The 72089-nt window shown below is 44.6% G+C and overlaps 1 long non-coding RNA gene across 3 annotated transcripts; it reads right to left on the reverse strand.

Moving 5' to 3' along the window:
- Positions 1–7672: 7672 nt before the first annotated feature.
- On the reverse strand, positions 7673–30628 carry LOC125101076 (uncharacterized). Of its 3 annotated transcripts, XR_007127757.1 has the most exons (5): positions 29704–30628; positions 26862–26987; positions 21070–21195; positions 9412–9573; positions 7673–7905 (listed from the first exon to the last, which is right to left on the reverse strand). It is a non-coding gene; the product is annotated as an uncharacterized LOC125101076 (long non-coding RNA). The 3 variants fall into 3 exon arrangements; XR_007127759.1 differs by lacking the exon at positions 21070–21195; XR_007127758.1 differs by lacking the exons at positions 7673–7905; positions 9412–9573; positions 21070–21195 and adding an exon at positions 23065–23828.
- Positions 30629–72089: the final 41461 nt, after the last annotated feature.

Genomic DNA, 72089 nt, shown 5'->3' on the forward strand with positions numbered 1-72089 from the left:
GTGATCCCAGGATCCTGGGATCGAGTCCCGCATTGGGCTCTCTGCTTCTTCAGGGAGACTGCTTCCCCCCCTCTCTCTCTGCCTGCCTCTCTGCCTACCTGTACTCTCTGTCTGTCAAATAAATAAACAAAATCTTTAAAAAATTTTTAAAAAAATAAAAAAGACTTAAAAAAAAAAGACTCGTATTTTATGTAATTAAAACAGTAACTCCTACCAAGTATCACTTTCTCAATACCATTACTCTTATCAGATCATGCAGTTCATCCAGACTTGGTCCCGGACTGTGTGGGTTGATGCCCCTTCCCTATCAGACCCAGATACCATTAGAAGCAGAGGACTGGTTTGCCATGAGCTTCTACACAGAGCTTTTTGATTTATGTTGTCTTCTGGGAATCTTTTTCTTTTCATTTTCCTCTTTGACTTTTCAATTCCTACGCAGACTTAGAGGCTAGAGTCTGTGGGTGAAATCAGCCCTGGGGATGTAGCCTCCTCCTTGGGAACCTCTTTCTAGAGCTGGGGCCTCAGGTCAGATGGCCCCACTGACCCCTCTCTGCCACCCAAAGGCCCCATGTCTGGCACAAGGGAAACACTCAGCGGTGCTTCGGAGAACATGTGTATAGGGGAATAATGCGGGGACAAACCACGCGAGAAGGCGGCTCTGGGCACTGAGAAGTAGAGTATGTCCCAACAGACGAAGTGCTGAATAGCTGTAAATTCTGGCTGAGGCCTCTCCGGGCCTCCATCTCCACTCAGCCTTGTGAAAGGGGTCTCCTACACTGTCCTGCTGGATCAGCAGGCACTCTGGGACCTCAGTGGCCCTCGAGCTTACCTGCAGTCACCAGGTCTTGGGACCACATGCAAAGAGCAGAACAGTCAAGGGCTGACTCCCATAGTCCCAGGATTTGGCTTCTTACTGGCTGAGTAACTTTGAGTATTTCCATGAAAATTGCCATACTTCTGTCCCCTTTATCCATTGAGTGGAACAGTCTGGGCCTCTTGTGTTGCTTAGCATGTGCCTGGAGCCACGGTAGGAGCTTTGTAAAGTAAGGCAATGGTATTCTCTCACAGGCTCCAGTCCAAGATTTCATTGCCTTCACCAGGGAAAACTGGCGGAGGGAACCTGGTCACACCCACCCCCGGTTGGGGGCCATGTCTCCAGACCATGGAGTGTGTTTCATGGATCTAGTGATAACCAAACTCTTTGAGTAGAATACAGTAAACTCTGAGGTCCTGGTTCCATCTTTTTCTTTAAGGACATGGAGTAGTGTTTAAAAAAGTAGGTTCTAGAGTCAGAATGACTTCCTTGTCTCATTTCATCACTCTGTGAAGACCTTTGGTGAGTTCTTGCCTTCCCTTAGTCTTGGTTTCCATATCTGTGAGATGGAAGCAACCATAGAATTCAGGTCAAATATACGGCTTATTGAGAGAACCAAAGGATATAATGTCTGGAACATAACTAGCACCTGATAAAAATGACAGATATTACTGGGAAGTCTTATTTGCAACCCCTGCCCCCATGAACTAGGCCTATGGCCCTCTTCTGACCCCATGGATTCCCACAGCAGTTCCTGCCCACCTCAGGCCTGCTTGGCTTGAAATACTCCCAGAGAGCTCCATTTTCCAGGAGTTCCCCTGCCAAAGGGTCCCCACCGGATAGAAATTCCTTACGTAAAAGAGAGTTCTGGCTTCCTAGAACAATCATCACTCAAGAAAATCTTCCCACAGTGGATCACTTATCTCCACAGGCCCCATTAAATCACCTCTCCATTCCTATTGCTCCTGTTGGCAAACCAAGTCCTGCTTCAGCAGGGCTGATAGCTTTATTCCAAGATGCTTGTGCCTTTGAAAATGGACACTTTCCCCCAAGTATGCCACCCCACAGCCTGCCAGCCTGCTCCCTGCAAACATGGGGGGGGGGTGCCTGCCCAAACTGGCAACTGCTAAGTCTAATAATAACTTGCACCCTGTGTGATGAACTATTTTGTGTTTCTTCATGGTCGGAGTCCCACCCACATCAACTTGACATCACTGTTTCCATAGTAATTAATAATCTTCAAATGGAATACAGCGGGAGCTGAAAGCCCCACAAAATGCAGCCAAATGAGACAAACATGTTCCTTCCACAATGGATACAATGACGCGGTAGGGCCACAAGCCTATGTATTTATGTTCCAGATGACTTCCATATCTCAACCCCTGGTTCTTCCATTCAACCAGGAATGGGAGGACTAGCAACTATGAAAACAATACACCACAACCTTACAGACCCTCTGGGAGCATATATTTATATAGAGAGACATGACTCATCCATTAACTGTTAAGACTTATTCTTGCGATCCCATATCCGGAGCATGTGCTAATCCTCAACGTTTCAAAGGAGGTATTTGGACTTGAGTTCTCTGCAGCATTTAAAGCAGACCCTGGGGTCCTGCTTTCATTCACTCACCGTCTGGAGCCCTTGCTTAGCATCCCGGATAAGTTCTTTTCATGGCTTAGGTGTTGAATGCAAGCTCCTTAAGGGCAGGGCCCAGTCTTGTAACAGATACCTTGATTTCCCAGAACCAGCACACAAAAGAAGGTGTTTAAATTTACTTATGGACAGGACAGAATGCTGTCCAAGAGAGAAAAGAACCCTTTTGACAGGTAACATCTGAATACATTTAAGGACACTTTTGTTTCTGGATATTGTATAAAGACATTAACTCACCCTTACCTTCTTGTCTCAAAGTGTGGTCCATGGATTGGCAGCATGACATCACATTGAGGTTGTTAGAAATGGAGACTCTTAGGCCCAGACCTCCTGGGTCAGAACCCTCATTTAAACAAGATCTTCTGATCATTCACATACATATTAAATTTCGAGAAGCCCTTGTGGGTCTACACCACCTTCATGGCAATGGTTGAGAGGGCTGTTCATGTAAGGGTCTGGGTATGTGGAAGGCGGGTGAGAGAGAAGCCAATAATATTTATTGAGTTCAAAAAAAGCCTTGGAGGTAGGTACTATCATCATTCTATTTCACCAGCTAGCAAGATGTGGAGACAGAATCAAACCTATAGAGTGCATGTTCATAAACCATTATGTTATATCCACTAGTAATTAAAGAAATGTTCTTATTCCAGTAATACCTTGGACGAATTCCAGCTTACAGTCAGGTAGTAGCTTCCTATGTGAAGCATTAATATATTGATAGGACTTAGGGCAGCCTGTATTCCATACCTTACATGAGTAACACATGCTTACTGTAGAAGAATTAGAAAATACAGATAAGCAAAAAGAAGTAAAAACTACCCAATAATGACAGCATAGTTGATATTTTAATAAATATTCTTCCACACATCATTATTTTAATATTTATGACTACCTATATGCAGATGTATATATTCATACTTTTTGAAAGATTTATATATTTATTTTAGAGAGAAAGAGAGAATAGCAGGGGAAGTGCCAGAGGGAGACAGAGACAAGCAAACTCCCCACTGAGCAGGGAGCTCAATGTGGGGCTCGATCCCAGGACCCTGAGATCATGACCCAAGCTGAAATTGAACTGGATGCTTAACTGACTGAGCCCCCCAGGCGCCCCTATTCATACATGTTTTTAACAAAAAAGGAATCATGGTATCCATACTAATTTGTGACTTTCTCTATTTTACAATACCTTTAGCGGGCACCAGGGTGGTTCAGCTGGTTAAAAATCTGCCTTCGGCTCAAGTTATGATCCCAGATCCTGGGATCAGCCCCGAATCAGGTTCCCTGCTCAGTGGGGAGCCTGCTTCTCCCTCTGCCTGCAGCAACCCCTGCTTGTGAGGTCGCTCACTGTGTCTCTGTCAAATAAATAAATACAATCTTTTTCAAAATAAATAATATAAAATACCTTTAGAAGTTTAGGTCTCTCCATCTCTCACAGTCTCCCCTTCTCTGCACATGTTTTTAATTCCCACCCATTCTTGAAGGATTAGCTCAAGACTCACTTCCTCCACGAAGTCTCCCCTGACCACCTGGAACCATGGGCGGCAGTGACGCTTAGCTGATGTTGCCAGCCTGGCCGCATCTGCCTGTGTGTAAATGTAACCCTCATTCCCAAGAGTCTGAACAATATTCACAGGACACTGACCTCCAGCTTCTGCTCATGGAAATGCTGCAGCCACAACAAGTTCCTCCCTCCAGGCTCAAGGGCTCTCTTGAATGTCTCACACAAGTGTCCCAACTGTCCTCTGTTGTAACCCAGTGTGTCTGTCCTCCCCATGCTGGCTGCCCCTGCTCCCTGCATTAACTGGTTCATTGTGTTCACCTAACCTCTCCTGGCCACAGTGGACAGTCAGCTCCTGGCTGGATTGGATAAGAATTAACAAACCAAATTGCCAATATTGTTTTTGATCTACCTCCCTGGCATTTTCAGAGGTTCACCCACACACTCCTATTCTTGCACTGAATATGACCACCTCTGCTGAGCTCTGACAGCTGTTTCAAGTACCTAGGGCAGACTCTTCCCACCTGCCTCATATTCCACCCTTAGGGCACAAAGTAGAGCAAGGCTCATCTTGGCTTCCAAGTTTCTGGGGGACCAGGTCTTTCACTGAACCTGGTCTTTTTTTCAGGCTATAGTACCTTCTGCTGTAGAGGCTGCCCCAGGGCCTTTGGGTGAGCTGCACTGGGCAGTGCTCAGAACGGTCCCAAGTCACTCACTGCAAACCTATGAGCCTGGCCTGGCTTGGGCACCATGAGGGTGGAGCCCATCCACGGTCAATGTCTGAGAGGTGCAGGGTGCCCTGCTTCCCTGCTGTTTGGCATCACCATCTCCCCCATGAAGCCCTGTGGTCTCTCTCATGTCTAAACACCCAGGAGAAATCCTGGGTGTCAGCTCGCACCTTTGCTCTGGGGTCCTTGTTGTAATTAGCCTCCTCTTTCTCCCCACCCACTGGGTAAGCGACCTTGAGATCCCACTGACCAGCTCAGCCTGTCTTTGAATTCTAGCTCCAACACTTGCTAGCTTGCGTCAGTTTCTCTGGCCTCTCAGTGTCTTGTTTCTCTTATCTGTTGAAAGGAGGTAATAAGAGCGCCTGCTTCACTGGGCAGTTCTGAGGGTTAAACAGAATCACCCATGAGAGAGGCTTAGAGCTGCGCCCAGAACATGGCGAGCACCTGAACCTAGCACTCAGTCTGTGCCTGATACGCTGTGGTGGGTGGTTAAGGCTGCCTTTGGGAACTGGAGGCAGCTGTCCTGTGCTAATTACAGAGAAAGTGCCCTGCAGTGAGGGAGAGTGAACATGTGGAGGCAGGTGGGAGTCTGCGTCCCAGGGGTGCTGCACCCTGGGCTCTTGGCCCCTGGTCACACCTGTCACACCAGACCTCTCATCTCCAGGGGATATTTCTGTCCAGTACCAACAAACACCTAACCACCTGCAGGGGGCTTCTGGGAGCCTCCAACAAGAGCAGTGCGAATTTTGGAACCTTGGAAAAAAGCATCCCCTTTCCATAAAGCAGTCATTTAAGCCCCAAGAACCTGGAAACCAAGTGAAAAACATCATAAACATCATGATCTGACAGCTTCAAAAGTAGATTATTCAGTTCCAAATATATACAAAGACTCTAGACTGATGTATAACTTCTGAAGTTCTATGCAAATTTCAGGCCTAAAAACAAGCGGGGTCTCTGCAGGGAGAAATGCCCCGAACCGTCAGCATTCCTGGGAGCTGTCAGCACTGGGCGGGCGCTCATTCCTGGGAGCAGGCTGGGGCTCTGGAGACGCATATGTCAAGGCTCACTGGCACTTTCGAGCCTTCAACACTGAAATCCACCAGAAAACACCCCTCCCCGCTTCCACCCCCAGCAGCTTCGCTTTCATCGTGGCTACCCCTTTCTGTGTACCACCATGGTTTTCATATTTAGTGTCATCATGACACATATTCCGTTTATATTTAACCCTGTTTTCATGGGAGAGATGTATCTACGCAATGCCACAGTGGCTTTGGTCAGTAGTTAGCATTCTCATAACTGCTCCTGTTCTCAGTGAGGATTTCTCCTAAATATGAGAAACTTTTGGAATGTCTGCCCTATCGGCATACAGCAGACATGCATTTTCACAGGACCCGCTATGTAATTTGCATGACTGCAAAATGGAAGTGTGGGGCTCCTTCTTCAAAAATTTACCAAGAGTTTCAAGATGGTGATGGCAGAGCATTAAACCAAGAGCAAGGCTCTGGGTGACTGTATGGGTTGCATACCGGTATCATCAGCCCAGCGTTTGAGGCCACAATAGCCAATTCAAGGAATGACACTTTCCTTTATTTCTCCAAAACAAATTTTAGCATCCAAAAGATTAGGGTGTTCCCTCCCCCAATCCTGGGAGCCTACTAGAAATGTGGGCTCATGTGGTGCTACCCAATGGCAGGGGTGGGAAGGGAGGCCATGTCCTTGGGCCCCAGTGGTTTCCCTCTTTACTGTTGCTCCTTCGGCTACTTGAAGCCACAGTTGACCCCAGCTCCTCACCATAGGTCTTCCAGGCATGGCTGGCAGCTCAGAGAGGGACTTACCACAGACTTGGCAACCACTAGCTACCCTGATCTCTGCCTTCCTGTATTCCTTGACGCTCCTACCCCTTGCAAGTCTGGGATTGGTTTGAACCCTTTCTCAGGATCTGGCTGCTTCCACCCAGTCAAGGCATGGCCCTTTGCCCTCTCCTCTGAGATGTTTCCAGATTAATGCCCCTCAGAGGACCTTCAGGAATATACTGCTGCCGTCTTGTATGAGGTGAGAAGAGGGAAAGCAGATGTTTACCTCAGTGAGGGAAGCTTTTTGTATTCTCACCCCTGTGGGCTTCACCAAGGTTTTGGTGAGACGTGGGCCTCCCATCTTCTGGGTCTTCCAGTGCCTTTCACCTTTTGCATCTGTAAGGGACTGAGGAAGCCCCGTGGGAGAGGAGGAGGGGTGAGCAGGTGGAGTAGATGCAGTGCGATGAGGTGGGGAGAACTTACTGAATTCTGAGTCTGTTGCTTCTGTTGCTATGACCTTAATTCCCCCATCTGTAGGCTGGGTGGTAGCACCTGCCTCCCGGGATGGTTGGAATGAGGAAATCAGAAGGAACATGTACCAAGCCCTTTGCCACTATTAGCCCTCTCTCCTCCCTTCCCCTCCCCTCATCTTCTAACTTCAAAGCCACTCCAAGCCAGAAGAAATCAAGGAGTTTTGCAGATTTGGACAACTATCTCAAGGTGTTCATAACTGACTGTTGAATGAAAAGGCAGGGAATAAACTAGCCTGCCGGATTCCATTTATGCAACTTTGCACACATATCCATTTGCACCAGAAATGTTTGGAAAGATATTCATCAAAATGGCAATAGTGGTTTTCTATGAGTGCTAGGATATCAGGCGATTATTACCTTGTTGTTGACACTTTTATGAACCGTCTTAATTTTCTGCAATGAATATGTCTTTTAAAAAAATCTTTAAAGTGTCATAACACACAACTATGTAGGATAAGAGTGGTTAGTTTAGAAGATTTCTAAAGGTGAATGCATGACATTGTCTACGTGAGAACCCAGGGCAAAGATATGGGCGTAAAATGTAAGCTCTAAAAATAGCTGCCTTCAGTATAACCTTGTGCAGCCTCTTTAAGAATCATTTGGCAATACCAAGCAGTTCTGAAAATCGATATTCTCTGTGACCCAGTAATTCCACTTCTTGTTATGTACTCTGAAGAATCTCTCATGCATGAGCACAAAGAGATACTGAAAGGGTGTCAGCCACAGCCCTGGAAACTAGAAACGACACAAACATCCATTGTCTGAGTCCGTTTTGGCTGCTATAACAAAATTACCTTAAACTTGGTGGGTTACCAGCAACAAACATTTATTTCTTACAGCCTGAAAGCCAGGAAGTCCAAGATCATGGGATCAGATTCAGTATCTGGTGAGGGGAGACATTTCACATTTTAGTGTCTAGAACTAGTCACACATCCCTGCAAGGAGTTCTTTCAAATGAGAATAGAGTTAAATGTATCTTTATGTTGCAATTATTCTGTAAAAGGGGTCATATGTAGCTTTGTTTAAACACGGGAAATCAGATTCTTCACATGTTTCCAATCATTTTTAAAAATGGGCTAAAAAAATCTTGTAATGATTTCTGGGTGGGTTCAGTAAGTTCATTGTTATGCAAAGAAATTGCATTCAGAAGCGGCAAACTACTTTGTCTAAGAAATCATTTTCACTATCCCAGACAGTAGCAATGTGCATTTCTGAAACTCATAGTTCCCTGTACAGAACTGAACCACTGTGGGAATAGGTAGCTGACCCCACACTTCTCCTTTCTCTTAAGCATATTTCACTGTTAATCCCTGCTACTACCAAAGAGTAGAAGCCCCTCTGGGCCTGCACATCTATTTTTGCCTCCACGTAACTACAGATTCACTCTTGGTTTGTTTTTTACTGTTCATTTTTTTTTTTTTTTTTACTGTTCATTTTTATATGTTTAATTGTCATTACAACGTTCTGCAAATATCTGCAAGGCATCTTGCCCTGCAGTTGCTGAAAGGCCTTGTCTATTTAAAAAACCCAAATTTCGGGGCGCCTGGGTGGCTCAGTGGGTTAAGCCGCTGCCTTCGGCTCAGGTCATGATCCCAGGTCCTGGGTTCAAGCCCCACATCGGGCTGTCTGCTCAGTGGGGAGCCTGCTTCCTCCTCTCTCTCTGCCTGCCACTCTGCCTACTTGTGATTTCTCTCTGTCAAATAAAAAAAAAAAAATTGTATTAAAGAACCCAAATCTCACCTTATGGTGTCATGCTCTGGGCACAGAGGACAGAGGGACCTCCCTAGCTGGAAAAGCAGTGCTCCTCAGAATCTGGACACCCTTCAGGAACACAGTGCCAGGCCAGCAGGGGACCTTGCCTGCAACATTTGTGTTTTAAGGAAGTACCAGGATACTCTTACTGGGGGGAGGCACCAATGAGATAACCTGGGGGGTGAGCCTCCCTGCCTCCCACCAGAACTTGTGTTCACATTTCAGGCCCTGTGAATTCCAGTTCTGTCCGTGGAGCCATCATTTTCCAGTCTCCCTCTGGCAAAACCAGAGCTCCTCTCTACCTCCTCTCTCTTCCCCAGGCCCCAAGGGGAAGATGATCCTGCTTTCTTGGAATCTGCCCTTCCCCGGCCCTTGTCCGGGCTCTCCTCCCTGCATCTGCCTCTTTGCACTTGCTGCCTGGCTCGTCTCCCAGGCTCCAGCTTCTCCCATACCCGGAGTCCTCTCCCTCTTCCCTACTGGGACTCCACCTTCCCTCAAAATTGCAGCAGCTCCCCCTACAGGGAAAAGGAGGAAACACAGTGGGCCCTCAGAGCCTTCTCCAATGGATCCAGACATACCCATTTCCCCAACTCTACCCTGCACAGACCCTCAGGCACACTGTGTCATTGTCTGTTACCTGGCAGGAGTGCCTTTGGCTCAAACTTCATTTTCACAAAGAGCTTCAGATTTAGACTTCCGACCATAATCTTCAAACGAGACTATGCATAGAGTCTCAGAGACAAACTAACACAGGTTCCCATGTGACTACCGTAGGTCTCCTGTTACTGGGCCACGTTATCTGTGGGGAACCATATAATGTGTTTTAGGTAAATGATGTAATTATTCTGTAATTATATTTTTCTGTAATTGTAAGGCATAATTATCTAGCATTATATTTTGTGTTAAAGTAATTTAATTGTTCAGTGTAACATATTTTTAAATGTTCACAAATGCTATCACTCTGTTGAACCTTTCTCTTTTTCTCTTATCCTCCTCTTTCTTCCTCCCTTTTTTTTGGGGGGGGGAATGGCAGGGAAGAGAGTAATTTTTTAGCACATAGATCATTTTTTTGTTTTGTTTTGTTTTGTTTTAATGGCTTGTTTTTCTTTGTTTCTGCCTTGGTATGGCTTTCTCCCCTCCTCCCCAAAAGCATCACTAAGCTCCCCCTGCTAAGACTTCTTCCTGCTTCTTCCTGCAAGCTCACGCCAGGTTCCCCCAAAGTCTCACCTCCTCACCTTTTAGCCTTGCCACAGTGCACAGTCTCACCTCCTTGCACTCAGGGGCACCCCTTGAGTGGGTTTGGAATACATTACCTTGAACCTCTACACAGTCATGTCTTTCCAACTATACTGGAAGCAGAGCCTGTGTTTCATGCTCAGTTCTTGGGTCCATGGCTTCCCTCCAGGTGCCCTGAAATACCATAAGTCCCACAGTGCCCCATAAGCCTTCACTCAGCCTGCTGAGGATCAAGCTCATTGTGCCTGTCTGTGGACTCCCCTTAGGGGATGTCCTTAGGATGGACATTCTTTTTTGTTGTTGTTGTTTGTTTGTTTGTTTTTTAATAAACATATAACGTATTTTCGTCCCCAGGGGTACAGGTCTGTGAATCGCCAGGTTTACACATTTCACAGCACTCATCATAGCACATACCCTCCCCAATGTCCATATCCCCACCACCCTCTCCTGTCCCCCTTCCCCCAGCAACCCTCAGTCTGTTTTTTGAGATTGAGTCTTTTATAGTTTGTCTCCCTCCCGATCCCATCTTCTTTCATTTTTTCTTTCCTACCCCCCAAACCCCCACATTGCATCTCCACTTCCTCATATCAGGGAGATCATATGATAGTTGTCTTTCTCCGATTGACTTATTTCGCTAAGCATAATACACTCTAGTTCCATCCACGTCATCGCAAATGGCAAGATTTCATTTCTTTTGATGGCTACATAGTATTCCATTGTATATATATATACCACTTCTTCTTTATCCATTCATCTGTTGATGGACATCTAGGTTCTTTCCATAGTTTAGCTATTGTGGACATCGCTGCTATAAACATTCGGGTGCACGTGCCCCTTCAGAGCACCACATTTGTATCTTTAGGATATATACCCAGTAGTGCAATCGCTGGGTCATAGGGTAGCTCTATTTTCAGTTTTTTGAGGAAACTCCACACTGTTTTCCAGAGTGCTTGCATAGGATGGACATTCTTAACCAGAGGTTAAGAGCACAGGAGGTTCCCCAGAACCCTCCAAAACTGGGCAAAATCTTCTGTGCATGCGCAGTTTTGCTTTGTGAAGAGAATTATAGCTTTCATCAAAGTCTCAAAGTGCCTATGACCTAAAGCACAGAATGAACTCCTGCCCTGAAGGGCTCTGGTGTACAGCACAGAAATGAAGGAAAGAACTCAGTTGCCTCATCTGCAAAATGGGAATGAAGATGCATGCCTGCATGTGAAGGATGTCCAGGAAATGGCAATTATTAGTACTCCTGACCTAGTCCCAGAAAATCCTCACAGGAAAGAGTCCCCCACCCCAGTGCCTTAGGTCAGAGGTTCCCAAACTTGGGTAATCATCAGAATCACGTGGGGAGCTTTAAACATACAAATTCCTGCCATCCATTCCAAACCCAAGGAAAGAATGTCTAGGAGAGAACACAGAGATCGACATCTCTACCCAGCCTCTTCCCTGATAGTTCTGATGGTCAACAGGGTCTGGGAATCATTTCTCCCTTGCTCCCCGAGCCTGGCACCCTACCTTCCACTGGGCTTCCTCACCCCTGCCTTTACTTGTTCTGAGAAGGACGTGTTCAAGGAAACGGCCAGAGCCTCCGCGAGAACAGCAGGCTGCAAAAGTCTTTCAGAACAAAGAATTAAGTATCTTTATAATTATATCCAGGCCTATATTTAGGCCATGGCTCACATGGCCTCTTGAACTTCAAATAAATATCTATTTTGTTCCTTGTTTAAACAGGTGTAGCAATATCGGGGGATACTAGATTTATCCAGGCAGGAAGGCAGCTCCCACAGCTGTCAGAAAGCACACTGCCCTTTCATTCCTCACAAGAGGAAAAGCTAATTATACTGTCATAGAGCAAAATAAATGTACAATTTCTACCCCTGAGCTCACTGAACCACTCAGGGCAAATTGTTTTCTGAGCTGCTCTCTGGCAGGACTCAGGGCCAGCTGCCTTGGCCCATGCTCAGATGTTTTAGAAGCCACTATAGTGGGCGACTGCAGTTTGGTGAGGCCCCCTGTCCCCAGAATGCCTACACTCTCACTCAAACACATGTCCATACACACTCAGTCACACTTCCATCTACATGCACACACATGTTCTCATATACTTGCACTCCTACACTAATGGGCAAATTCCTCACACACACTCATGTGACATTCACATAGACTTCCACACACACGCACGTGTGCACACACACTTTGGCACACACTCACACACAGACACACCCTTCCTCTGATGCTGGAACATACCGCCCAACCATGAGAGTTTGCTCCTGTGGACTTCAGACTTCCAGTTCGCTTTCAAAATCCTTGAGACTTGCCTGTTTTTAGGACTTAAAGTCTCATGTCTGGGAACACCCCATCTCCCCTAAAGTCCTGGGCAAATGGAGATATCTGGTCACCCTAAAAGGCATCTGCCCAGGCAGAGACCTAATATGCTTTCACAGCCAAGCAGTGTGCTACGAATGAGGGTCTATCTGCTCTCCTGACAGGCACCCTCGGGCTTGGACACCAACCATGGTTACCGGCTTGGCAGAGCAGACGCACCCAGAGAAATCATAGTGACAGCAGGCTCTGGCAAGGGATATAACCCGACTGGGTAGGGATCCTTCAGTGGTCCTGACTGCACGTTAGAGCGGACCTGTACCTTGATGCCCAGGCCCCACCATACACAGTATGGTTTAATTGCCTGGGGCAGTACCTGGCATTGACAGGTTTCTCTAGTTTCTGAGGTGATTTGAATGCAGTCAGGACTGAGAGTCACTGAACCCAAGCCAAGTATCCATCAGCCAGGTCACTCGCTGGTGCCCTCTTCACCCCTTGAGAGTATGTGTGGGGCTTATAAAGCTGGTGGCATGGCCAAAGTCATGTCAGGAAAGAGGACTACTCAATCTACTCAATCTCCCCACTCTGGGACTTTGAAAATGGACGTTATCCTGTAAACTGATAGAGCCAAGTCCAGTTTGCACATAAAGAATGTCTGATTATGCCACTGGCTGGAGGTTCAACCCAAACCATACTGGCAACTAAAATGAGCTTTCCAAGCAGCAGTATTGATGGCGGCTTGCCACCTTCAATGGCAGAAAAAGAAGGCTCTCTGACAGTGTGAGAGTGAGCGTTCCTGTAGACAGAACAGCCTGGGGATGAAGAACAGTGACTCAGAGGGGCAGAAAAAGGGTTGGAGGAGATAACAAGGACTTTGGAATTCGCTAAAGAAGAAGGTGTATCCTTTCTCTCCACCGGGAGGCACTGGTGTGGGAACTACACCAAGCCTCAGTTTCACCAAGTGCATAACAATACCAAGTGCACAAAAAGTTCTTGCTAGTATATCAGTGACTAAGCACCGGACCTGGCTTAGGGTTGGTGATAAGTTAATGACGGATGACAGCTCTTGAAACAAATGAATGGAGATGCTGTCTTTTTCTTTGTCTTGCACCAGAGTGTTCCCATCAAATCCAGAAGAGAGGATTCTATTCACAAGTCACATAAACAATTAGTTAATGGAGACTACTGATTTCCTGTTGTCATTGTAACAAATGACCATGAACTTAGTGACTTAAAATAATGCAAATTTATTGTCTTAGGGTTCTGGAAGTCAGAAGTCTGAAACGGGGTTCATTGGACTAAAATCAACATGTGGGTGAGTTGCATTTCTTCCGGAGGCTCTGGAGGCTGCCTTTTCCATCTTCTAGGGGCTTTCAGCATTCTTTTGGCCTCTTTCTCCATCTTCAAAGCCAGCAGTTCAGTATCTTAAATACTTCTCTGACTCTGACATTCCTACCTCCCCCTTCTACTTATAAAGAAAATTGTGATCTCACTGGGTCCACGGAGGGCCATCTCCCCATCTCAAGGTCATTAACTTAATCTCATCTGCAAAGTCCCTTTTGCTATGCAAGGCAACACATTCACAGGTTCTAGGGAAGAAGAAGTAACTTTTGGATGGCCACCATCCGCCTACTACATGGGGACAGCTTTGTCACTTTTTAGCTTTTTACCTTCCAAAAGTTTTCCTCCGGGGCTGCCTGGGTGGCTCAGTGGGTTAAGCCTCTGCCTTCAGCTCAGGTCATGATCTCAGGGTCCTGGGATTGAGTCCCTCATCGGGCTCTCTGCTGGGTGGGGAGCCTGCTTCCTCCTCCCTCTCTCTCTCTCTCTCTCTCTCTCTGCCTATTTGTGATCTCTGTCAAATAAATAAAATCTTTAAAAAAAAAAGTTTTCCTCCAGTCTTTGACACCTGCTCCCACTTAGCTGGTAGCAAATGCTGGCAGAAAGCTGAAAACATCACTGAACAAATTAGCATCACCAGAACATTCAAAAACTGCCAGTCAGGAGCTTCCATCATTTCCACTGGGTGTCTATGTGCATCTGTTTATTGATGGTTGTGATTTCATAGTACATGCCATAGCACAGGCAGAGTTTTTGCTTGTAAAATGGTTTCTAGCACATTTGAGGGGACTAATCAGTGACATGGTAGCCTGCAGAGATGACCTTGACAAGTCTGAGGACCTGTAACTGGCTGCCAGGACTTGAACTTTACAAGACCACTCTTCCCCTGAGAGAGGAAACTTTGGCAGCTCCTCCTGTGTGTTTTTTTGTATTTCTGCTCCAGGAAGGAAAGGCCTGAATATGCAGCAAGCTCTTATGTTCTTCAGTTGAGTTGAGAACTTAAATCTGGAGTTTGGACAGGAAACTGGAACGCAGTGGGAGGTCTGTAAGGGTGGAGGATGGGGTGTTTCCAGGCTTTCAAAACACAAAACAGGTGGTTTTCAGGGTTGCTGGCTGGCTAGGGAGAGGTGGGGAGGGGAGGGGTGAATACAAAGTAGGCGGGCTTCTGGATGGGTGGGTCTCGGGCATGCTGCCTGGGCCGGCTGCCTGAAAGTAGAGAGTGACAGGTGAGGGCCCAAACTTCCCTGCATGCCGCTCTGGAAAATCCTGGGACTGCCAAGAGGTGCAGGGAGGAACCTCAACTCTGAACTGGGAAATGCTCAAAAGTGGGAGTCCAGCCAAGCTGGGGTCCCTGAAGAAGACCAGGGAGCAGAGTGGCAGGAACTCCTACCTCTGATGAATCAGCAGTGATGTGGGTGACAAAGAATCCGGAGCTATGAGCCCAGCCAGAGGCAGCATCAGCCAAGTCTGACAGGCTTTAATTATTTTAGGGTAAGAAATCTGCGCTTTGTAAACTTGCCAGATGTCTATGCTTTCGTATATTTTGATTTCTTGTTTGTTTTACATTTTGTTGTTGTTGATGATGTTGTTCTGTTAAAACTCTAAATAAGAAGAGGGTCACAAAGTCCTTGCCCTTTCCTGGGAAAGCCCAGCTGGAGAATCAAGGAATCCTTATGCAGCTGAGGCCGCCGGTGAGGTGAATCATAAGAATGTGACCAATCTCCACTCCAGCAGTGGCTTCTCTGCTCGTGAACCTCCTGGGAAGTCTTTAATTACCTCTTGAACACATTGTGTGAATGAGAGAAATTGTGATGTTAGTGGCACGTTAAGCATAGGGACAATAAGCGCAGGCCCTGAAACACACAACCTAGCCTTGTCCCATCCTAATCCCCCAGAAGGCTGGATGACAGTGCTTTTTAAAGTAGCTTGGCAGGTCATGCAAAATGCCGCCTGGCTCCCCTAAGGGCCTTAGCTGCCCATTTTCTCTTTACCCTCTTTAGCCCTTATACAAACAAAAAATAAATAAAAGTCTACAGTCTTTGCAACAGACCTGCCTGACATCAATTAACACTAACCTCTGGCAAGTGGCAATCCTCACAGAAGCTCCAAGATGTTTTCAACATGAGGCTTTTAATGCGCCCTCTAAAGTATGAGTATGAGTAAAGTATGCGTATGCTAACGGCCATTTTCCTGACAAGGCGACAGGCTTGAGATACTAAATGGTGAAAGTAGTTAAGTGATCCTGTGAGAAAGGGATAAATCTGTGCACAGAATAAGGTCCAACGGCCCCCATTCCCTGCATGTTCCACTAGACATTTGAAATCTCTCAGTCAAGCATGTAGCAAATGGGTGTCCCAGGACTGGCAACTGACTGATTGGCCCCGGAGCTCACATTCCAAGCTATTGTCTAGAGAACATCTCCACAGTTCACACTTGAGGGGGCAGGGGGAGTGGCAGCAGAGAGAAGGGCTGGGTAATTCATTCAGGAGCTGGAAGCTGAGAAACAGACGTGGTAAGCAAATACTTCAAAGCTCACTAGAGAACTCCCATAAAACACAGACCCTCTGCAGCAACCAGGGAGTGATTTAAATCCACTTGGAATTTCTAGGAGGAAGGAGTAAGACGCATCAACTCTGTTCAGCGCCTCATGAATAATTTCACCTGACACAGGACACTGAACCAGCAGAAATCTGGGATGTACAAAGGACAATAGGTCTCCAACTAATCTTTGTTACTCGAGTCTTATTCCTAAGTGAGGAACCAGGGTGGGTAAGGGAAGCCCCGACAGGAAGTTCACCATGTTTAGACACATCATCATCATTATTATTATTATTATTTGTCTTTGTGAGAGAAATGTTGGATAGGAAACTTTTTCTGGCAGCCATCACCTCACTGACTGCATTGGCTAAGTGAAAGGCGGGGGCACCCACCAATTACCTGAATGTGGACCTCATTTGTGACTCCCTCTAGGCCAGCAGACAGCCAAAGGGGGACTTCAAATGCAGTAAACACCTAAGCCCCGATCTGCAAAGGTGGTGGCTACAAGTTATTCATGTGGCCTTAAACCCCAGGCCGAGAAACCCTCACACTCCTCCTTCTCCTTCCACACTGCAGACTGTCCCCACCCTTCGGCGGCTCATCAAGTCATTGTAAGGAAGCAGCCAGCCCTGGCCTTGTGAAAGGGTGTCCCTGCCATCCTCCCTACAGGCGCGGCATGGGACATCGCCCCATGCCCCATGCGCGGCATCACCCCTGTCCCCCCTCGAAGTGCAGCCCTTCCCTCCCACCCAAGCGCAGCACATCCACGCAGGACCCAGGTACCCACTGTGGAAGTGGCAGCGCTGGCGGCCCTGGCAGCTACAACCGAGAGGTCGCGCTGCTTTCCCCTCGATGGCCTCAGGGGGGCAGGAAAGAAGGACTAAGGACAGTGGCCAAGGAGCTAGCAGCGCGTGGGTGAGGATGAGGGGAGGCGGGGGGGAGGCGGATAAGGGGAGGCGGGGGCGCGGGTGGCCGGGACCCTGGCGAGCGAGGAGCTCAGAAACCACCCCTCGGGGTGAGCTCGGCCCGAGACCCCCGCAGCCAGGCGCCTACACACCCGGCTATACCCCGCGGCGGCTCTGGATGCGCCGCTCCTTCCCGCTACTGCCCGGCCGGCGCGAGGGACGCTCGGGAGCGGGAGAACTGTGCGGGACGAGGGGCCCCGCAGCCGAGGAGAGCCAGAGGCAATCACCGCAGCCTCCGCGGGGAAGGTCCCTGCGTCCCTTCTTTGCCAAGGTCCACATCCGCCCTCCCAGCCTCTAGTGTCTGGGCATTACTCTCGGGTTGAAGATATCGAGTCCCGGAGGTGGCATGGGCCGAAGGGACATAATTCTGAACATGAGTCAGTTATGCTAATCCTGAGCTCTGTGGTTCAGAGAGTTGAAATTCAGGAGCCAGCTTTTTACATCTAATTGACTGGTCACCCCTCCTTGTTCTGTTTTCGCCAACCTTAGCTCCTCCACGCTGGTCTTTTATCTCTTAGTACAGACTTCCACAGATCTCCATCATCCCACCCCAAAACTTTACAGTAAACGGGCTCTCTTCCCTTCATCAAATCGTCTCCACTTCTCCTCTTCCTGCTTCCAAATTTAATTCCTGACACATCTGAACCAAAACTCTCCAAAAGTTATGGCGAGAGAGCCCAACACAAACGGAAATGGCCCAGGAAAAGGGGGGAGGAGATGAGGCTATCAAAAATCAAACTGCGTGCGTGTGTGTGTGTGTGTGTGTGTGTGTGTGTTTTACCTAGTAGACATTAAACTGCTTCATAAAATGTTTCATCTGCTAGAAAAAAAAATTATTCTAAAATGACTTGCACTGATTTGTTTCACTGATATTTATTTTGAAATTTCAGATAACCCTTATATAGACCATGTACAACTTTTATGTTCATTAAAATTACACCTAGGGAGTGCCTGGGTGGTTCATTCGGGTTAAGCAGTTAAGTGGCTGACTTGGGTGAAGTCAAGATTACAGTGTCCTGGGATGGAGCCCCTTCTCAGGCTCTGCACTCACCTGGAGTAGTCAGCTTGTCCCTACCCATCTCCCTCTGCCCCTTCGCCTCCTACTGCTCTCTCTTTTTTTCTCTCTCTCTAATAAATAAATAAAATCTTAAAAAACAAACTACACCTGGGTTCAAAAAGATAGTGAGACGGGGCGCCTGGGTGGCTCAGTGGGTTAAAGCCTCTGCCTTCAGCTCAGGTCATGATTCCAGGGTCCTGGGATCGAGCCTCACATCAGGCTCTCCACTCAGCAGGGAGCCTGCTTCCCTTCCTCTCTCTCTGCCTGCCTCTCTGCCTACTTGTAATCTCTATCTGTCAAATAAATAAATAAAATCTTAAAAAAAAAAAAAAAGATAGTGAGACATTGCTGTTATGACCTTAATAAGCCACTGTATTAGAAAAACCAGAAAGCACCAAGAGGGAAAACCAGTAAAATGCAAGCCAGTGGGATTTACAAAATGGTCCTAAAAACAGTCTTTGTTTCCTCTTCCTTTCTTCATCCTGTTAGCAAATTTTGTTCAAGTGAGGAGAGAGCACTTGGATCAGTCCACTGCCTGGTCCTTCTTACTATGAGCCAGGAAACCAGGCTTCTGATTATAGCTTTGACTTGTTCACCCTGGATGAACACACAGCTGGTCACACCGGGCAGACAGCACAGTCCGAGTGTGGCAACACCACCAAATAGCACGGCCCTTACTCCTGGAAACTGCAGCCCAGTGCTCCCAGGGTGTGGCTCTGTGGGTTGCTCCTTTATGCTAGGACTCCAGGGCCTTCCAGCTCCTCAGCATCTGCTTTTCTACCTTGGCCATGGCCCAGGCTCCTGATTTTTCAGTTTCCTTTCTCCTGGCTTCTTTTCCAGCAATTTGGCTGATTCATTAACATCTCCATCAGAGGGTGGTCAGGAGAATAGGGAGCTTGAAACTCCACTCAGCTCTTCTTAATGGTCCTTCGAGTGCTGGGCTTGGTGGGAAAAGGGCCACACTGTTGGCTAAAATGAGATTTTGGGATTATCTGTGGATTTAATCTGGTCTTCTCACATCTACCATTTCCACAAATAATTAGAGATTATTAGATACATTCAAAAGTTGCATTAGCCTTAAAGAATTTGGAGAAAATCTAAATAGGCTTAAATACCATTTTGGAGTCCAGAATGTTAAGCTCTATGCTCCAGATAATTAACATTTTTAAGGCCTTCCCCCACCCCGCCCCTAGAACCCTGTGGTTAAAATCACTACTAGGAAACAATTTACTGAACACATTTTATATATATTTTGCAGGAAGGGTGAGCAGAGTAGAGAAGCAGTAAATGCACTACTGTTGGATAAAGAGGGATTAGGCCAGGCAGCAATGGCATTTTGAAACTTCTCTATCATCAGAACATATATTCTGATGCTGGAAGTTTGAGAGGATTTTTTATATTAACCTATGTGGGAGACAGGCAGGTAGAAGACGATTTGCAGAGCCATGCTCTCTCTGTGGGCACAAGTATGCTGCCCCTCCTCCTGGAGAGCACCCTGGACACAGAGTGTCCATCCAGAGCAGTGGGTGATGCTCACTGAGCCAGCAGGGCCCTTCCTCCACGCTCAGAGGGCCCCTTCCAGGGAGCAGCAGTGGAGGCAATGGCCTTCTTTTGATTTTTCAAAAGAAAACCCAGTGGGAGTCCTCCATTAGCAGTCACATGAAAATGGCATTCTATTATTGCAGGGTGGTGGAGAATATGGTAATAATAGTATCTTGTGCTTCTGAGTGTTTAACAGTTTTCAAAGCAATTTTGTATTTGTTCTCTTATTTGATGTTCATAGGAACTGTGAGGTAAGGATGTACAGTATGATCATCTCCATTTCTTTCTGATGAGGAACTTCGCCACAGTCAGAAAGCCAGTAAAGAGCAAAGTAGAATTAGGATCCAGTCTTTCTGACATGCCTTTCTGATGTACCATTAAAGTTCTGTACTAGGGGTGCATGGGTGGCCTGGTCGGTTAAGCATCTGCCTTTGGCTCAGGTCATGATCTCAGGGTCCTGGGATTGAGCCCCACAAGGAGCTTCTTTCTCTCCCTCTGCCTGCCTTTTTGCCTATTTGTGTTCTCTCTCTGTGTGTGTCAAATAAATAAATAAAATCTTGGGGCACCTGGGTGACTCAGTGGGTTAAGCCTCTGCCTTCGGCTCAGGTCATGGTCTCAAGGTCCTGGGACTGAGCCCCACTTGGGGGATCGGGCTCTCTGCTCTGTGGGGAACCTGCTTCCCCCTCTCTCTCTGCCTGCCTCTCTGCCTATTTGTGATCTCTCTGTCAAATAAATAAATAAAATATTTAATAAATACATAAATAAAATCTTTTAAAAATAAATAATAAAGTTCTGTGGTAAAATATCATAGTTTGTTATATGACTGCATTATCACACCTGCTCTATGTTCATTCAATACCCTGTACTCAAGCATGCTCATTTTATACTGATTTAATTAAGCAAATATCACTTATGAAAAAAATTTGTGTCCTTTCTAACACTCTGTCTCCTTTGGAATACCACTATTGAAGCTCTGCCCTTTATTTGTATTTCCTCTCCTTAATAATCAGCAAGGTGTTAAGCTAGCCATGTGGGACAATTTCACAAAGTCACTTAAATTGACTTACAAAAGGCCACCCAGTGTTCACCTTATCCCGTGGCTCTTCTTTTCCATTACTAGAATCTGAGTGCATAGTAAGATATTCCCCAAACAAATGGGCCAAGATCACACCTTACCAAAAGCAAACAAAGCAAGCAAAAAACTCTGCCACAAATGAAATGTCTAATAGCATCACAACTATAAGTTTAATATCTATTGATATTTTTAGAAAGATTGATAAGAAATTCTCTGACATACCCACGTGGTGATAGTCCAATTCATGCTCAAAAAAGCACTTCAGTTTTTTCCATCAACACCATTCACATTTTAGAAGACTGACTTTGCAGGGGCCTCCCCAAAGAATTTCCTTAAACCTCTGCCAACCTGCAGGGAGAAGGAGTGGAGATATTACATAAATATCTGCACTGAGTTCTTGGATAGAGTTGCACAATGGCCATATATGGTGAAAGGTAGATTTTCCCTTGTGACTATACTCTTGGAATATGTTAAATGCATATGTCTCCATTTCTGCTCTCAAGAAGCTGGTGTACAGATGTTTAGTATTGGGGTGGTAGAAACACTGCTGTCTACAGTTTACATGATGTCTAATAGGTCTCTAGAATGTGCTTAAAAGGCAGTGTTCAGAATTAGGCCTCTAACCTTCTTTGACGTAATTGTCTTTCTTTGGAGTCACATCTTGAAGGAAAGGATGAAGGTTTGGAAAGGGCATTAATTTTCTCAACCAACTTACTATTTTCCTTCTGTGCTTTATAGTAATCCTTTAAACTCAAAAAAATTCAGCTAATTATGGATTTCTACCTGAATAATGTTGCCATTTGAGTGGCTGCATGTCACTGTTTTCTTTTTTCTGACCCCCTGTCAGGCCAATTCTGCCTGATTTCACTCATGTGCTGCTGCTTTTTATAATCTGAACATTATTTCCACTCAAATGTTTCCAGCTTTGCAGAAAACCTAGGAATCTGAAAGGGGGGGGGGAACCTCTCATAACTATTACTTGGATAATTATCATTTGGAGTTATTCTGATTTTTTTCTGCAAAAAGGATACTATGAGAAGAACATTTGAAAAAAGTGAAAGGTTTTAGTTTGAAAGTTAAAATTTTCTAACTAACATTTTAAAAATAGAGCTTAGGCAGTCTCTCTGGTAATTAAAATATGATTTCCCCCTCTATTTCCTATGCTCAATAAACTCAACTATTACAATATATTTTGAAAAGTACAACACTGAGTCTAGGGCATTAAACAAATAAATTAAAAGGCTTTGAGGGGATTTTTAAAGATCCAGTTTCCTAATATGTAAAATGGACCCTGGAAAGACTTTATGGTGTATAATATGTTTTTTCCCTATTTTCTAAATGCAATAATCTCTAACTGCCACTTGATCATTAGAGATTTATATTCACTATAATTTATGTCAACTTATATCTGGGATTCCTTTTTTTTTCCCACAACGTTTGGCAGCAAACTGCTGGTGGAAACTAGAATGTTTCACATTAGCAGCCCTCTTAAATTATTTCTGTGAAATAATTTATTGTGGATTACAAATTCTTATATGGCATTTCAAGTTAATGATTAGGCAGAGAGATATATCAAAAATATGATTAGTCACATATGTACCTGACTTGCATGGCTTTAACTCTGTGTGTGTTTCATAAGAATTGTTTTTCAAAAAGATACTTCAGGGCTTCTATATTTTTCCAAAGAAAGCCAAAAGATTTTTAAAGGAAAAAAAAAAAGAGATATACATGCTCTTATAAACTATCTCCTCTAATTCAATGTCTATAAAGTTATTTTCTATTTCATGATGGCCACTGACAGCACAGGTACTGCTGTGTGGTCTGAAACTACAAGATCTCACAGTGGTGAAGACTTCTTGCAGCGTGCCTTGAAGTCAAGATGTAAAAATCCTGAGAAAACATGAGATTTTTAATGAAAACTGTAATGTCTCTCTTTCACTGCAAGGAATTAGCCATGAAATGGTGTACCCCCAACAGAACACAAAATGAAATGGAACCGGGCACTCCTCGTTCAAATCTCAGAATGAGCTACTCCCTAACTCATTTTCATTTTCCTACATAGTTATGGTTAAAGCTTTTAGAGACTTCTTTGTTCAGTTTCCTTTATCACCCAGGGAAGTAAGACTTAGAAGTGTGGCTATGAAAGTTGGGTTCCAATTTTATCTGTATAGGAAAGAGCTCCCAGAACATTTCTTTTGTATCTCAGACAGATATTTCTTTTTCTCTTTCCTTCCTCGCTTTTCCTCTTTAACAGTCAGTCGTTCTCTTAACTCAGCTATTTATGATTCATTTCATGAAAGGCCAGGTTTTCTCTAAGGGTACTATAATGTCTTACAGTGGTTTTAGAGACTAGCAGCAAGAAGGAACTACTACTTTCTTTGGTGTTGTAAAATAAAGTCATGGTTAATAGCCTACAACCTGCAATAAACTATTAAAAAAGGAATTTATGATGGTTGGTTATTATCCTCCTGAAATAATGTTGTTACAAGTCTGCCCTTGTCAGTCATCTGCAGGATCACATACTGGATCTCAAACAAAGGGAGGGTCTGGATCCACAAAGGGGCTCATGGCAATTTACCCAAGGATGGGATGGCCTCGCCTGATAGTCCCTTATGCCCTTCATCACCTTTTCAAAGCAAGAGAATAATAGCCACATGTGTATTTTATCCTGATTGCACTAAAAGGCACCTGTTTGTGAGTCTGGGTTTGAGATGCGATTTCAAAAAATATTTGCATGGCCAGTGACAGCAAATTATGTGGGAGTGCCTTGGGGACATTGGGGCACCAGCAGGCAAGGCTTTCAGAAAGACAACTGGAAGCATCATGCATACCCTGAAAATTGCTTGTCAACTCTTTTCTTTCTTTTTAACATTAATTTAAGTCCTCAGAAGAACTGCTTCTTCCTTTCCTTGCTTTGTAAGCACTTTCCTTCGCTAAAGCTGGGTCTGTCTGGCAAGCTCCTTGTGAGTCCTCTTTGGCATCTGGCAAGGTAGAGAGGAAGAGAGCATCCTATCACGCAGCTGAATGTGGTTGGGGGTGGTGGGAGAAGGACAGGATTATTCACCAGAGGCTGAATTAGGCTAAGGCTCAGGAACCGGAACAGATCTGCTGAAGTTGCACAATCACCGAAGGTAGAGGGTCTGGCTCAGAGAGAGAGAGTTAGAGAGAATGAAGAATAACGAGATTGTGTGTGGCTTGGGAAGGATGGGAGATGGTCTAGTGGGTGGATGAGGAGGTCGAAGGGTGGAGAAGGAGGAGGATTAAAGAGGAGGCAAAGGCCTGAAAATGGTTTGATTGATTTCTAAGAGTGGAAGATATAAAATTCCAGGTTCTAAACCCTTATAATGTAAATCATCATTTCCTAAAGAAAGTAATAGAATTTCTCTGGTAAAGTAATAGGTTTATTTAAAAAAAATTTTTTTTATGTTGTGCCTGAAAATGTGAAAAAATACAAGCTCTCCAAGAGTTGGATGGATATTGCTTAATATTAAATGTTAAAGAACAGAAAATTGGCTTTAAAATGAGAATAAAAATGAAAAACCAAGAACCATCACTTCTTAGACCTTCATTTAAATAAGCCCACTCTAACATACTGTGCTGTTCATTACTTGTTTCAGAAAGTTATCAGAAGCATCTGTTCAGTATGTTTTGAAAGCCAACTTGCTCAGTTCTGTGAAGCAATGTCTGGGTCAGTGTCTATGGAAAACAGAATAGCACACACACGATTCTAATCCCGTTATTTTGAAAACTTGGAAAAGCTTTGGTATCATCTGAAATGGCTGATTTTCTTCTTTTGTCTACTTAGAAGAACATTAACAATTTTTTAGGAAAAAATTATGTAGATTTAGAAAATTGAAAACCAAAATCTAGAATTGAAATAATCACTTAACATAAAGCTCTGATTTTTAATTGTCTCGGTATCAGTGACATCACTTTACCATTCCCTCATAGGATTAAAATTCATCTCCAAAGGAAAATCTAAAATCCATGAAAATAGTGTTATAAAAATTTGGAAATTAAAGACCTCATAGAAATAAATATAATAAAACAATACCTGTCAGCTGCCAAAGTAATGCTGATTTATACACTAGTAACCTGTTCGGCTTTTTGATACAAAATTTCAGAGCAGCCACTATCCACTAGTGTTTATGGAATGATGGCCTGTGTAGCCAGTCCCTGCCCTTCACTTAATCACAATAAATCCAAAGTTGGAATATTTTCAACAACGTTCACCAGGGGTCACCTTTAAGTGACTGGAACCATCAGTGATAGCCTTTTAAAAGACCATCTACTTTTGGTCAAAATGTTACTATGGAAATCATTCCCCTTCGAAGTGCTATGTATTAATTATATCTGCAATCATGCTGTCAAAATAAAGTGTCTTTAAGACAGAGAGAATTTCTTACTTAAGTGTAGAAGAAAAGCACAAAAGATGATGTTCATTTTGTAACGTGCTCTTATTCCATAATTATCTATAGAGTCAGAGCAAAAGAGACTCAAATGAGTGGCCGTCTGGTCAAAAGATGGAAATTGATATGTTTAGCCATTGAAGACTTATAAGAACTTGTCACCGTATTAGAAAAATACAATCCAATAGAAAATACAGTTTTCTAAAATGTTTTTCTAATTATCACCTTGGCTCTCTGTGGTTCTGCAAATACAAATAAATAGAAAGCTAAGTTTTTCATTTCTTCCCAACTCCCAGCTTAGCTACAAAACTCCTAAATGAAAACACAGTTTTCTGTGTTGTTGAAGTTAGGAGTGATGATGACCAGAGACGTAAGGATTCCAGGAAAGGCTGTGGAGGGGCGCAGAGGACTGTAGGAGCAATTAGGGGGTGTGCTGGAGACTGCTCCTTTGTCTCAGATTATCTACTTATACTGATCCACTTGCCACACTCTTTGCTATTTTAGAAGAGTGGAAGGGCTGATGTTGGTTGGATACCACAAGAAACGCTGAACTTGTAATCACCAGTATCACCATTGCTCCCTGGTAGCAAGAAAATGCTGAAGTGAGCAGTTGCTGAATCAAAATATTAGAGCTGGAGGGGACATTAAAGTAGTTTCTCTGGATACAGTTTCCAGCTACATAGGGGCTAAACTGGAAATAGAGCAACTCTTGACTCTCAAACCATAGTCGTTTAATAAGGAAATATCACAAATTGGTTTAGCTAAGGGGTTATAGATTTTAACATATTTTGTAAGATTTACACCTAAATAGTTCATGGTTTTCTAGATCATAAATTAGAGTCCAGCTCCCTAGAGTCCTAAATTAAACATAAAGCACTTGTCTCCCATCTGAGCCACAGAGACCAGTGTTGTCCAAAAGAAATACAATGTGAGCCACACATGCTATTTGAAATTTTCTGGTAGTCACATTGCTTTTTTAAAGAGTGGGAGGGAGAGAAAGAGAGAAAACAAGAACACTAGTGGTGGGGGCGGGGCGGGCAGAGGGAGAAGGAGAGACAGAATCTTTTTTTTTTTTAATTTATTTATTTGACAGACAGAGAAGAGATCACAAGTAGGCAGAGAGGCAGACAGAGAGAGAGGAGGAAGCATGCTCCCCGCAGAGCAGAAAGCCCGATGTGGGGCTCAATCCCAGAACCCTGGGATCATGACCTGAGCTGAAGGCAGTGGCTTTAACCCACTGAGCCACCCAGGCACCCTGAGAGACAGAATCTTAAGGCCCCAACCAGGCTTGATCTCACAACCCTGAGATTGTGACCTGAGCCAAAATCAAGAGTCAGACACTCAACCGAATAAGCCACCCAGGGAGCCACAATGTAAAAAGTAAAAACTGAAATTAATTTTCATAATTGTGTATGGATTATACTGTGTAACAAGTTACTCCCAAACTTAGCTTGAAACAGACATTTACTATCTTATAGTTGCTGTGCATGGGTGATTTAGCTGGATCATTTCTGGCTTAGGGTTACTCCTCGGTTGGCAGTCATGCTATTGGCTGGGCTACCCTGACTGGGGCCAGAGGGTCTGTTTCCAAAAAGTGTTACTCACATGGCCAGCCTTTGGTGCTGGCTGTTGGCTGACATGCCTCAGTTCTCCTCCATGTGACTTCTCATCCTCCAGGGCCTCTCATCTCCATTTTGCATCTTCAGCATGTCCATTATTGGTGACAGGGCTCTAAACAGAAGAGAGGGAGCAAGCTAACATAGGGGAGAAAGAGCACCCGAGATAGAAGCTGTGTTTTGTAGATTTTGAAATCTCATCTTGGAAGTTATATTCTATCACTCCTGCTATTTTTCATTTGTTAGCATTGACCTATTAAGTCCAGTTTACATTCTTGGGGAGGGAATTACATGTATAGGTTATTGGGAATCATCTTAAAAGTAGTCTACCACAACTCTATTTTAATTACCACAACATACCTAAAGTTTTATAGCATTATAGAATCAATACAACAATTGCTAATGAGATACCTTGTATACTTTTTTTTTTTTCATCTTAAGTCTTCAAAATCCAGTATGTATTTTACACTTAGACTACATCTCCATTGGACGAGCCACGTTCCAAGCACACATGGTCACGTGCGGCTCATAGCTATGATAGCAGAGCATGTATATAGATGTTCTGGAGGCCCCTAAAGATCCAAAGACTCTGATGAAGGAGAGCTCCTCTCCCAGGAACTGAAAAATTGAAGTGATTTATCTGATCCATATCAAGTATTTACCATGTCCCAGGCACGGTGCTAAGAATGGGGAACCCTAAATCAGTAAATTATTGTGCCTGCCCTAAAGGAACTCAGTCAGACAAATAAGAAGCTAAATTCTAAATATGCATCAACCATTCTGGGCCTGCTTCAGGGAACTTTAACCCACGATGGGTCCTAGAATGAAGAACTCAAGTCTCTCCCCATTCCTTGGGAAGGTAAATGACCCAGAATCTTTTAAGCCCAGCCAAAACTTCCAATGACCACATGGATCATTCACCCCCGGCCCAACTGGGGGCTATGTCTCCAGCCCTAAGCTGGAGCCCATATGTTGGCCTGAAATCTGATTTGCCTTGGACATGGAGCAAATTAAATATTTGTTTAACTCAGAACACTGTACTTTCCACTATTCTCCATAAGCAAGACCTGTAGGGGAAGAGAGATCTAGGGGGTAACTTAACTATTTCAGGTTTCTTGGGTGCTTTGGAGGTACATGTCATAGTTGCACCAAACCTCATACACATGCAACTAAATGTATATGGAAGAAAAGTTCTAAATGATCTTACCAGCTATGAATGGATGTAGCAGTAGGGAGCATTATTTTTAGTCTAATCTCTGTTCTAACTCTGATAATGCAAATTTCTTTTGCTTTTGCAAAATGTACATATGTATTTGACTTGAATCTTCTCTCACAGTTTGTGTCCTGAAGTGTATCTGTGCTGTTATAAGCCTAACTCTGCACATCCAGGACCTACCAGAGGAGCTTCCCATCTCCCAAAATAGCACTTACATGCTATTTATTAATGGTGATATACCTGACAGTCCAGTTAAAGAATTCTGGGGTTCATTTGGTTGAAATACAATATACTTTTCATTAGCAGAGGGGGCAAAGCAGTTTTCTGAGTGGCTTTTCTACCAATGTCAATAGTAGTCACTTATTTTCAAGTTAGAGAAAAATCATGCCTGCCTCAGTGTGAAGAAATCAGTTTCACTCAGATGGGGTCTGGAAAAATAATCTTGATACTATCTTTCCCTATTGCTTGCCTTCATAAAAATATTGTTTAGGGGGAAAAAAATGTGTGAAGACAGTTTCAAGTGAAGGACTACACACAAAACATGTCTTTCTTACATGTAAATCTCATTTCCAAGTTTTTATCATATATACTTAGGTTTTATATATATATATATATATATATATATATATATATATACACTGTTTCATCAAGGTTATTGTACCTGTATCTTTAAAAATGTCTTTGTTCCACAATGTGTACATACACACACACACACACACACATATACACACATATACCTGATAACACATCTCATTTCTGTGCACAATAATGTCATGATTTTAGTTGAGCTGCCATAGGCTAAGGCTCAACCATTTAACCTGGGAAAAAAAAAAGTCAGGCTGTCTGGAACACAGGAAAACCCCTTAAGCTGTTCTGCTGGAATTTGAAGGGTGAGAGTAAAGCTTCTGTTCTGTGTAAATCTGCCCAAATGTAGTGTTTTACAGTATCAGGCACTACTCTAGGAGCCAAGAACTGACTTGGCCTAAAGGCCCCTGCAAGAAGACAAACCTAACCCCACCCCCAATACCCTGGAGTCAGCTTAGAGAAATAAATGAATTTTAAACATCTCATTGTAAATACAAGTATGCACATCATTTTTTCACATGTAGAGTAGCTTCATCTAAAAGCACAGTTTGTTCCTGTTTTGGAGATTCTAAATAAGAGAAAACAGCCTTTTGATTGGTCTTTGGGAAGGCCAACATGCTCAAGCACAGCACATGTGATGGGATCCACAACTATTTTTGCTGAGTTTTAGAATGCAAATTTAAGCCCACAGTATGCACTCCAGCAAATATATATATGCCTCTATCTATGTACAGACTGATAGATACCACCCACAAACATATAATGTGCAGAAGGGCAGTGGCAAAAATATCTCTATTTTTTTTTTTTCAATTATAGCTTTGGCTGAGATTTATTTTAACCTAACCCACGAAAGAAACGTTTCATCGCTGTAGCAGGCAGTGTGAAGGACCGGGTGTGCGCAGCTCTTTGGAGAAAGAGGGGGACTCCTTTAGCCTTTTCCATCTGAATTTTTATTTGCTTCTTAAAAGTAGAAGCTGAGTTCATCAGCTAAACCGCTAGACTTGAGATTTACTCTAAAACTGTAACTCACCCTGTTTGGTCGGCGTAGGAGGCTGCCAGCACTGTCCCCGGGCTTCCAGTTCCATGGAACGTTCGCGTGGCCTGTTTACCCGACCCGCTTTGGCGCGAAAGGGGGCTTCCCATCCGGAGAAAGATCTTGTTTGCTGCCCTCTCTCCCAACCCCCAGGCCGACCATGCGGCGCGAATCCCGAGAAGCACGCCCTCGGCTGGGCCCGGCGCCTCCCCAGCGGGAGGCGGGAGCAGGCCCTGGCTCGCCGGCTCGGCTGGAAGTACGATCTTGACATTGCGCCCTTCTCGCCGCGACTCGTGGGGCACGAAAACAACTGCAGCGGGTCCTGACCCGCGCTGGGAGACCGAGACTGCGGGGCGCGGCCTCCCACGCGGTCCTCACAGACCTCCGGGCGCTGGTCCGCGCAGCGCTCTCATGGGGTCACAAGGGGTGGTGGGGATGGGGGAGCCCCTGGCTCCTGGCTGGAGGCCTTTACGCCCGGGTCTCCCCACTCAGACCTTCGAGAGAGACTTTCCAAAAAAGCCCTAAGCGGGAGGACATTCGTGATGATGCAGATTGTCCCCACTGTTCAAGTGGCGCGTCCACACGGACCCCGCCCAACGTAGCACTAGCTGGCCTCCAAGGGGGCCGGAGGGGTTCGGTGGCCGCCCTGGCGGCGACTTGTGGAGCAAAACTAGTATGTTTCGAACCCCTAAGTGAATGTATCATAAAATTCAAGGTTAGGCACCGGGTCCTTCACTGTCCTTCCCTGCTCTCCCTCTTCTCAAGCCGGGGGAGGAGCGCTAGCAATTCTCAACTCCGAACTGGGCGGGTTAAAGTTCTCTCGCGCTCCGGGAGGCGCCCACCCGCCTCGCCGCCGCCCGCCAGGCCCAACCGCTCGCCCCCCGCACCGCGCTGCGGGCGCGCCCTTAAGGCGTAGCCAACGAGTAACGCCGAAACGCCGAGCTGACTCACGCGGCGCGGAAACTCAGACGTATTACGTCATTTTCACACCTCCTTTCTCGGATTGCCTCGCGTATTTTGAGCCCACCGGGGAAACGCGCCCACACCGCCGCTTAAGCAAAAGTGTTACAATTCCGAGGAAGTGTAGATTCGACGGAAGTTCTTATTTTCCTAGCATCAATTGTAGTTTCTTCGTATAATAATCTCATCTTTTGGCCAAGGTTCTGAAACTGAATATTAAATATCATAGCTTTTATATGTTGTTGGAACCAGTGTGGTGTGATAAAGTGTAAGCAGTATTAAATCTCAAAACCAAAACAATACCCTCAGCCAAAGGCTTCTCTTTAGGGCAGCCTGATTAAGCAGCTGGAGAGAGAAGAGGGAGGATTTCGGAATCACCAGAAAGGAGCAGGAAGGTCTCCCTTGCTGTCATCAGAATATTACACGCACCGACTTCTAGAACAAATAAGGCACTGATTGCTTCTAAACCTGAGGCCTCGCATGAAAAAAAAAAAAATGTGATGGCAGTCTGCAGATTCAGAGAACTTCCCCATTGCAATGCAAGGAAAGGGCCCAGTACTTTGCAATTCAGGCTTTTAAATTTCCTGACTTTCTGGGGAGGAGGCAGCAGGGCAGGTGAGAGAGGTTCATCCTTATATGGCAAAGGAACACAACACTTTTCTTCATTTAGAATCTTCCCAACTGTCCTCTGGCCAAGGAAATTATCAGAAACCTATAATTAGAAAAATTTAGGAAGGTACCTACAGTTTTAAGCTGTATTTTGTATTTAATCCTCAACAGGCCAAGGGTATTTTAATAAAAAATGAAAATAGATATTCAGCAAATAGCATTCTTTCTCTATTTGTTAGCAACGTTGCTCTCAGGATTTTCCCAAAATCGTAGGGATGGAAGGAGAGAGAAAAATGTGAGCAAGCACGCGTTTTGCTTGCCTAGTAAACTTATTGTTCTAAAATCTTTGTCTCCATTGCAGTAATGTCTAGAGTCAAAGCTGGCTGTGCTTAGCTTGCTAAACTGGGTTTCTGCTGTATAGACTCAGAACCAGGAGTGAGTTTAGCTGATCCCTGTGGGGTGGGTACTAAGTCTAACGCCTCTGCGGAGAACCCAGGTGGCCACAGTGATCCAGTGAGAAGCCCAGAGGTCACCCCAGCCACTTCCCTCAGTTACAGGCCTTAACCGGAAAAACATTTAACCTTGAGGGTTTTTTGTTTTGTTTTGTTTTTAAGGCACACCGTTTTCACAAGCCAGATCCCCTCCTCTAGAGCAGCAGGCCCCAGCGCGTGTCCTCTGCTGCGTGGGGAGGACCTGGCAGCTGGTGGATCCGTCTGGGCCACAGCTGCAGGGTCGGGAGCTCCTCTCAGACTCGGCTTCTTTCAGAAAACTCTTTTCTTGTCGGATGTGGTTTCCCTTTAATTAATCACTCATGCCCGCGTGTCCGCAGCGCAGCTTCCCCACTCTTCCCCCAGTCCCGCATATGATCCGTATTTGGAAGCGGGAGCACAGGAGGAGCAACTGGGGGCAGCGTGGGTGTGGACTCCGGCTGGCTGCGGCAGGACTGCCAGCTGCCCTGAGAGACTCCAGTTCGTGGTTCTCTGTAAGACAGGCTTTCTGGAAGATCCACAGCCTGCTCCCGGACTTTCTAGCCAGTTGCCACGCAGTTCGAAGCTTCCGCCTGGGTGGTCCAGGTGTTCTGGTGGTCGAGACAGACCATATTTGCGTCAGGTTCTCTCCTTTCTCCACCTCCCTCTCTCCCCTCCTCTCGCCTTAGGAGCTGGCATCGTGCTGGCAGGAACCACCTTTTGCCCCCCAGTACCCACCCCACTCCTTCAAGGATCCCTCCAGGCCTGGCCTGGCCTTCTCTGGTACTGTGGTTTACTGGACTTCGCAGGAGAAACTGGCCAAGCTTCTAGAAAGTTCGGCCCCTGGAAGTTGTTGGCCGAGGTCTATGCAGTCTCCTCTCCGGAAAGCTCTGGCCCCAAACCCCAACATCAAGGTAGTCTCAGGACTGTGGGTCCTGATGTAACGGGCATACATTGAGCCCGTTTCCCTCGTTGCGTTCCATTCTGTTACTTCCAAGCCACAAAGGGAGGCCTCCTAAAACGGGCCCCAGCTTTAAGGGCGCAGCCGGTTGTGGCAAGGACCACCCCGGGGACTCGGGTGTCTCCAAATGCGGCTCCTGCCGCCCCACGCCGAGCGAGGTGGGATGGGATAGTCCCGTTTGTGAGCAGTGGTGGGTCTCAAGAGACCACGTGGGGCTCGGTGTGCAAACTTAGTAGAGTAACGACCGGGCGGTGCGGCTGCCTCGGTGCCTCAGGCGGCGCGGGCGCCAGGTTCGGGCCCCAGGTCCCGCCAACCCGCGGCGGGGCGCTGCGCGCGGGCTTCGGCCACCGCAAGCCCTCCGCGGGCCTTCCGGGCGCACCAGGCTTCCGAGGCCGCGGGTGTTGCAGTTGCGGGGGAGACAACCCGCTCCCCCCACGCCCGAGCTCCGGGAGGGCTGAGCGCGATAGTGGGGCCCCGTGCGTGGACTCCGCCCCGGCGGTCGCTTGCCCACCCGCGGCCCGGCTCGGCCGCGTTCCCAGCAGCCGGGAGCGCTTCCCCGCTCGGTCACGGATCCAGGCCGCTGGTCCAGCTGTCAAAACAGGGGGTGTCTCTTTCATTCTGGCTCACAAAGTCCCAAAGGGGAACAGGGGGCCTTAATGCTTGTGTTTGGACACAAGCAATTATCCCTAATTATTCTTTTTCTTTTGAGCCTGCCTGTCCCGCCGGCGAGCTCGCCGCGGAACGGGCCCCGTAATCCTCCCCGGTTGGCGGATCGCAGTGGGTTCTGTGCGGCCCGAAGCTCGGGCGCTTTCATGTCACTGCGGGTTTAGAGCTGATTCAAACTCATTGCGATGGGGGAATTAACCCCGGGGCCCGGGCTTTCAGGGGCCTCTGATAAGAGATTATATGTGTTGATGGCAAGCTTTTCTTGGCAAAATGTTTTCAAAGGGCTTGGAGTTGTTAAATCAAAGCGCCATTGAATTGCTCCGGATCGCCCCCGCCCCCTCCCCCTCCCATTCCCCCTCTCCATCCCTTTTCCCTTCATCCCTCCGCCCTCCTACGCCGCCCGGGACTGCCCGTGGTGAGTGGCCCAGCCTTCCCCGAGTTGCAAGACACTTTTCCTTAGTAAGATTTTCCCTCCGTGCCTCACCAAGTGAGGATTGTTTTTGTAGGTGCTCCTGCTGCTGGGCACGTTGGTACCCCCTTCCCCATCCGCTCCCTCCCCCACACTTGCTCTGGTAAAGAAAACACATCCCAGATGAAAGACTATTTTTTTCTTTCTTTTTTTTCTTTCAAACGTACATGTGTTTTGTAGAAAACGGAGGTGACAGGATGGGATAACGAGGAGTAAAGGAAGGGTGGATTTCTTGCCTCCCCTCACCCCAAAGGTCAGCGCAGTCAGAGGGGTAGCCTTGGGGTTAAACAGTGTTTGGGCAGAGTTCAGATGTCCCGTGAATCTCACGGTCCTGCCCTGGGGGCAATCTGGAGCTGCCCAAAGGAAGAAAGCAAGTGTTTGGAGAACTGTGTGGTTGTAAATTCTGCACTGTGGAAAGTCTCTTTATTCAGAGAACGGGGCCCAATTATAAATTACAAAGGCTTATTGGGTATTCTGAGGGGCCCAGCTAGGGTGCAATGGGGAATGCAAAACTTAGGTAGGGACTGTAAAAGTTCTATAGGAGCTAGAGAGACATCTCCCCTTGAAAAAAATAAGATATTAAAAAACAAGTGCCAGATATGTAAAGCTGTGTCCTCGTCCTCTCCTTCCCACCTCCAATATCTTCCATATACCACACTATATTGGTCACTTTCCACAGCTAGACTTCTTGGCCATCGCCATCTTCATCCCGGTCACCTACAGCCCCTCCCAAACCCCTGGACTGGAGTCTTGCCTTCCACCCATTTGGTTGGTTTGACACCCTGCCTGGTTCCTGCCAGGAGCCCTGAGAATAGGATCCTGTTCTTATACCTTGCGCGGTGGTTGGGGCCCTGCTGGGAATAAGCTGGTCACTGGGAGAGCTGACTGCCTGACTCTGTCCACACCCCACACTGGATTGGACCCCGTGGCATACCAGCTGCTGCCTAAAGTTCACTAGAATTCTGCATTGCATCAGGCCTCTAGGTTAATAACTCCCCACCCATGCCTCCCCTTCCTGTTTACTTTTCCTTCCCACTCTAGCTTTGCTAAGACCCCAAGCAGAAGCCTGCCCCTGAGTCTGCCCAAGTTATAACAAAACTTGGTGCCAAGTTGGCACCCATTTGGTCTGCTGGCTTCCTGGAGGATAAACTGGTCCCTTGATTTGTTTTTCTGCTTCTTTCATAGTTAATGAGCTATGAGCCCTGTAGTATGCAAAATTCAGTTATGACTTTTTGATTACACTGCCATAGAATCTTTGGCCCTGTGTCCCTAGTAGCTGGCTAATCTGTAACTTGCTTTGTCTGTTTTTTTCTCTTCTTTTTTTCCTTTTCCTTTCTTTTCTTTCTTTCTTTCTCTTAGCTTATATTGTCTAGCTAAGGTACACATGGTTTTTGTCATCTTAATCTACTTCAATGTTAAAATTTTATTTAAATTTTTGATTCTGCTGAGACCCATACTTCCCCTTTTCACTCTGTTGTCTAGTTTTGATACTGGTTATACTAAACACATTCCATTCGAATCCACAATTATTTATTGAGTGGGGGCGCCTGGCTGGCTCAATTGATAAAACATGTGATTCTTGATCTCAGGGTTGTGAGTTTCAGCCCCATGTTGAGTGTAGAGGTTATTCACAAAAAATAAAACTTTAAAAATATATCTCTATTGAGTGCTTTCTATGTTTCAGGCACTCTAACAGTAAACAAACAGATGAAAAATGGCAAAAATCCCTGCCTTCGTGGAGGTCACATTGTAGTGGAGAGACTTATTAAAAAGGAAAGGAAAAAATTAAATTAAAAAGGAAAATTAAAAAGGAAAAAAAAACATAAAGAAAGAAAGGAGATAGTATGTTGGAAAGTGAGGTCTGGGGGAGGGTGTGGGGGTGGTGTAAGCCTTCTGCCTTGCAGGCCTGTGGAGGTTTGAATGGAGGAAACACATGGCCTGACCTACTTTTTAAAGAATTTCTGGACTGCAGAAGGATAAGTATGATGAAGGAAGACCAGGCAGGAGGCTATTACAGGAGTCCCAGTGACAGACAGAAACTCAGAGCTGCATGGTAGCAGTCCAAGTAATGATAAGGGGTCAGATGTTAGATCTATTTTGAGGTACAGCCAATGGAATTTCTTGATGGACTTTGATGTGAAACATAGGAGAAAAGAATTTCAGACTACAGGGTTTTAGGGTTGAGCTACCAAAAGATGACACTGCTTACAATTGAGATAGGGAAGACCAGAGTGGAATAAGTTGGTGGGAGAAGGTCAGAATTTCAGTTTTTGACATGTTAAGTTTGAGGTTTTCACTGGATATCCAAGTGGAGATGTCTATTAGGCAGTTGAATATGTGAGTCTGGGGCACAGGAGAGGCATATGGTCTGGAAATAGACATTTATCAACAGTTGAATATTGATGGCATATAAAGCCATGTGACTAAGTGAGAATAGAGAAGGAATAAGTATAGACAGAGAAGAGAAGGGGAGGAAGAGCTGAGCACTGGTGTTGCTCCGATACTGAGAAGTCAAGGAGAATAAGAAGAACCAGCTAAGGAGACTGAGGAAGGAACAGGATGTAGGAGGTAAATGAGAGAGGGAAGCATCCCAGAAGCGAAGTAAAGAAAGGGTATCGAGCAGGAGGGAGTGATCAACTGTGTTTAAATGCTGCAGAGAGATGGAATGCAAATATGTTGAAATTAGTAATTTGGAGGATTCGAAGAGGTCATTTTCAGTGGAGTGGTGCAGATGAAAACCTGATGAAAGTCTGCATTTCAAAGAGAATGGAAGGAAAGGAACTGAAATGAATGTAGGAAATGCTTTTGAGGAATTTTGCCAAAAGATGAGCAGAGAAACTAGGTAGAGCTGATGGGGGAAGTAGGGTCAAAAGAAAGTTTCTTTCAAGATAGAAGGTACAAACACATGTTTATATGCTAATGGAAATGATCCGGTAGTGAGAGAGAGAGTGGTTGCTGGTGAGATGTCCTTTACTAGCCTTAGGTAAGCAAGAAGAAATAATACCTAGTTCTCAGGTGGAGAGATTGACTTTGGATAGAAACAAGGCTGGGTTATGAATAGTAACAGGTAAGAAGAGAGAATATGGACTCAGACTGTGAGGAGGGCAAAGGTAGTGTTAGGAATCTGCAAATTCTCCCCTGACTACTTCAGTTTTCTCAGTGAAGTGGAAAGCAAGATCATCACTGAGTGGTAGGAAGAGGTGTTGAGAATTTGAGAACAAAGGGTATAAAATGGTCAAATATGACAATAAGAGATAAGAAATATAGTATGTCTGCCCGGCAACGTCAAGGATCCACTTGAGGTTTGTGGTCTTGAATTTAAAATGGCCAGTCAGATTTGCTGTGTCTCCCTTCTGTACGATCAGAGAAGGTGAAAAGTTGACCTGGGATCATGGTTTTGCCAAGTCCATAGGACTAAGAAGAAAGACATAGAGGAATTTAGGTGGGTAAAATGGAAAGAGAAGAAAGCAGGGTATGAGAGGTTGGGAAAGAGGTGCCCAGATGAATCGAATGGAAGTCCTGTTAGGTCAGAGGGTTTGCTGAATTCAGAGTGCTACAGTGAATGAGATGGAAAGGTAAGAGGGGATAAGAAGGTCTTTATTTCCCCTTCACTTTTGACCCAATAGTTTAGCTGTGTACAGAATTCTACTTGTCAGCATCTAGCAGGTATTATTCTACTGTCTCCTGGCTTCTGTTGAGAAGTCCCTAACCTAATTGCCATTCTTTTTTTAGATTATCCCTTTTTCTTTCTGGTAGCTTTTAATATCTTTTCTTTTCTTTTTTTTTTAAAAATATTTTATTTATTTATTTGACAGAGAGAGACAGCCAGAGAGAAAATACAAGCAGGGGGAGTAGAGAGGGAGAAGCAGGCCCCCCACTGATCAGGGAGCCCGATGCAGGGCTCGATCCCGGGACCCTGGGATCAGGACCCGAGCCAAAGGCGGACACTCAACAACTGAGCCACCCAGGCACCCCAATATCTTTTCTAAGTCTTAAGAATTTCTCTTTCATTATGACATGTTTGGGGATGCCTTCATGTTGATTTGTACTGTAACTTCTGAAAAATTAGGGACTTACATTACTTGTGAAAAATTTCCAGCTGTTATATTTTTAAAAACCACCTTTATTGAAATATAATTTGCATACCATAAAATTCACACATTTAAAGTGTACACTTCAATGGTTTTAGCATATTCACAGAATTGTGCAACCATCACCATCCATTATCTTTTGAATCTTATTTTTCCTTCATTCATTTTATTCTCATTTTAGAATTTCTTCTAAACATATATTGGACTATTGGGGTTTGAATGGGCTGGATCTAACACACTCCTTTCCCACTAAAAGTCAGAATTGAGAGATAGGCAAGGAAACTAAACACATGGAAATAAAAATTACAGCATTTATTAGCAAGGATGTGGCTTAGATCTTTCAGAACTAAACCCTAGACTTGGAATCACCCACATCCTTTCCACAGGTAGCAGTGGATTACTACATGCTCCCCACATGGAACTTGCCCCATAAAATCTGTGGCCAAGAGTTGTAGATGAGAAAGCATGTTCTCTGTGGGAAGGCTGGCTCCCAAGTGGAGGGCAGGAGGCAGGTTCCTGCTCTATCCCAAATTCACCAATAAGATAAGTCACTCTGGCAGAAGGAAGCCACATTGTCACACTGATGGATGTCCCTCCACATGCATGCAAGGCTACCCAGATTATTTGATGAAGCAAACACAATACTGGTACCAAACCCATTAAATAGAAACAGACAGAAAATCTATATATTTTGAAAATGGAAGAATTTGGGAAACAGAATTGAACATTATATGTTGAATACAAAAAGAACACATAAAATAGGGGTGCCTGGGTGGCTCAGTGGGTTAAGCCTCTGCCTTCTGCTCAGATCATGATCTCAGGGTCCTGGAATCGAGCAGCACATCAGGTTCTCTGCTCTATGGGGGAGCCTGCTTCCCCCTCTTTGTCTGCCTGCCTCTCTGCCTACTTGTGATCTCTCTTGCTCTGTCAAATAAATAAATTAAATCTTAAAAAAAAAACCCAAAATATATTTATCTAAAAATTCAAGGACATTATAGTTTAGAGAATTACATTAAATACAGTGATATAAATGTATGTTAATAAGAGTCACTAATAAAGAATATGATCATCTTAATAACAGTTCACATAAAAACATTAAAGGACACAGAAGAGAAGGATACATTCTTAGGTCAATATCCAAACTCATGCAAAGATGTATCAGACATGTCCTTAAGGTACATCCAAAACAGAGCTGTCCTCAGTAACATTAATACCATTTTGGAAATTCTGGCTTATAAAAAATGATTAAAAATAAAATGAATAAATATTTCATCAGTCAAAATGACATTTTTGGTAGATGACTATCTAAGAAGAAAAGACAAAGGAACTAACTAGAAAACTCCTTGGAGTAAAAAGTAAAACAGAGGAAATTTCACTTGTCCCAAAATTGATGGTTAGTTTTAACTTGATCCCAGTGAAATAAAACCAACACAATTTTTTTGCAAACTGAAATTTTAATAGAATTTATAAGAAATATAAATGGATAAGAATATCAAAGACTATTTTGAGAAAGAGGAGCAAATGGGGCTGTCAGCTCTGAAAATATATTTATTTTTTTTAAAGATTTTATTTATTTATTTGTCAGAGAGAGAGGGAGAGAGAGCGAGCACAGGCAGACAGAATGGCAGGCAGAGGCAGAGGGAGAAGCAGGCTCCCTGCCGAGCAAGGAGCCCGATGTGGAACTTGATCCCAGGACACTGGGATCATGACCTGAGCCGAAGGCAGCTGCTTAACCAACTGAGCCACCCAGGCGTCCCTGAAAATATATTTTAAAACAGTAATAAAATAAGATCCAAATACTAAGTAACACTAAATAAAGAAATCAATTTGATAGAATAAAATGTCCCAAAATAAATCTTATAGTAAAAAAAAAAAAAAGTCATATGTGATAAAAAAGTAATAACCAAAGAACTATAAAATTTAATAAACAGATTATTATATTTGGGGGAATTTAGGTATATGTTCCCACCAAACTTTTCCCCCTAGTTTTAAGTGAAACCATAAAATTAAATGAAAAAGAAAGAAAAATCACAGAAAAAGTATAAGAAAAGATAAATATGTCTTAGGTTTTTGAAAGAGTAAACACAGTGCATGCTTTGAAGGAATGGAAGAAATTAGAGAGAAAAATCAACAGATTTAACTCTATAAAAAAGTTTACACTTCAACATAAATAAAAATAATTAAAATAAGGAGACATGGAGATATTCACTGATAGTGCATGCACGTGTGTTTGCATGCACACACACATACACACACACACACCCCAACCAGAAATAGGGTTAATATATATAATCATATAAAGGGTTCCTCAGATGAAAAACATAATTTGTGGTATATTCATATAGTAGAATTCAATTTGGCCACTAAAATGAATGAACTGTATCTCACAGTTCATCAAAAAATGGATAAATCTAGCAATATAACACTGAGTTTAAAAGGAGTCATTTGCAGAATGCTAAGTTTAGTATATTATCACTCATATAAAATATAAAAACTTACAGGGGTGCCTGGGTGGCTCAGTGGGTCAAAGCCTCTGCCTTCAGCTCAGGTCATGATCTCAGGGTTCTGGGATAGAGTCCCGCATCAGGCTCTCTGCTCAGCAGGGAGCCTGCTTCCTCCTCTCTCCCTGCCTGCCTCTCTGCCTACTTGTGATTTTTGTCTGTCAAATAAATAAATAAAATCTTAAAAAAATATATTTATATATATATATATATATATATATATATATATATATATATATAAAAACTTACAGTAGCAACACTGTGTGTGTGTGTGTGTGTGTGTGTGTGTGTGTGATGACCAAAGACTCAAAATATTAAAATGTGGAAACAAAAACTATACAGCAACTGTAAGTGGTTAACTCTCAACTCAAAGAAGGGGTGGGAAGTGGGATCTGAGAAGTATATAAAGGAGTTCTAAGTATATCTTTTCCTTAAGTCTGAAGTATTCCATAAGAAGAAAAGGGGGATTTAGGAATTGCTAAGGGGGAAAAAAAAAACACCTTGAAACTCCAAAATATGTCTGTGAAAAACAACATGAACAAACAATTCACAGGACAGGAAATACACAAAAAGATGTATAGCCCCTTAGTAAGCTAAGAAGACTAAAATGAAATACCAGTCACATTTATTAAATTAAAAAAAATTTTAAAGAAGAAAATTGTTCCACATAGTCCAAGAGGTAGTATGATGTTTTAAAATATGTATACAACATACAGAATATTCAAATTTTAGAGTGGATGATATGGTCATCTAGTTCAAGAATTTCACTCAGCATTTGAGATTTTTTTTTTTTCACTTGTCATTTCTTTCCAGTTAAGACCACACTCATCACCACTCCTGAATCTCAGGAGCAAATTCTTCTTCTAAAGGACTTCAAACTTTCCTAGAAACAAAGAAGACTCATGAAAGTAGCTAGGGACAGTCTGCCCTAAATGTTTCCCAAATAACCAATGCTTAATCCTTAAATGTCTCTCAGATAAAACTTTTCATTCTCAAATACCCACCAAATCCTCAAAACTTTTCTCAAAACATTTGAGATAATTTATAATCCTGCAAATCAAATCCAGACTCTTGTGGAGCCCTCCTCCCACCTATCTGTGAGTGTATACACACACACACACACACACACACACACACACCAGAGTTAACTTGTGGTTTTTGTTTTTAAGGGCCTGTCAGTCAAGACAGAGCTCATTTTCTGTGAAAGAGCTTGCCTCTTCTTTACTGGAACATACCCTAACCCCCCAGCGACTGTCATCAACACTTGGCTTTTTCCATTTGTTTTTAAAGAGAATGGTGGGGGGCATCAGAGAAATAGAGATGTTGAAGCAGTGGGAGGCATTTTTATTTTTGTTTTTGTGTTTTCACAAGGGAGACCTAAATATATTGAATTTCTGGATCATCTCAGCTCCTAACGTTGTTTCTTTGGGATTCCTTTCTTCTGTAAGTTTCTTCACCCTCCCACTCCTCCAAGGTGATTACAAAGAGAGGCAGCAAGGAAAAGTCACACTTCCTTTAGAATCTAAATATTTGAGTTCATGTGTAAACAGAGACATGTTTGTGTGACAGTTCTCACCAGTTCATGCTGCATAGTGATTTCAAAGCAAAATAGAAGGGAAGTTGGCAGTTTGTAGGTTCAAAGATGTCTAAAAGAGAATACCCAGAGCCTATATAGTGATTGAACAGGGAACAAGTCAGGACAATCAAGTGTTAGCAACAAAAGAATTAGTTCAAGCAAAGCCGAGCTGAAGCTGAACCAAGAGCTCAAAGCAGGTTATGTACTTGGGCAAAATGTTTTCAGCTCAAGTAAGGGCATGGATGGCAGCAATGGAAAAACAGGAGCCAACTTTCTCAGAATCTGTACCACACATCAAATACTATTCTAAGCACTTTCCATGGATTCATTCATATAGTCATCCTAAAAACCTGTGATGAAGATATCATTACCACTCCCCTTGTCTGGACAGAGAGACCGAGGCTCAGAGAGATTGCTTCACTTGCTGAAGACCACACAGCAAGGAAGCAACAGAGCAGGGCTTTCACTGGGCATTCTAGTTAGAAGGTCTATCACTAGCTCCAATGTGCCACAGCGCCCAATACTTGGTCAGAATCCAGATGGGAAGATGTAAAAAAGAAGAGAGTTAAGTTGAATGTTCTTGGTTAGTTACTCCCAGGTATCCTGCAGTCTACACTACAGCTGTAGTTCTTAAGGCTCGTACTCTGTGCTCTCAGCTGTAAGGAACTCTGGGGTCACACAGCTGAGGAAAGCTTGTGTTGTGCTCCCCAGGCTCTCATTCTCCGGTGAGATGCAAGGCTCAGATGAACTCAGGGGATATAGTGGTATACTAGCCTATGAGACCCAACTGTTAAAATATTTAGGAATATTTTTTCATCAACTTTTTATTTCAGAACAGTTGTCAATTTATTTTAAAAATGCAAAGAGAATGCAGAGTTCTCATATACTCTGCATCCATTTTCTCTGTTACTGAGGTCTCACATTCATATGATATATTTGTTAAAGTTAATGGATCAGTGTTGATACATTATAACCAACTGAAGTCCAAACCTTATTCAGATTTCTTTACTTTGTACTTAATGTCCTTTTTTCAAATCCAGGATCCCATCCAGGATACCACATTACATTTTGTGGTCATTTCTACTGGGCTGCCTCTTGACAACAGCTGCTGAGATTTACTTGGTATTGATGACCTTGACAATTTTGAGGAATACTGATTCAGGTATTTTCTCCACTGAGATTTATGTGAGGTTTTTTTCATGATTAGAGTGGAGTTTTGCATTTTGTAGAAGAAGACCACAGAGTTAACGTGCCATTTTCATCACCTTATGTCAAGGGTACATACAATCAACATGGGTTATCACCAATGTTGGTTATCACCAATGTTGGTTAACACCAACACTGCTGGTGTTGATCCTGAGCACCTTGCCCAGACAGTGTTTGTCAGATTCCCCCACTGTAAAGTTACTTTCTCCCCTCTTTCCATGCTGTCCTCATTGAAAGGAGGTCATTATGCACAGTCCACACTTAAAGAGAATATTCAAGAATTCTGTTAGTCAGTTGTTGTATCTTTGGTAGCTTAAAATCAGCCTGGATGAGAGTACACCATAGAAATCAGCAAACTCTATAAATCTGGGCTCTTTTTGGAGAGCTGGATTCTAAAGACCTCAACGTGAGGCAGGAATCTATCAAAATCCTAGAGCAGAACATAGGCAATAACTTCTTCGACACTGGCCACAGCAACTTCTTTCAAGACATGTCTCCAAAGGCAAAGGAAACAAAAGTGAAAATGAACTTTTGGGACTTCATCAAGATCAAAAGCTTCTGCACAGCAAAGGAAACAGTCAACAAAAACAAAGAGGCAACCCGCGGAATGGGAGAATGACACTACAGACAAAGAGCTGATATCCAAGATCTATAAAGAACTCTTCAAACTCAACACCCAAAAAAACAGATAATCACATCAAAAAATGGGCAGAAGACATGAACAGACACTTCTCCAAAGAAGACATACAAATGGCTAACAGACACATGAAAAAGTGTTCATCGTCATTAGCCATCAGGGAGATTCAAATCAAAACCACATTGAGGGGGGCGCCTGGGTGGCTCAGTGGGTTAAGCCGCTGCCTTCGGCTCAGGTCATGATCTCAGGGTCCTGGGATCGAGTCCCGCATCGGGCTCTCTGCTCAGCAGGGAGCCTGCTCCCTCCTCTCTCTCCGCCTGCCTCTCTCTCTACTTGTGATCTCTCTCTGTCAAATGAATAAATAAAATCTTTAAAAAAAAACCAAACCCACATTGAGATACCACCTTACACCAGTTAGAATGGCCAAAATTAACAAGACAGTAAACAACAAGTGTTGGAGAGGATGTGGAAAAAGGGGAACTCTCTCTCACTGTTGGTGGGAATGCAAGTTGGTGCAGCCACTTCGGAAAACAGTGTGGAGATTCCTTAAGAAATTAAAAATAGAGCTACCCTATGACCCTGCAATTGCACTACTGGGTGTTTACCCCAAAGGTACAGATGTAGTGAAAAGAAGGGCCATTGGTACCCCAATGTTCATAGCAGCAATGGCCACAGTCGCCAAACTGTAAAAAGAGCCAAGATGCCCTTCAGCAGACAAATGGATAAAGAAAATATGGTTCGTATATACAATGGAATATTATGCCTCCATCAGACAGGATGAATACCCAACTTTTATATCAACATGGACAGGACTGGAGGAGATTAAGCTGAGTGAAATAAGTCAAGCAGAGAAAGTCAATTATCATATGGTTTCACTTACGTGTGGAGCATAAGGAATAACATGGAGGACATTAGGAGAAGGAAAGCAAAGTGAAGTGGGGGAACTCGGAGGGGGAGACAAACCAAGAGAGACTGTGGACTCTGAGAAACTAACTGAAGGTTTTGGAGAGGAGGGGGTGTGGGGTTAGGTGAGCCTGGTGGTGGGTATTAAGGAGGGCACGTATTGTATGGAGCACTGGGTGTGGTGCATACACAATGAATCTTGGAACAGTGAAAAAATAAAATTTGGCCTGTATGTGGCTTGGACTGAACCTCACAAGATGGTAGACAAGGAGGTGGGAAGGCATTTGGAGGAAGGGGCTCACTGGGTGGGAGTGAAGAAGACTCAGAGGCAGGAGGGGTGCTGTGCTTTTAAGACACAGACTGGGACTAAAGAAGTGTGGCACAGGCAGACAGCCACCACAACCCGACAAACTGTTACCCAAATGGTTTTAACATCAACAAGGCTGGGACTCCGATGGACCTACATTTGTGTTTGCTGTTTCATAGTAGTAATGACTGAGTTAACTGATTATCTCCTTTGTACAAGGTGCTTCCCAAAAATACAACCAGCAAGCATCAACACTGAGATTTACGTTTCCACTCTTTAACTTCAAAACGTGTTTCCACCAGCCTTGCTATTCTCTGTTTTGATTACTGCCTCCTTCCCTGAGTATTGGTTTACTCATCAGATCTGTTTCAAGGTGGTGGAATGGTGATTGATGGTGAGTTTCCAGGAGTTGATCAGTGGTGAGAGTGAGCTGCCAATTGCTGTTGGACATTCTGTCTCAGTTCTGCTCCTGGAAGTGCGTGAGAGCTGAGACAGCCACCTTGCTCTAGACTCTGGGGGTTTAATTTCAAGTCAGGCGAAGTTCACTGACATTTTATCGTGTTGTCTTCCACACCAAAGTCCTCCTTCTTAATAACTTTATTTTTCCTGTGACTATATCATTAAGGAAGCAGAAACTATAACACCCTTCAGCTTTGGATCTCCCCTGAACTGTGTCTGTGGTGTCTTTCTGATCTAACTTGATGCACAACTTCCTTCTTTTTGAAGGTGGTTTTTAAGAAACAGTTTTATAGGGGCGCCTGGGTGGCTCAGAGGGTTAAAGCCTCTGCCTTCGGCTCAGGTCATGATCCCAGGGTCCTGGGATCGAGCCCCACATCGGGCTCTTTCCTTGGTGGGGAGCCTGCTTCCTTCTCTCTCTCTCTGCCTGCCTCTCTGCCTACTTGTGATCTCTCTCTGTCCAATAAACAAATAAAATCTTTAAAAAAAAAAAAAAGAAACAGTTTTATAAAAAATCATTACTAGACTCAATCATTAGGGGTTTGGTTAACTTCACAAAACTGCAGGATCTATATGCATTTTGAACTGGTAATAATATAATATAAATTTTATAATAATATAAAAAACACAACGTATTTCATTTTAAAATTCAAACATAAAAATCACTTAGAGTTCATGTGATATTTAAGGCAAATGAAATGTGACTTGGCAGGTTTCCATTTGAGTCATTCAGGGAGTTTAAAGATATTTTAGGATAAATAGTCTTAAAGAAGTCTTAGAAGGTTAAAATGAGACTTGCTTGGATTAGGGGCGGTGGAATCATAAATTTCAGTTACTATTTTAAACTAAGACTCACTGGATTTATTAAATCTGGGCAATATTTGGGAACTGTTCTTAAATGATGGTAATGCTATTTTTACTTTCTTCTCACATCACTGAGGCTGTTTTTTAACAGTACAACTAGAGGTGAAGTGGTACAAGAGTTACATTCAAGAGAATTTTGTTTTATTTGGTCCATTTCCCTCTCTCCACTGCTGCAACCCTGCCCGCACCCCTAGTCCCAGCTGCCTCTTTTACTCAGCGATCTGGTCTGAGATGATGGGACCCATGACAGACTCCTGACCCAATGGAGAGTCAGTTTATGGACCAGCTGAGCCAATCCTCCTCCCAAGAGCATTTGCATTTGGTGACAAAGACTGAGTCAGCCTGTTGATGGATGGTGATGACCCAAAGGTTATAGGGAGTCAGAGCTGGAGTTAGTTCATATGCCAGAAGTCATGAGGTAGTCAACCACAGGAAGCAGAAGCTGCTCTGTGCAGAGGAGTGGGAGAGCAGAGCCATGGCATGAGAGAAGGAGGGAGGTGCCTAGTTCTTCATTTCCTGATTTAGACTCCTATGGCCAGATGACCTTGGTTTTCTAGTACTGAATCCCTGCAAGATTGCTTGTTCAGTTTACTAAGTTTTTTAGGTAGGTTTCTCTCACTTACAACCCAACTGATTCTAGCTGAAGATAACTCCATATACCAAATGTCAAGTCCAGCCTACTAAACAGTTCCTACTCCTTCAGCATCACACCAAATTACTCAAAGGTCCATGGGACAACACAGGGATGATTATGGGAGATAGGCAAGGTATAGGAAATGGGTATACAAGGAGCTTTGCCATCTGTTATGGCTTATAAATGCCCAAATTTCAGGTTGACATTTCTGATAGCATAGTCTTTTTCACTTGCAAGCTCTGTGGGCCAGTGAGTATGTTCTGCCAAGATCAGAGCTCGGCACCCACAGCATGGTCTCTGCCAAGCCATGAGTGGCGTCATTCCAATATGGCTCTCTCCTCTGCTCTTCCTGATAGGTGATGGTGGAACTTTATAGGGACTCTTGAGACAGAGGCTCATTTATTCAAGAAATATTTATTGACAGCCTGCTCTGGCTAGGCACTGTGCCAGGTGCTAGGGATACAGCCAGGAGCTGAACGGTAAAGCTCTTACCTGAGTGGAATTTTATCCTGGTGGGTGTGAGGGGGCACTTGTGACAAACACTAAGAGAAACTTAAATAGGGCAATCTTAGGGTGCCTGGGTGGGTCAGTGGGTTAAGCCTCTGCCTTCGCTCAGGTCATGATCTCAGGATCCTGGGATCGAGTCCCACACTGGGCTCTCTGCTCAGCAGGAAACCTGCTCCCCCACTCCTGCCTGCCTCTCTGCCTACTGGTGATCTCTCTCTCTCTCTCTCTGTCAAACAAATAAATAAGTGAAATCTTTAAAAAAAAAAATAGGGCAACCTTAGAGAATGACTTGAGATGGTAGGACTGGATGTGGAAGCTACTTAGATGGGAAAGTCCATACAAAATAGAAAAGTAGGCATACATAAAGCCCCTGCTGTGGGACAAAGCTTGGAGAGATCAAGGAACTAAAGGAAAGTATGGTGACTGGGTCATAGTGACAGAGAAGGAGCACAGGTTGTGAGGGGATATGCAAGGGCTGGTAAGCCATGGTGGGAAATATGTTTTCTGAGAGCCTCATGTTCTGATAAATTTTTGTCCACCTGGATTAATCAGACACTACTGCTGATGATATTTTATGCTTCTATAACTTAGGGTATATAACTTAGACTATAATTTAGGGCAGTATAATCCCAGCTTTTAAAGGCAAAGAAACAACCAGTTTTAACTGATGTGTTGGATTAAAGATGGATGCAAATTCTTTGATAATCTTCTCGTTTCTCCCCACTTTATCTGGGCTGGCCTGTGACTGCTTTGACCAACAGAATGCAGCCCAGTGATGCAACACAGGTTCTCAGCTGAACCTTGAAGAGAAGCAGCAGTTTCCTCTTGGAGATCTTCTGGAACTAGAAGCTGCCATGGAAGAAGTCTAGTTACCCTCCAGAGAGACAACATGGACAAGGAGAGGGGTCCAGCGGGGCCCAGCCTCTAGCTATTCTCATCAAGGTGCTAAGTATGTGAATGAAGCCGTCGTGGAGCCTCCAGACCAGGCTGACTGCCTGCTGAACACGGCCTCATGACCTCAGTCAAGGCCATATGGAGTAGAAGAATGCCCCTGCCAAGCCAAGCTTAGATTCCACAGGATGGTGGTTTGGTTAAGTCAGTGGTGGCTGCTTAAGTTTTGGGGTGGTTTGTTACACAGCTGCACACCGCCAGCATAGTTAGCAACTGCATTCTTAAAACGAATGGCCTAGTGTGTATTTATATTCAGCTTCTTAAACAACTGAAATAGTTTGCAGACCTTCCTTCTCAGTAGGAGCCTGAGATTGGGAACCACTGATTTGTGGTCTCCCATATGCATCCCCTCGGTGCCAAGCTATGCCACAGAGTTTCCCTCTTCTTCCAATGTGTTAGTCTTGTCTGGAATACTTTCCCCCCAAGGAGAATATATTGTCCCCCCCAGGACTCCCTATCACACATCTGAACCACTGTAGCCACCTTCTAACCGTGGGAGCCGAGACTCTATTCTGTTCGCTGCTGTAGACCAACATCCAGTATTTGGCATCAGTAGGCACTCAAAGATATTCGCTGAATGAATTAATGAAGTTTTCACTTCAGACTACATTTTACCACCGATATCCCCTCGTTCTGCATCCTCTCTTCTGTCAGGATTATGTTCTAAAACAGAGATCCTGTTGCATCATTGAACCAAAATCCTCTGGTGAGTGGTTCCGTTGACAAAAGAACAAAATCTCAATACAGCCTTTATGAGACTTCGTAATTTGATCCCAACCTGCCTTGTAGGCTCATCTCCTGAACATTAAACCTAGCCATGCGGAGACACCATCTCTTGAGACACCATGCACGCCCTCTGCTCATGTCTTGCTCTCTCTACTGGGATTGCCTATCTGCCAACCTCTTAGCCAAGTTGATAGTTCCCATTCTTCCAGTGTCACCTTCCATGCATGTTCCCATTACCGCTTTCTTCAGCTAGTGAAACTCACCACCCCTTCTGAGCTCAACATGCTTTGTTTATATTGCTCCTGTGGTGTATGTCTGTTTCTCCCAAGAGATGGCAAACTCCCTGAGGGTGCAGGGGTCAAATCTTATCCATCTTTGTGTCCCCAATTTTTTTTAAGATGTCCTTTTTTAGGGTGCCTGGGTGGCTCAGTTGGTTAAGCAACTAACTTCAGCTCAGGTCATGATCCTGGAGTCCTGGGATTGAGTCCCACATCAGGCTCCCAGCTCCATGGGGAGTCTGCTTCTCCCTCTGACCTCCCCTCTCATGCTCTCTCTCTCTCTCTCTCTCAAATAAATAAATAAAATCTTAAAAAAAAATAGATGTCCTTTTTTATTTTTAGAGGAGGGGGAGGAGCAGAGGGAGGGAGAAACTCCAGCAGACTCCACACTGAGCGTGGAACCAGATGCGGGGCTCAATCTCACAACCCTGAGATCACCACGTGAACCAGACCAAGAGTCAGCCTCTCAACCAGCTGCATCACCCAGACACCACTGTGTCCCCAGTTCTGAATAATTAATGCTAAAAATCTACGGAGTGCTTACCATGTGCCAGCTATTTTACACAATTAGCTCTTAATCCTCAAAATAACCATAGGAGAGAAGTCATGTTGTGGCTCCTCTGGTAGAGTTGAGGAGACGGACGGAAGCCTGGGGAAGTGAAATGAATTGCCTGGGGCTGCACAGGTAGCAAGCCACCACAAGGCCCAGAGTCCAACACGGGCAACCGACTCCTCAGCTTGCAAGTGCGGCCAAGGCACAGGCTGTGCCCCAGAGTAGCCCTGGACTGCTGACCAGAATCACCCAAGGAAGCCACCCAGATTGCTGCGGGGCCCACAGTGGAACCGCGGCACCAGTGGAGCTCTGGATTTGAGCACAGGCGCTTTTCAAAAGCCGCTCAGGGTTGAGAACCTAGATGATAAATGTCACCTGGACCATTTGTGAAACACGTTGATAACCGTGTCTCTTTTCCAGAAAATCCTGCTTCACTAGATTGGGGTTGGAGCCTAGCAATCGGTGGTGTAAGGAGCAGCACAGATAATTCTCACCTTAAAGGCAGCTTGGGAAATACTGCTAGAGGTCAGGGTTTCAAGGACATTTCAATAGGTCTTTAAATGTCAATCCATCAAAGATGGTATGAAGAATCTGGAAGATTTCTGGCTCTGTCTCACATGGGTGAGCCTTAAAGCTTCTTTGGCACTGCCCCTGAGGGGAACTGGGCTGGAGTAGTTGAGAGCACTGCACATGCGCACAACTCTAAAACTGTCCACTGGGGCACCTGACTTCAAAACCCAGTATTTCGAAAGTACTCATTTATCTTGAACACTCTACATACTCTAGCCAAAAACCAGAAGAAAGGCCTCATGCCTTCTTAATAAGAGTGAAAGGAGATCCTGTAGACACCAGGCAAACAGTGCTGGAGGCCAAGGACTCCTCCCCCACCCCACTCCCTCCCCTTCTGGGGCCTCCTGAACTCATCTGCCAGTGCACGGGCACACATACGGAGTGGCACAGTAGGTAACACAGTGAGACTACGGTCATCGCCTCGATTTCCCTGGACATAGACCTGTAAAGAGCCAGATGTAACACAGCCGCGTGGCCTGTTCCTGTCTCCCAAAGAGCCCACTCATGGTCCCTTTGGATCATCTCTTATCAATGACTCTCTGGAGTCTTGTTCCGCTTGTTTCTGAGCTATTTCACCAGGACCATCTTGACCAACTCCATTTTCTGCTTTCGGACTGTTGTGTTTACTGACCCTTCTCCAGATTCAGAGGGAAATGCCCAATCTTTCACACTCGATGCATACAATTTCACCCCTGCAACTGAGAAAAATCTCTCCTTTGCAGCTTTCTTCTCTTTCCCCCTTCCTCACCCCAAGGAAAGTCGTGAATCTATTCGTGGACAATGTGCCCATTCTAGGATTCACCCTGCCAGAATAATCTTCCTAATGGGAAATCTAGTGGGACCTCCCACTGCTGAAGGAGACCACCCCATCTGCAGCTGGGGACAAGAGACACTCCCAGCCCAGATGTCAAGAGACCCAGATCAGGGCTTGATGTATATTCATTGCTTATTTAATATTCGAGCATCTTTTTCTAAAGATATTTCTATTGAACTCACTTGTGGTGTCACCATCTGGAAAATATCAAGCCTCACCCCACTGAGGTAAACCCCTATTGCGTATTTTTTCCCTTTTATGTGAGCCCAGTGGGCATGGAGCGTGTATCTCTATGTTTAGCAGAGTTCCTTGCCAAGGCAGCTCTCAAACATATGATATTCTCTAAATAAATCAGTGTTGTAGAGACGCATTAATAACCCCTCCTAATTGATGCTAACAGAGAGTCTAAATGGGGTTCTAAGGAGCTCCCATGACTTCTTGATGTGAGGTCCTTTTAAATTTTAAAGTGGTGGATTAGGGTTTTAAGAGAGAATAAGCTGTCCAAAAATTCATTTATTTCATTACAATCAGTTTTTAGATTGGGTCAAATCTTCTCCCAAGGTCTAGACCTTCTCCCAAGGTCTAAACCCTACTTAAAGGGTTTAGTTAACTCTCAAGGACACAGACCAAGAAGCATGCATTGTCCTACAGACCATCCAACCAATGGGAATTGAAAAACCCGTAGCTGTTAGACAATAGGGATGAAAATTCATATTTGGGAGGAGAGAGTAATCATATTTTGCTTAGCAGGCTTATTGTCTTTGTGTTTGGAAATAAAATTAATTTCTATTCTCTGGGTGTTCATAAACTACTGGTGTGGGGAAGTATCTCAGATATAATGTAATTAGCAAATGAAAAATGAGTCCTTTTTTTTTTTTTTTTTAAAGTAAGCTCTAGGTCCAATTTGGGGCTTGAACTCACGACCCTGAGATCAAGAGTCACGTGCTCTGCCGACTGAGCGAGCCAGGTGCCCCAAAAATAAGTCTTAATTTTTAAGCTTGTTGCAGATAAGGCAAAAGTGAATAAAATTTATCCATCTAAAAATTCATGTAAATAGTTACCATTGCCAGTGGTAATGTGGTTCCTAGAGAGAATAAGACAGCCCCATAGGACACACTACCTAGCACACTGAGTTCAGCTCAAGTGGACGTGACGTGGAGCAAAAGATTATGTCTCACAAAAATGTGTTTCAGTCTATTGCTCTAAAAAAGTATCCATTCATTGAGTGATAAGCTCATTTTCCTCTATGCCTATTAAGTACTGCAAGGAGGTAGTAAAAAAAAAACAACAAAAAACCCAACAATTCTAGGTAAAAAGGACAAAAGTGAGTAATTTAGGAAGGAGGAGGAGCCAAACTTGTCCTACTTTTTTTTTTTTTTTTAAGTAGGGTATGGAGCCCAACACAGGGCTTGAACTTACAATCCTGAGATCAAGACCTGAACTGAGATCAAGAGTCAGACACTTTACTGACAGAGCCACCCAGGTGCCCCCAAACTTGTCCTACTTTTGCCTGGAATTGCCATGGAGATGGAGTGGGGAAGTTGTAAAGTAGCTGACGCTGACAAGGGTGATCCCTGTGCCAGTGTGCTCGTCCTCTCCAGCAGTATGGCCCTGATTGCAAAGGTGAGCCCCCCGTGAGTGTAACAGACACGTCAGCCCCTTCAGAGCCCCAGGTAGTGTAGGGTCAGTGGGGGAAGCTGTGCACTGCACTCACACTGTTGCCCTCCTTGTGCCACCTGCTCCCACGGATTCCACTGCTGCACCCCTCCCCGGCTCCCCTCTCAGGCTCCTTCCACATCAACACGGACTCATGATTTCTGGCACATTTCTCTTCTTGAGGCCATTTGGCAATTCCTCTGGTATGGCACTTGGCACCAATTTTCCATTCAGCATGAAGTCCTATCAAAAACCATTTTGTTGACATTAAGACTGAGATGATATTAGAATCCAGATGTAATGTGATGTCATCTGTTGGTCGTATACACATTTGGGGGCTGAATTCTAATCGTTTGCTGGCTGTCTCTAAGATCATTAGACATATCCGATAGAAAAGCACTGTTCTAGCACCGTTGGTTCGAGCATAGACTTGACGTTCCTGAATTATGAAGTAAAATTATGTTTCTCAGATGAGAAATGACCCTCTTGAGACTATCATATGCATTTCTCCTATCCTTTAGCAAAAAGAGCTTTTGTTGGCAAATGGCAGGTGAAATGAGATTTTCACCAGGAGGCTTTTTTGGAGGCTAACACACCCTCTGTTCATGCGCAACAACAGTGAACCAACAATTCAGGGTTTGTACACACTGGGAAAGGTGCTAGGTATGTGGACAGAGAGGGGTCCGAGCCACACATGCTCCTGCATGCAGGACCTGGCAGACCGGGGTGGGGGGGCGTGGGGGGCTGCTGACAAGTCAGCGAGTCATGACCTCACAATGTGGAAAGTGCTAGAACATAGGTCTGTACAAGTCTATGGAAGGGCCAGAGGAGGCATTACTAAGACTGCCTGATAGTGAACAAGGAAGAATCAGAGACAGGATTCACATATTCACCTCGTGTTTGTGCTTCGGAAAGGTTTGTTTGTTTCTGTTTTTATCCATTCTTTGGGGTTTTCCCCATAGACAGGTTATACTATCTGCAAACAAAGACAGTTTTATTTTGTAATGGGACATCTGAGAGGCGCATTTTCAAGATGCAAGTTTTGAAAGAAGGAGAGAAGGAGGCAGAACCCCCCCACCATCACCCCCCAGCATGAAAGAACTCAGCGTGTCGAAGTAAGTATAATCCTGTGGCTGGAGATTAGGCTAAACAGTAGGAGGGACAAGAGATTAGTAGATGAATGTGAGGTAGGCCTCCAAGGATGGAGGTGGGTCAGGATCTAGCAACAGCCCTCGAGGGCCATGGAAACATTTTAGATTGTATTCTGAAGGCAAAGAAGAGCCAGTGAGGGGTTGAAGCACAAAAGCAACAAGGCCAGATGAGTTGTGAGAAGATTCTGTCAGCAGTGGGGAGGATCGAGTGGGGGCAGGGAGTGGGCGGGAGACCAATGAGGACAGCATGGCTTTGGTCTGATGGCAGGTGACAAGAGCCCGAACCAGTCTCAGCCCCCGGAAACTCAGAATGTGACCTTATTTGGAAGCAGGGTTGTGGCCGACTTTAACAAGACACCAACTAAGATGAAATTCTCCTGGCGTCAGGTGAGCCTTCATCCAATACTGGTGTCCTTCTAAGAGAAGAGGCAGGGATAGAGAGGGGGGGGCCTGGGGTGCAGACAGAGTGGACACAGGGCGGGTGCATCAAGGATTGCTGGCAAACACTGCAGCCAAGAAGAAGGACTGGGACTTCTCCCTTCCCGCGATCGCTTCAGAGAGAGGATGACCCTGCTGACACCTTGATTGTAGACGTCTAGCCTCCAGAACTACTAAAGAATAGATGTCTGTTGTTTCAAGCCACCCCAGTCTGTGGTACTTTGTGATGGAGGCCTTGGGAAGTGAACACACAGAGTAGAGTGAAAAAGCCTTTATTTTGCTGCCAAGCCAGAAAGGTGAGTCTTCTTCAAGCCTGGAGGGAAGGTAAGCATGGTGCGGAGCTAAAATGTTTGGAGGTGGGAGTGATGGAGGGGGAGATGGAGAGAGTTTCAGCCTGTTGGCATCATTTGCTCTAGGAAGCCAGGCACTCTTCACCTGCTGAGTGTGAAGAGTGCTGAACGAGCTCACAACTTCAGTTACCACTTGCATTAATCTTCTATTGCGGTGTCACAAATTGCCCCCAAATTTAACAGCTTCAAACAGCAAGCATTTATCATCTCACATAGTTGCTTTCTAAGAGTTGGGAATCTGAGACTGGCTTAACTGTGTGGTTCAGGTTCCAGATCTCTCAAGGAGGCTACAATCGAGGTGTCAGACAGAGCTGCCATTTTCTGAAGTCTCCCCTGGGGCTGAAGGATCTGCTTCCACAGTAGCTCATTCACATGGATCTCTCTATGCGGTCCTCATATGTGGCAGCCTATTTCCTCTCTTGCAAATGATCAAGATGGTAACCAAGACATAAACCACAGTATCTTCTATGACCTAAGGTTGGCAGTCATACCCTGTCACTTCTGGGGTGTTCTACTGATGATACAGACTACTTCTGATACCATGAAGGAAGAACTACACAGGAGAAAATACTAGGAGGCAGGTATCATTAGGAGCCAACTCAGAGGCTGGCTACCATGCCACTGCCATCCTGAGACCTCCCAAATCTTGTCCAGACCTGGTATTTCCCCCTGAGTTTCAGACACACACCATCAAGGTGTCTTCTGGCCATCCCCTCTTAAAGGTCTCACGAGTACTTCAAAGGCAACCTGTATAAAACTGAACTCTTCATTCTACTTTGGGAGTAGAACCCAGAATCTTTCCCTAACTCTTCGTCAGAATCTTCAGCAATGACTCAAACCCCCCAGCTAGAAGCTGACATCATCAGGGTGCCTAGGTGGCTTAGTGGGTTAAAGCCTCTGCCTTCAGCTCAGGTCATGATCTCAGGGTCCTGGGATTGAGTCCCGCATCGAGCTCTCTGCTCAGCAGGGAGCCTGCTTTCCCCCCGCCTCTCTCTACCTGCCTCTTTGCCTACTTGTGCTCTCTGTCAAATAAATAAATAAAATCCTAAAAAAAAAAAAAAAAAAAAAAGAGGCTGACATCACCCATGACCATTCTCTTTCATCAACTCTTCCAATCCAAACCATCAGAAGTCCTAGTGGTTTTACTTTCTAAATACTTCTGGAATATAGGGCCTCCTCTCCATACTTACTTTCACAGCCCTAGTTAAGGAATTTTTATCTCTCACCTGGATCACTGCCACAGCCTCTGGACTATTGGACCAACATACAGCTGTGAAGGATCATGAAGGTTCCAGAATTTATCCTACTTGTGAGCCAACAAGTTGGCTTGGATTCTAGCAATTTCATGGATGTTGACAGAATACACAAGATTCCTGGGTCAGAGACAAAGGACATAATAACTCCAGCATAGCAAGCAGCTTGACCCCATAATTCCCCTTGCTTCCCTGAGAACCACAGGGGCAACAAAGAGTGAACCAGGCAGACGCTACATCCACAATGGGATTCTGCCTCACCTGAGAAAGCCCAAACTTCAGGAAGCTAACTATTTACAGCAGGCTATAAGCAAAGCTGCCTGCCCTTTTCTCCAGCGAGTCACTCTCCATCTTCCAAAGATGCTTTGGAACCTAGGATCCTTGGAACAAACATCCTTCAAAGAATAATCCAAAACAAAAGGACAATTAGTACCTAATACGCAGTACATGCAAAAAAAAAAAAAGTGAGAAACAACAGCCAAACCCAAATCAGGCCATTCATTGATTTCCCAGACCTGCAGAATAAAGTCAAGTTTCTTAAAGCAACACTGTCTGCCTCTGCAGCCTCATCCCTCCTACTCCCTACCTTACAGTGTGAGCCAGACACAACACACAGCCCTCCTCAAACAATCTGTGCCACTTCTTGTCTCCAGGTCTTTGCTTGGGTGATCTTCTTTGCCTGAATTTCTTCCTCCCTTTCCTAGAGATCATTCATCTTGTGCTCTGTGAAGTACCTTCTGAGGCTCATATGCCTCAAAAGGGTATTGGGGTATTGCTGGGTTAATGTTTGTCTGTGGGGATGGTGGGGGGAGTTCGCAGTCCTTACTCTTCACTGGACTAATTTAGCGCTTGCAACCGTTTTCTTCTTTCTCTAAATGGAACTGCCCTTTATGTGATGAAGTCACCATATGTTCCAGTGAAATGAGTCTCCAGGATTTTCTTGGCAAACTCTGAGGCTGTGTCAGGTCAATACCTCATTTCTATTCTCACTCCTGGTTCTGCTTTGCCTCTTGGCTGCCCTGTCTCCACAGTAGGGCTGGAGTAGCTCCTCTCCAGTCCTGGGTCTGATTTCACTCTACCAACGTCAAAACCAAATACATATTTTCAGTTACAAAACAGCCCTTCGCACCATAGCTTTATAAACTTCCGACGGAGGCCTACTGCATGGCCAGAAGGAGAAGTTAAGATTTCGAACAGCGGCCCACGGTGCCATCTATTTCTACTTCTCCTTGGAAACAAAGCCTGAAGAGAATGTGTCACAAAAAGAGTGTAGCTTTGAGATGGCTTGGAGAGATGCTGTGAGAAAACTATTAATTCATTCCAGAAGTGAACTCTGGTGGTCATTTGACCATGTTTCAGGAATCTATTGGTTTCCAAAGAATTCTTAAGAGTGGCGCCCAAGCAACGCTGACTTCATCGAACTCCTTTCTTTTATTGCCCCTGATTGTTTGCTTGTTTTTGCTTTTTTGTTTTTCTGTGAAATGAACTTCAGAGCATGACTCATCAGCCTGGCCCTGGGTAAAGAGAACTAACAAGAAAGCGAAGGCATAAAGCTTGCAATGCATGGCTGGAACGTGAATGACAAATATCTTCTGAGATCATGCCCATGTGTAGGAACTCAAAAGGTAGAATTTTTCCCATTTGGCATTTTCTCTTCAGCTATACATGTGTCACCTTCTGGGGTGTCTGTCCGGCTGACAATGACTCTTCTTACTGAGGCCTCTGTGACATCTATAGAGCTGGACCCCTGACGACCAAATGCAGGGAACATAATTCTGGCTCCCATCTCCCCCTCAACAGGCATCTTCTTCACCCCCTCACATATCCCAAGCACCGAGAGCAAGGTCTAGAACATAGCAAGTGTTCCATAGATATGTGAGAATAGGTAATTGTGGGATGTGAGACTAAGTGGGAAGGTCCCTCCTGTGCTGGAGGCTGAAACTAGAACATGTGGACTCTGGAGCTCGAGCCCCATCACCGGGGCTGAGAAGCAGGGAAAGGTGGAGACCACGGACCCTTGGAGAGAGATCTGGAGAGTGAGAATTTGGGCTGACTCCTCCTCCCCCCCCATTCTCTAATTCCTGCTACCAGGCCTTTCTAAGGTCAAGCTACCAACCAACAATCTTTGAATAAATTCCTTTGTCTTGGCTTAAACTAGCCCCAGAGTGTTAGCCCAAAACAGCAGAGAAAATTTGGAAGTTGATCTGGTAAAATCTCCATGTGATTACCAGAAAAGAAGGTTCCTCACTACCAGAACCCCTGGAGCAAAGATGGGGTGTGACATCTGGAAAGTGTTGGGTGAGCTAGCCACAGAGCACCCTCCCGATCTCAGAGCTGTGTTCTGACAACGACTAAGGACACTGGCTCAACACAGAGGAGACATGAAATGGTTACACAACAAAATACCCATTTCCACAGAGATATTTGATAATGTTATACAGGAAATCTTGTGAAGCCCATACTGGAGCTCTAAAATCCTGGTCTCAAGTGGAAAAATTTTTTCTCTCACCGCAAAGTAAAGGCAAGTAAACACCATTTCTCATTGCCATAGCTCCCTGGAGACATTAAGACGGACCCAGCATGTTTGGTGCAGAGAGTCAGCACAGGAAGCTCTGGGGCCCCATGCACAGACTGTGGTCCTGCTTATCAGAACCAGTGGCAGGCCACTCGGCCAAATAGTTTGGAAGAGGAGGGAACTTCCAGATTTCCTGGGTTCTTTGCAATTAGGAATTAACTTACAGAGATAGAGCTGATGAAGTTTTGGTATTTCCACCCTGAACTTTAAGCATTTACAAGACGCCTTACAATTTCCTACAGCTAATATGAAAAATGCCATTCAAAGGAAACACACGCTGGTGTGGTGTGGAACACAAAGAATTTAGATGACCAGAGAAAATTGTGGATGGACTCAGGACCAAGACCTTTCCCTTTTCTGCAGCCAGTTCAGTATTTCATCAGTACTAATGAGCAGCCACATTACCAGTCAGTGGCTGGTTTTGCTGAGTTAGGCTGCAGTCCTGAACACCCGCTAGGTCTCTAGGGCTTAAGGCAGCCTGGGGTGGGGGGGGCGGGATTTCTCACTCCTGGAACCTACCGGTTCTGTGCAGGTCGTGCTGTAGCTCCCCTGCCTGTCTTTCCCTGCTCAGGTACAGACTGGAGGAGCAGTTCCTATGTGGCAGGGGCTGCTCACCTGGCAGAGGGAAGACAGAGGACTGAACCACACCATGGCTTTTAACGGTTCTGCTCCCAAGGGCACCAGACTTCCATCCACACAGTCACTGGCCAAAACAAGTCCCCGGGGGCAAAGAGCTGCCCAGGATGGGGCAGGAAGTCCCATCTCCCAGGTACAGCCTCTAGGGTGGGGCTGAGTCAGGAGGGGCAGTGAGTCTGTTGACAGCAGGACAATACAACACAGCATAGAGGTGTATTTCTAAACCATCTGATTAATTACACTTAAGTTAACTGTAGAGTGAACAGTTTACAGACTCAATCCATAACATGGGTTTGGCCATTTCTAACGACTCCTTTTGTAGCTCCCCAAAGTGTGTATATTAAAGACTCCCTCAGGTATTAATAAAAACCACTGGAAGCACCAGATGAACCCCAATTGGCAATTGCAGGCACAGCTCTGAGACTGGGGAAATGACTTTCCTGGGATCTCTCAGGCGAGTGTTTTTCAAACTGTGGTTCGTGCTCCTCCTGCAGCAGAAGGACTTGGAACATAGGCAACAGATGCAGGTCAGAGGGCTCCAAACTGAAGCTGAATTTCTCGGGGCGAGACCCAGGGATCTGCTTTTAAAGAGCATTCCAGGTGATTCTGACTTGTCAATGCAGAAAATCTGCCCTCACCTGGACTCAGTCCAGTCAGAGAGTGTTACATGGGACACCCGTGTCATCATTTATGATCCTCACCCACAGGGCCATGTGCCAGCTACACCCACGTGATGGGGGTCCAGCCAGGACTTGGAATTTCCTGCCAGGTCTGACAGGAGGAGGTGCTTTTTATGGAATGGCTTTTAATGAGAGCCTCTACCCTTCCTTCATATACATCGCAGTTTATACAATTCACTATTTTCCTCATAAATCAACATCTGTGAATCATTTTGTCATTTGTCTATTTTTAGAAATGAAATGTGACTATATTAAACAATGTTCTCATTAAAAAAATCCTCTTATAGTAGTAACAATTGTTTGAAAACGTGTATTTTAACTGCCTTTCCTCGATAGTGCACATTTGGAACAAAATCTGTGAGGAAAGCTTAACTGTTAAGTTTCCAAACCTGAATTTGTGTGGGGTTTGTACATTGTTAAATATTTCAGTTACTGATGCCTAAAATGAAGAATAAAATTTTAAAGTGTATATTCTGGCTCTGCCTATGATTTTCCAGGGCTTTTTTAAAAGAGAAAGACAGCCGTGTTCCATGTGACATGATTTCGTTTTAGAGTTCTGTTGCAGTGACCTCTGCCCCTGCCTGGGTCATTAAAGTCAATACACTTCTTCCAACCAAAAGTTTCCTGGCCTCATGGTGCCTTAGCCGGGCCTGGCTGAGCACTCTCATGGTATAAGCGACCCAAAAGCTGCCAGCTAGCAAGGAGGTTTTCGAGGCTTGTTGCTTCCCTGTAGACTCTGAGGTCACCGCTGCGCTCTGGAAGAGGGGACACTTAGGCGCAAATCCCTTCCAGGTGTGTTCTGCTGCCCAACCCCCACTTCGTACATGAATTACTTCCCACGCTGGATTGAGCAAAAAAGTTCAGGACATTGAGATCTCAAAAGTTCTTTTCACATCATAGCTGCCTTTTTGAAGCCGTGTCTATTGTCAAAGTGAGGAGGAGACAATTTGTTACAAAGTTCAGACCAGTGGGAAGAAAGGAGAGAGAAAGAGACTAAAAAAAGAAGGAAGGGAAGGAAAGTTTTTGTTTTTGTTTTTACTAATCAAATGCTATTGAATAAACACAACGCCACACAAATGCACTCAAGTACTTTCTAAAATATCAATTTTAAAGATTTTTTTAAAAATTTATTTATTTGACAGAAATCACAAGTAGGCAGAGAGGCAGGCAGAGAGAGAAGGGGAAGCAGGCTCCCCGCTGAGCAGAGAGCCCGATGTGCGGCTTGATCCCAGGACCCTGGGATCATGACCTGAGCCGAAGGCAGAGGCTTTAACCCACTGAGCCACCCAGGTGCCCCTAAAATATCAATTTTAAAGGCCCTTCTTTTCAGGCTAATGACAAACACAATACAGATAGCCACGCTCATTCAGCATAATTGGCTGACTTTATACAGCACTTACATCTTTTAGTTCACAAGGATATTATTAAATAATAGAGGCTATCTCATACAACTATTTTTAAAGAACTAGGAAATAAATTTTTAAGAAAGAAAGAGTTGATAGATCCCATATTTTATACCCCATCCCAACAATGAAAGGGGAAGGGAGGGAAGGAAAGAAAAAAGGAAGAAAAGAAGGAAAAAAAAAAGAAAAGAAAAGAAGGAAGAAAAGGGGAAGAGGGAGGAAGACCGCTTTGACCACTTTGCCTCCAGGTTGTTTCCACTGTGCTGTCTGGGCTCAACAGCACCTCTCCACTGAGTGCAAACATTCACAGTTCTGTGTGTCTCTAATGATGGGCTCTCTTTCCTGCGGCTCTTAAATTCTGCAAGTTGAGCATAGCCAGATACATGTCGCAAGATGAGAAGCGTCATGCCCGAGGAACTTCTGGATCTCTAGGAGGTTGGCACCAAAAAGTACAGAGGGAGGCCTGAAGTCTAAACTCAGCCACCGTTGTCATGAAATGGTTGTGAGGCTCACTTGCCAGAAAGGACATGCTCCTTTCTCTACTGACCGAAGAACGACAGCTCCTTAACATAGCATCACAACAAACCATGTGAGCACCTGCCAACTGTTTTGTACTCAGCTGATGTAGACTTAGTTTCTTGAAATTAGGATATTTCAAGATAGCCTTATAAAAATACTCCATTCTGGTTCTTGGGCAGACTATCAGTTCAGAAAAATTGCAAGGTTTGAATTTTCAGTGTCTCTTGCATTCCTGGTTTTGTCTGCAATTTCTGAAGACTGGTAAGTAGACATGGCACTTTACAAATACACAAAGATAAGGGCCTGGCCTTCGGTCAGAAAAACACAACCCAAATGAAAATAATCCAAGCAGAAGCAGTAACAGACAGTTACTGTTTTGGGGGGAGGGCATTGGCTTTGGAAAGCTTAGCCAAAAGTATTCCTGTTTTTGTTTTTGTTTAGAAATGGGAGTGATCAGAAAGGAAAGGGGCGGTCCTGTCCTGAGGTTTGCTCTGTGTTTAATCTACATGGGCTTGTGGTCTCGGGAGGTCACTCAATTCAAAAGCAAAGTTGTTCAAACTGACCTTCCCCCCCAAAGAAACTGCTTTCTACGGCAGACAGCTCCTTTTTTCCAATGGCTTTGTGGCTGACCTCAGCTCCCCAGACAAGTGTAGGCTTAAATAAGATAATTGCTTTCCAAGTCATTATGCCTCTCTTGTAGAAAATCTTCTTGAGCACAGAGCACACCTCTGCTGGGAGGAGACCACACCTGAAGTCGTGGCCCTGAATGGTTGTTTTATTTGCCTTCATCAGAAAGCTCCACTGGCTGCATCAGACAAAAGTCAGGCATATTTAACTTCCTTGAAACAAGCCAGTGAGCCGGTATTGCGGCAAAGTCACTTAATCCAAGACACATTTTTACGCAAACCTCAAGTTATAACCCACATATGGTGGCAGATCATTATCCTAAGACTCTAAATTGGACCAGTTATATAGTTGGAGGGGGATCTATCATAATCTGGAAAACTGTTCTTTTTACTGGTCTATTTTAACAAGTGTAGGGAGGAAATAAAACTCAGAAAGCATAAACTGTTTTACATTTTGAATTCAACTTTGATAAAAATGGAAATACTCCAAAATAAAGACATACTGGCAGAGGGGCAGGGAAAGAGGCAGACAGAAATCAAGGAGAAAATGTGGAAATAAAGACGTTCTGTTACTGCTTTTACATTTCCTGATTTAGTTAAGTGAAAGGCAGGATACACAATTATATAGAGATATGATCCCTAATGAAGGAGAAAGGGTGCCAGAGAGAGACACAGAGACACAGAAAGACAGACACAAAGATGTAAAAGACTGAAATGAAACAGATCAAAAGAGGCTCCTGTGATGATCCCTGGGACCCAGAATCATAGATAACTTTCATTTTGTGTTTGGGAACTTTCTGTGTTTTCCAGGCTCCCTACAATGAGCATGTTTTCCCTTAACACACACACACACACACACACACACACACACACACACAAAACAAATTTTAAAAACTGGTTTCTGATTCAAACTGCAAAGATCTTTAACTCCACATCTGAGCACATAAGCTAATAGACGTCAGGGTTCTTAAAAGTGGAGATTTTATGTGTGTTAAGTGCACCCCTGGGGCCCAAAGAACAGGGAGCACCCCCCCCCCCCTTTTAATACAGCTCACAGATAGGTAAAAAGACGTCTCAGGCCTAACACATTTGAATAGTTCCAATGTAAGAGGCTGCAGTAACAGACGGATGAAATAAAGGGCACTTTCGCGCTGACCTATTTCAATTGCTACCATGGTCATCTCTGGGCACCGTCTGGGAGGTCAATTCTAACTCTCACCAGCACCTTGTTTTATACCTTATGTGTGCCGCCTAACGCAGTGGGAGCTGCTATGCTGTGTGGAAGCCAGGCTCACCATGTTCGCCAGCTTTCACTGGATTGGTTGTTTCTGGAGCCACGATCTCCAGACTTGGGACATTCCAGTGCCTGGAAGAGGTAGAGCTGGGAGAGCATGCAAAAACGTGCTCCGGGCATCTTGTTCCGTCCACATCCAGAAGCTGTCTGCACAAAGTCTCCTCCACAGACTTTTCTGTTTCCTTGGCATTTGTCCTTGGGATTGCTTTGCCGATAAAAGGTACCCTTGGAGGCAGACTCCAGATAGTTATCCTGGCCCACTGCCTAAAACCATTCACTGCATTTATTCCTCTATTCAAAAACCCTTGAATACGAGGTTTATTTAGGTGAACAAGATCCTTTCTACAAAACTGCAAATGCCTCAAATAGGGTTATGAGCCGTCTATCATTCTGACTTGAGCATAAATTTGTTAAATCTGATTGCTTCCCTTCTGATACCTCATAAGCTAGACTGAGAAGCTGAAATGATGATCCGTAAAGGGAGCTAAGGGACATGTAAGGATGGAAGGAGGAAGCTTGTAGATAAAGGCAGCAGGTGGGCACTCTGACCCCGGAGGGCTGGAAAGAGACACCAAAGGGATTTGAGGAGACTCCCCTTTCCTCAAACCTCAAAACCAGCCTCCTCCTTCCATTTTGCTTTCCTTCACCAGTTCCACAGCTCCTCCCGCATTCTTACCCCCTGCCCCGCACAGTCCCCTGAAGTACCCACATCTTCCGCCAACATTCCATCTGGGACTAGGTCCTCTGCCTGCTGGATTTCACCTCCACTGCCTTCCTAAAGACCTCACTCTAGCTCCTTCCCGCTGTCTCAGCATCTTCAACCTCTTTCTTCACTGGCTCATTTAATCTGTTTCGCCCTCTAAACAAACAAAAAGTATTCTCCTTAAACCCACCACCCACTGCAGCTTTGCCCTCTCTCTCTCAGACTTCGGGGAAGAGTTGTTTGCACTTCTTCCTTCTATGCCCTTACCTTCTACTCTTTCCTCTCCCCTTCACTGCTCTTCTGCTCACCTCCCCACAATGCACCTCCCCACGATGAAACTGCTCTTACCCAAATCACTAGTGATATCATGATGAAATGTACCGGAAACTTTTGCTCTTGGCTTATATGACCTTTCTAAAGCCCTTGACCCTGGTAACCTTTTCCTGTTTTCCTGGATCTTTTTCTTGGCTTCTTTGGTCCTATTCTCCCTGGACAACTGGCTCCCCTCTCAGTATCCACAGGCAGATGACTCCCATGTCTGTACTCTCAGCCCAGACCACCCTCCTGAACTGCATGCTCCTAGCCAGCTGTCTACAGGACAACCGACATCTCACAGATCTGTCAGTCAACATTTCCAAAATGGAACCCACCACCTTATCCCCCTACGGCTGCCAGCCTGATGTCTCATGTTCTGGGGACTCTGTCCACACAGATTCCTCTAGTTAGTGGGCCCTCTTTCCCCCTTGACCCTCTGAGCCCTTCACTTAGCTGACCGTTTATTCGTCCTTGAGGTCTCATGTTAGAGTTCACTCTTTCTGGGAAGCCTTCCTTCATACCTCAAGTCTGAGTCAGGTGCTCCAATGATTTCAGAAGCTCCCACCTGTAATGCTTTATCATCTATCTTGCCCATGAGAATATTTGTTCCCAAGGGCAGGGATCTATCAGTCTTATTAATTACATCCCTTCACCCAGCATGCTGTGTGGCATATAGGATACTCAAGAAAAATACATTTATTTGAAGAAATAAAACATCTGATTTCCAACACTCAGGCATCAGCAGAGGCGGAAGTGTCACTTTTCTCTGCTAGTCTCTTGTCCCCATAGTCCCTGTTCATAAGGTCAGTCTCTATAAACCAAGTGATTATCCTTTGGCCCACTTTTCAGCTTCTTTTTCTACAAGAAAATGTATTCTTAGTTCCTAACACTGATTTTACAAGAGTTTTGTGCTATTTTTTTTAAATTGAGTACTATCTCTACCGTATGTAAATATGGATCACTCAGTGCAAATACTTTCTAGGTTGGTTCTTCCAAGTAAAATAAATAACCTTGCCACAGGATAATTCTTAAAAGTAATTTGGTTTACATCTAAGTCTTTTTTTTCCTTTTTGGAGTTCAACTTTGCTAAAGAAAAAAAAAATATTCGATTCCAATAGGGTAATTTCAAAAATGCATCTTTAAAGTTCCAAATGCCCAATAGTTTTTCCTTTTGCTTTGGCTGGTTATGAAGATTTTATAGGTCCAAATACATAGACTTTGATGCTTTAATTAATGCTTATGGCTACATTACAAGAGAAAGAAAATACTTTAATAAGTTTATACAAATGAGTCATATGATTTCCCCAACTGTAGCAACAACACACAGCACCCTTCACTGTAGGACATTTGTTTGTCTCTTTCAAAAAGTTGAGTATGGGACTTTAAAAGCAAATTTGAAAACGACAGAGCTACACTCACCACCCTGTTGGCAAAAGATCTTTCCTGAGCCTTTTCCTCCTCAGCTGCTCTATAAAAGGATAGTAGCTGCTTCTGCAATCCCGTTAAGCCCTTAGTATACCTTTTTAAACCAGTGATGGGGACGGGGGGACATCATGGCAAAACTCTTTGGCCAGAGAAACGTATTCACTGTGGGAATAATAAGGGAAGTATAAAGAAAATGGAAGGAGCCAGCGGTCCGTGACTAGACAAATTCTGGCTCTCTTTGCAACCAGTGGGTGAGATTTGCCCTTGGCGTCTTTTTTTTTTTTTTTTTAAAGATTTTATTTATTTATTTGACAGAGATCACCAGTAGGCAGAGATGCAGGCAGAGAGAGAAAGAGGGAAGCAGACTCCCTGCTGAGCAGAGAGCCTGATGTGGGACTCGATCCCAGGACCCTGAGATCATGACCCAAGCCAAAGGCAGAGGCTTTAACCCACTGAGCCACCCAGGTGCCCTGCCCTTGGAGTCTCTTGAATGCTTCTCCTCTCAATAGAACTTCCAAGAAAGTGCCTCATCGCGCTGCTCAGATGACCATGGCCTGTTAGCTCCAGCCTTGAGAATGCTTTGCAAGCAGTGGTGCTTTCTCTCTCACTTGTTATGCTCATTTTGCAAGAGTTTGCTCTTGACCTGACTTTACTTTTTACCTTCATTTTGTTCTCTGGAATAGACAACTATATGGAACATAGGTCAAAGGCCAGGACCTTACCTTATTTCTCCATGTCCCTGTGATTTCTCTCCTCCAAGCTCTGTGGATCCCAACTGAAGATTTCTCTTTAAGCCTCCAGCTGATCATGATGATGAAAGAAGCCTTCTTTTTCGTCTTCTGTGGCCCCCTGAAGATGCTAAGGAGGTAGTGAGTGTCTCATCAATATTTAAACCAGTGCTACTTGGTGCTGGTCAGGGATCAGCAGTATTTGTCCTCTTTGAAAGCTTGTGAGAAATGAAAATTCTCAGGCCTAAATCAGAATCTCTGAGTGAGGGAAGAAGCAGAAATCTGGAGGTTGACAAGTTCTCCAGATCATTCCTATACAGTATGAGAACAACTGCCTGCACTGGGAATGAAGGGGCAGTGACAGAGGATTGTTTGTGCTCTCTGCAGTTCCCAGGGCAGGAGAATCAAATACTCTGGCAGCAGGCAGCTGGGTTTTCCTGACCGAACAGACAGGAAGTCTGCCTGAAGTCCTACACAGACAATTTTCTAAGATCGACGGCAAAGATTAAGGACCAAGCTTTACCCACTGGGAGGTTTCTCTTCAAAAAGTCCCAAAGTTTCCGTTCTTTCCCCACCTTGCACCCTCTACCCCACAAGCCCTTTTTAGCAACCAGTGTAATGCTCACTGCCTGTCTAGGCCACAGTCTCATCTTTGCCCGTGCCCATTTGTAGCCTCCCAAATCTCCAGCAATCTAGAACTTCCCCTTCCAAGGCCTGGCTCTGCCAGTGAGCAAATAGTTATTGAGCCCTTGATATGTGTGGGATTTCATTACTTAGCAGCTCCCCAACCTCTTCTACCCACTGCTGCCTATGTCCTGCAGGACCCTGTCCTGGTGACCACCTGGCTCACAGCTGGGCACTCAGTCACCAAAACTCAGAAAGCAATAGGCCCTTTCTGCAGTCTCTGCTCTAATGATTTTTTTTTTAAGATTTTTTATTTATTTGACAGAGAGGGAGCAATAGTGACATAGACAGCGAGAAAGAGTACAAACAGGGAGGAGAAGGAGAAATAGGCTCCTGCCAAGAGCAGGGAGGCCGATGTGGGACTCGATCCCTGGACCCTGGGATCATTACCTGAGCCAAAGGCAGATACTCAATGGACTAAGTCAACCAGGAGCCCCTGCTCTAATGATTTTCAAACTGTTTAGTAAACTAACCATATTAGAATACCTACACAGAAAATAAGAGCAGCATTTTATTCAGACGAATGCATTTTGAAGTTAAAAAGAAGTTAAATTACAGGTTATCCAACAAGTATAATAACCCTCAAAATGAAGTTAGGTGGATAGAGTCACATGTATCTCTGTATCCAGTCTACGCCTGGACTAGTTGGTGGCACAATATTGAGAAGAAAAAAAAAAACACCTTCATTCCGATAAGTAGTTACACATGGTAACAGTTGGTTTTTTGTTTGTTTGTTTGTTTTTTATTAACCTATAATGTATTACTTGTTTCAGGGATACAGGTCTGTGAATCATCAGTCTTACACAATTTACATCACTCACCATAGCACATACCCTCCCCAATGTCCATCACCCAGTGGTTTTTGTTTTGCTTTTTGGTTTTTTTTTTTTTAAGATAACTTTCCTTGCAACCTCAGGATACTCTTCCATTACACAGACAGCAAGACAGATTCCAAGGTATACCCACGAAGAGGTGCTTGTAAGGCATTATAATGAACACATGTGCCATCCTTAGTGGGTTAAAATTTGGCAGTCATATTTGATTGTGTCTTATATATATATATATATATATGAATACGTATTCATATATATATATATAAATACGTATTCATATATATATATATATATATGAATATGACTGGGGGGAAAATTTAATGCAATTTAAATCAAATGTCTGGAAACTCTAAAAACCTTTGCAGCCCTCAGGGACCTACAAAACACAAATCACTTCCCAGATGAGAGACCAAGATGAAGTCACTTACTCAGGTCTGGTGGCTTTTTGGTGTTAGAGCCGGCTGGCTACATCTCACATTGCCTGATGCCTGGTCTTTCTTCCCTGTTTCCTGTGGACATGCGAGACCCCATGGAGATTCCCAGCGCCTGGTGCTCTGGTCCGAATCTTCCAGAGCAGGAGTTCTGCTGATCCTGCTTAAATGAATTACAGAATGGAATTTCCCCCAGAGCCATCCTTCATCTCCAGCTGAAGGGTGCCAGGCAGGGGTAGGAAAGGCCTCAGGGGAATGAAGATCCCCGCTAAGCGACTCTGTCTCTTGCTGGTGTCCAACCACGGGCGGGCACACATGGTCCTTTTCCAATAATCTGGTTCTGCTCCCGGCAGCACGGGTCTGGCGCTCTGACGGAGCCCTGCTCGGCTACCCTTGCGTGGGGCCCAGTCCCAGAAAGCACTTGCTCATCTCCACTAGCTGCCGGCGTCCGGTAGACGCTGGTCCGGTCCGCCAGCAGCCGCATCATTCCCACAGTGTGGGGGCGGGGAGACGGGGCAGAAACATGGCCCGGGCTTGCAGGGAGAGCAGAGCCATCCTAGCACCTACATGTCGCCTCACAGGCCCCTTCTCAGAGCAGCTCGCTGGTTGGAGAGCAGCTCGCTGGTTGGAGAACAGCCACACGCGGGGAGGGGTAGAAAGCCTGACCCTGGTGAGGGCAGGGGGTTCTCCGAGAGAACCGAGCTGCCCTAGCAGGAAAGGAAGGTGGGAAAACCTTCTCTCTGCTTCAGCAGTTCAGCTTCTCTTTCTACCTCAGAGAAGTGGCAGCTGCCCTCCTGCAGAACGTGCTGTGGCCTGTGATGGGGTCTCTCCCTCCGCTGGGAGCCGAAACTCTGCCCACCTCCACAGAGCTTTGGAGATTAAACAGGTTTTGGGCATGTCTGTCATCAGGAGAGAAAAATTCAGCCACGCAGGCCCCAGGCAGCTCACCCAATAAAGCCCCTCGGGTCTCCCAGCAACTGGCTGTGTTCAGATTTTTCCAACTACTTTTGCAAGGTGGAATTTAATTTTAAGAACTATGAGGGGCCTGTCAGTAAAACCAAAAGGGCTGGAACACAGAAGTTTAGCGGACAGGGATCCCTCTAACGGCCCCTGCTTTATGAGGGAAAACTAGCCCTGGGCTAAGGGTGATTTATTCTTTACTTCTCGTTAGAATTAGAATCAAATGGATTGCTTTAATATTTTTGTCTCTCACAAAGAAAAGTAATAAATCTAAGAAGGCTGCATGCTGTTATGTTCAAGCCTAACCTTTCTCACATAATCACCTCACAGAAGATACTGCTCGTTGCTTCCCCAGCACCCGTGTTTTCTTTTCTTGCCAGAAGAAATGGTTGGCAATGTGCTCAGGTGAAAATACATTCCCAGCCTCCCCTACACACTGGAGCAGCCATGTGACCCCGTTGTAGCTAATGACCTGAAAGTGAAGTCAACAGGATGGGGCTTCTGATTAACACAGACAGATAATAGCGGAAAGTTGCATTTCCTCTTCTTAGTCATAATGATGGCTGGAGGCAAAGCAGCCACCTTGCAACCATGAGGATGAAGCCCTCAAACAAAGAATGGTGGATAAGCAGCCAAAGGTCTACGGGTCCTTGATATCTACCTTGAACATTTGTAACAGCTCTTGACTGCTTGCCTCAAAAATCAACTCTCAACTAAACAAAATAAAATCCATTTGGTTAAGACTTTGTATTTTGATTTCTCTTAAATGCTGTGAAATGCAATTCTAACGAATACTCTTTCAAAGCACAAACTTCACACCATCACAAGGAATGCTCTCATCCAGCTGGTAGAACCAGAATCTCTATCCTCATTTCATAACATGAGGGAACAGAGGCAGTGGGAAAGTATCAAGTGAGTAACTTCCCTTTTGCTGAATCAGATTCTGCCTCTCAGCCCTTGATTTCTGAAATCTCTCAGCAGCATGTGGGCCCCTGGCTACTCCCTCTTCTTTGAAATTTTCTCCGTCTTTAATTCTGTGATCTATTTCTTCATGTTTTTTTCTCCTTTTGTTGGCCCACTCTCCAGTGCCTTGTGAGTTCTACTTCTTCTCCCTGCCCTTTAAATGCACGTCTCCTAGAGTTCCCCTTCTCTTAGCATCACATACTCAACTTGGGTAGTGGTCTGACACCTACCCACATCATCCACTATCACTACCTAGTACTGAAAACTAAAAAGACTACTGACATGAATGTCTACCATGTACTGCTAAGAGAAAAACAGCAGTTCACAGGATAAAATATGCTGTTTGATTCTATTCCTGTATAACGGGAAGAATCTCTGCCTGCTTCTCTGTCTACTTGTGATCTCTCTCTGTCAAATAAATAAAATCTTTAAAAATAAATAAATAAAAAATAAAAAAATAAAAGGCTATGTAAGCAAGATGTTAACAGGCCATGTGTGATGGAGTTAAGGGTTTAAAGTCCTTAATTTAAACGTGAAATTAACCCTTTAATCTCTAAGGACTGAATCAGTGAACTTCCAGTCATTTCCAAGTTATTTACCCATTTCTACTCTACAAGAACTTAACTGAGTTAGGCAGTCATTTATTCATTTGGTGAGTTTTTATTATGTGACTGCTCAGGGCCAGGTCTGTGAGAAGCAGTGTAAAAATAAACCCCAAGTGCAAGGAGCTCTCATTTGAAACAAACTGGGTATATTCGATTTCATTCTGAAACTGATAGAGGAAGGGCATCATTTGCATACTCACACTGAAGGGATGTTTCCAGTAGAACACAGTATGTGTTAGGCAGCAGCTCCCCCTGGCATCTTTCCTGACTGAGTATGAGGCATTACACCCAGACCCAGGCTGATTACTCCTCACAGCCCCTAGAGACTTCCCTGGACTGGGGGCTCTTCCCCCAGAATCTGCTCAACCTGTCTTCTCTGGGCAATCTATGAAATGACATACCCAGAATGGTTTCCAGCTTCTCTGATTAACTCTAAGCACTCCAAAGTC

This window comes from Lutra lutra, chromosome 5 (assembly GCF_902655055.1).
Source record: "Lutra lutra chromosome 5, mLutLut1.2, whole genome shotgun sequence".
Taxonomy (NCBI): domain Eukaryota; kingdom Metazoa; phylum Chordata; class Mammalia; order Carnivora; family Mustelidae; genus Lutra; species Lutra lutra.